At 35.3% G+C, this 72,089-nt stretch overlaps 2 protein-coding genes across 5 annotated transcripts; both read right to left on the reverse strand.

The window, feature by feature from the left end:
- Positions 1–3,038: 3,038 nt before the first annotated feature.
- On the reverse strand, positions 3,039–7,424 carry LOC114188680 (non-structural maintenance of chromosomes element 1 homolog). Of its 4 annotated transcripts, none has more exons than XM_028077270.1 (7): positions 7,317–7,424; positions 6,728–6,914; positions 6,234–6,430; positions 5,937–6,017; positions 4,357–4,596; positions 3,820–3,897; positions 3,039–3,729 (listed from the first exon to the last, which is right to left on the reverse strand). In XM_028077270.1, exons 2-7 carry the CDS (start codon positions 6,843–6,845, stop codon positions 3,379–3,381), a joined length of 1,065 nt encoding a protein of 354 aa, XP_027933071.1. In that variant the 5' UTR covers positions 6,846–6,914; positions 7,317–7,424; the 3' UTR covers positions 3,039–3,378. The 4 variants fall into 4 exon arrangements, with proteins under 4 accessions (XP_027933071.1, XP_027933074.1, XP_027933073.1 ...); XM_028077273.1 differs by having other exon boundaries at positions 6,728–6,879; positions 7,317–7,413; XM_028077272.1 differs by having other exon boundaries at positions 6,728–6,892; positions 7,317–7,408.
- A 40,092-nt stretch (positions 7,425–47,516) lies between these two features.
- LOC114188338 (agamous-like MADS-box protein AGL80) lies at positions 47,517–48,307 on the reverse strand. The gene is made up of 2 exons (XM_028076934.1): positions 48,229–48,307; positions 47,517–48,093 (listed from the first exon to the last, which is right to left on the reverse strand). Exons 1-2 carry the CDS (start codon positions 48,305–48,307, stop codon positions 47,549–47,551), a joined length of 624 nt encoding a protein of 207 aa, XP_027932735.1. The 3' UTR covers positions 47,517–47,548.
- Positions 48,308–72,089: the final 23,782 nt, after the last annotated feature.

Genomic DNA, 72,089 nt, shown 5'->3' on the forward strand with positions numbered 1-72,089 from the left:
GCCATTGAAAAGTGCAAGGATATTCTCAGTTAGCAAGTGGGGATGTTGCGTCGCAATGCTACATTCCAATACACCGAAAGTGATATATGGGAGATGCTTGAAGGGATGAATATACAGGATCCTAAGCTTATGGACTAGTGTTATGATTTCTTGTGCACCCACCCTATGGCCGTGAAGATGTTAATGGGAATGCTTGGCAATCTTAGGTGGAGTAAGCTCTTGAACATGATGATGGGGGAAAATGACACTTGCATCTGACACAAGGACTAGATCAGTTTGGATTAGGAGTTCATGTTTTTTTGTTATCATTTTGTAAATCGTTTATTACGATGTTATGTTTGTTTATGTGTTCATGATGGGTTATTCGTCTGACCTTGTTTTGAAACTTATGGTATGATGTACTACTTCGAACTACAACTATCATGTCATGTCTTTGTATTTCCTATGGATTATGTTTGATGATGTTTTTTGTATTTCTTGTGAACTTCAAATTTGAATTATGTTATTGTTTTGATACTTAATTATAACTATGTTCTTTATCATTATTTGTACTTGAAGTTATTAAACAATGGCGTCCTCATCATCACATACAAGACAAAAAAAGTCGAAAAGAAAAACAGGTTGCAACAGACACTGACCCACTAGCACCAAAAAGGCCATACGTCGGAGATGTTTTAGATCAACGACGTTTCTTTAGCGACATCCGTCAGATGGAACACTATGCACATGAATTTTATATCAGAAAAATTGTGGAGCCAAAAATTATGAATTATGATTCATTCACTACATCTGGGCTTTATTTCCATCATCATCTTGTTTATCAAGGGCTCGCCGACTTTGTGTCTCTAGATGGTCCTTTCTATCTAGATTTGATCAAAGTTTTCTATTCAAACCTAAGGATCTCTGGTAATGGATACCTATTAAGTGAGGTAAACAAAAGAAGAATTAAACTAAAACCTGATGACTGGTTTAATATTTGTCATTTGAAGTATGAGGGTCGAACTGTGAGCTTTACGGATATACCAGAGGACCTCCCTTTTGATCGTGATATGGCATTATCTTTTATGCTGATTCCAGAGATGCAGGGTCAACGTGTGAGATCAGTCAGTGACAGACTACTACACTATGTCATAGTGCATATTTTGACACCACGCTTAACTAATTTTGCAAAGTTGTTGCACAAAGACATTTTCATGTTGTGGTTGCTTAAAAATAACATATCAATTAATTGGCCACATCATATAATGCAACACATGCTTAAGTGCAAGGACAGTGACACTCCTCTTTCATATGGTATATTGATAACCCAAATTATGCAATACTGTGGAGTGAATGTTTCTGCAGATACAAGAACAACTATCGGGAAGAGACATCATTTTTCCACGAGTTCTTTGAAGAGGTTGAATATCGTTAATGTTGACGGTGTATGGCAACATGATTGTGCCGTTAATGATGATGAAGTGCAAGGTCAACCACAAAATCCTTTGCATGACGAGCACGGTATACAACCTGACCATTCTATTGGTAATCATGAAGAACCTCCCTTCCAGTTACATTCTCATATGCTTAATCGAGTGTGGGATGGTGTGCAAGACTTGCAAAATAGAATGCAAGGAATGGAAGATTTGCAAGGATGCGTTCACGGAATAGAAGAAAATTTATTCAATTTGACTCTTGATGTCAACAGACAGATGGCAGAAGTTAATTTAAATGTGAACTTAATTCTCCATAAATTAGAGGATTAAGAATGTTCTACTCCATTACATGTATGGTAGCACTCTTTGGTTGTATTTATTTTAAGAACTTTATTTATATTTCATGACGTCAAACTTTTTAGTTCCATTTAATTGAATTTATAACATTATTGCAACTAAAACAAAGTCAATTCTACAATATTGTTTGATATTCTTGCAAATTATAAATGAAAAAAAAATGCATTTGAAGATCAATAACAACTTTCATTACACCTTATTATGGAAAATTGAAAAATTATATATATATATATATATATATATATATATATATATATATATATGTATATTTTTTTTCTTTTTATTAATTTTTTTAGTTTCATTTGTTGTGTTTAAAAAAATTAAGAAATTAATTTACAATACTAATTTAACTAAGGGCTAAATGGTAATTTGATTATTACTTCTACTAAAACATTTTTTTTAATCTATCACATCAATCAAATCTTTCTCAAACTTTCACAAAAATTACTTCTAAATTTACTCATCATCACTTCTAAATCCCTTAAAAAAAAAAAAACACAAATTTCACTCTTAAATCAACTCAAACCCATTCACTCTCTCTCTCTCGATCACTCTCCTCGAAGTGAACACACCATTAGTTAAAACACGCTAATTAACCTCAGGTCCACTCCCCACACCAAAGATCTTCTGTCTCACCCATCCCTCGTATCAACGCTCAAATACGCGCTCATCTGTCGAAATGAACAACCTAATCACTCGCCTTTCCGTCTATCGGAAAAGCAAATATGTGGAAGTGAACAAAGGTTAAATCATGAGCCTTTTCATTATTTTTGTTGAGTTTGGCTTTTATTACTGTTATTTCAGCATAATACTCAATAGACCCTGCTGCCAAATTTCTGTTGAATACCACTGTCTAAATGTTTCTTTTTTTTACTAAAATTAATCAGAAGCTTACAAAGAGAATAAATGTTTCAAAACTTTAAAAGAATGTTCGTATAAATATTTAAAAGTTATCCGCATCTAATGTTCTTACATAAAAAAATCGAAGTCATGTATTTTAAGCAATAGGTTGAAAGTACAAATTATTAATTTTGCTAATATTGAATTTTAACTAAAAACTGAAACTAATTTTAACAAGTCTTCTAATTTCATTCATGTTTTTTTATTCACTTAAACCATGAATCTTAGTTTGAACATCGAGTCCAACATAATGTTACTGTTCTTTCCGTATAAACATTGATGATTATCTCTATAAAAATTCCTAGTCACCGGCATTAGAAATGTGATATCTAACTATTTGATGCCATGCTAAACACAACGCGGCAATTAAAGAAGCACAACACTGCTAAACAATTCTATATCAGTTGAGAAAAATAATCATGCCTCTACCTCAACTGTCAATACGGCTCGAATTTTGATCCCTTTGACACCAGAGACGAATTTACACTGTGTTTGCTAAGAGGATTGGCGTTTCACGCCAGAGGAATAACATAAGATTGCTGATTTAGAAATAGTCACTAAAACTAGCTAACAGCATTTACAACAAAAGACCATTCAAATATCCTCAAAAGTTCAGCATAAATTACAGCGGTCAGCAGCATAAATTACAGCGGTCAGCAGCAAAATGTACAGTGCTTCACCAAGAAGCAGTATAAAGCACCATTGTTTATTTCAGACGAGCAGAATTTCGAGTCACTCTTCTGAAACCTGAAATAGCTGCTGAAGATTGTGATGCACCAGGTCCTCCTGTTTCTGCATCATCTGTTTGGCGTCCTCTTCTTCTTTTCCGTGCCAATACATTACCATTCTGGATTTCTTTGTTTTCGTTCAGCTCATCCTGACTACTGCATCCAAATCCATCATCAACAACAACCCCGTTAGCACTTTGCCTCTTTCGATCAGATCTAGTCACCCGTTGACTTTGTCTAGGTTCACTGTCATCTCCCGTCTGCAAGGCCTCCTCCTTCGGTACTGTATGTGGCCAGGAAGTGCCACAACTTGGGCAAACTTTGGCAACCTAATCACGAGTTAGTTATAGCAAGATGATCAAAAGCTTTTCACCTTTCTAGTGTAAAAATGAAATAAGACTAATAATACCAATCAATACCTTGCCCTGCAAGAAAAGTTGCTTCAGGCAATACCGATGAATTCGCACAGTACAATTTTCGTTTTGGCACACCTCTGCCTGTCAGACATTGCCGAATGAATTATCAGACTCAAGCAAAGCAGCAATGTGTTGTAAGTATATTTGGTACTATCAGCATATTTCAACTTCCTTTTCTGTTCTTCTAAAAGAAACAAAATTAGTGACTTTATTGTTTTCGGTTGTCACTGCCTCCACAAACCAGGTAAGTAGACAGTAGGAATTCCTCATAATATTTAGAGAAATTTTAATATATGAACAAGGATTATTGGTGTGCATATAATTTAAGAGGAACCACCCAATTTGTTAAAGATCTTCTAATCAGATCAATAAGTAACCTTTTTTCAAAAATCTACTACAAATTTATGTACGATAAACAAAACAGAACATTTAAATCCCAATAAAAAACGTAAGGAAAGCCTGACAATGATTCAAAGTAATCACAACTATTGATGGGAAAAGAATAACAAAAAAGAGCTGTAACAACGCAACAAGAACAACCTTTATTCCAGCTTCATTGCAAACATGACAGGATGGAACATCATTATTTCGAAACCAACTGCGAAGATCAAGAAATGACTTCAGACCAAGTTTAATAACACCCTCTGTTGTCAAATTAAGCCACTGGTCCTGCACAAGTTCATTCAGGGTTTTCTCCTTTTGAGACAAACTAAAAGTTTTCAAAGTAGATGGCACATCTGACTGGCTTCCTTGAGATTGTGGATCTGTCATAATTGTAACCTGAATATATACCATGAAAATTATACATTTTATTTTAAATTTGCAATGGATAGAAGAATAAAAACATTTGCATTTTGAGATCCGTTACAACTGTCCCAAAAAATATCCTAAAGCATTCCCATCAAATGGAAGGGGCAAATCTTTGTGCAGAGTATCTTGTTCTCCATGAGTACATGATTTGGTACCCAAAAATAATCACCCTGCAATCCAAAATGTGTATTGTGTGAATATGAACTATTAAAGACATGTAAGCAAATTAATGAAGTTGAGCAGAAGATTCTCTTATAAGAGTAGGCTTGCACCATTTTATTTGGCTTCAGAACACCGAACAAGAAGTAGTTCCTCAAAGCATGCATGTTTAAAATGTCATAGTCCTTATTGATGTGAATTTTGAGCAAATTCTAAGCTTATGCACTAAATAGAGTATTTATAATCAAATTGTCTGATAAGATGTCAAACCACCCACAAAGAACAAAAATTTGAAAAGTCTATTCTAGGAAATATAGGAATTAATTTTAATAATTACTGCAGTTTTAATAGCTCTTATATTAAGACTTAGTTAAAATAAAAATTGCAGGTTTAATGTCTGTGGGGACAATTATGTATTTTTGTTTGTATTTATCAGGTAGTGTTTTGGGATAGTATAATCATGTGTTTAATAGTTTTTCTAGACAAATATTTCTCTACTGATTGCTCCCAATTAAAATTCCTATGTTGTTCTAAGTTACTGACGTACCTATGCATGTGTTTTAGGATCACTTTGAGATGAGAACCCATAAGAACACGTAGGGTAGATAATCTGATAGGTTTCTTGATGCTAGAAACCTGATCACACCCCACACACACACAAACAACACACAGAACACGAGCAAAAACCTCGTAGTATTCCTCTTTGAAAACTGAACACGTCCAGGGAAGACAAATCCCTTCTCATAGGATCAGTTATTGATTCCTGTTTACACCAATTCTTCCAAAAATAAAAGCTAACCCCAACCAAACAGCACCCTCTCTTATTTATAGTCTTCCTAACAGAAGACTCACACCCTTCAACCACCTACTAACAACCTGCCCTCCTAACTAACTAACTCCCTATTTTATTTCTCCTAACATACACTTTTAATGTCCTAACATAATCTCTATGGAGATTCAGAAAAAAATTGTGGAAATTTTGCATGTTTGCATAACTCTTACAAGTAGTTTACTATGATCCTTGAGTTTCAATCTTTTACCATTTTCAATCCTCTTACAATCGTTTAACAACGTTTGGCTAGCAGCCAGGCTGAAACAACATTAATTTTCTTACAATTGGAAATATGCAACCGGGTGAAAAAGTTTATAACCTGGCCATCCAAACTAAGATTGAGAGCATGGATGCTGAAGATAACACCTTTTGCAGAGGCATCCTGTACAATTGCTTCAATCTGTTGTTAGCCAAAGAAAGACACAAGATTAGTTGCTTCAGATGTCGAATACCAGGCACGAAAAAATAGTTCCCATTTCAAAGAAACCACACTATGCATCCAATGACACAAACACAATGCCCAAGAGGGAAACACACAGAACCGCAAATACTAAATACTACACATTACACAAATGAACACAGACAGAAAAACACAATCAAGTTGAGCAAAACTTACAATGGCCTTGTAAAAGGCAATTTGCGGAACACTATACTTCGTCCCTAACTTGGAATGTTCGTCAGCAACGGTATTGACCACACCATAATAAACTTGGCCATCATATTGATTTATGCAGGCACGCAACTCAAAATTAGCACAACTAAGCGCCTTGTTGATTTTCAGAATGAAACCATCGAACAGTTGCCGCTCAGTACCTAATAAAAACAACCTCACCCATGTCAAGGTCGCAATAATACCCATCAAGGACACATGAAACACAAACTCCAAGTTCTAATTTAAAAGAAAAGCGTCTGCTACCAGCATTTAAAATCAAACCAAGACAAATTTCACCCTCAGTACTCATGATGCCGCAATTCTACTCTACAACCAATCATAATTCAAAACCTAAATCAAGTGTAAACAAACATTTTATAACAGTAAAAAAAAAAAGAAACAAAAACTTTACCAAAAGTGAATAAAGCAGCATTTGGGTTGAGAAAACATTTAGAAACCTGGGTTTCTCTTGGTGAGCTGTTCAAACATGGCGTTCATGTCCTTCTCGCAGAGTGGGCCCCGCGACAAAAGAGATTGAATCACGACATGGTGTCTCCAGCTTAAGGCGCTCGACATGGTTCTTTCACACACCCTAATGCAGATTCTGAGACTGGGAAAGTGTGCTGAAAACCACGGTTAGGGTTTCTGAAGAAGGAAAATTGGAAGGTAAAATAAACGATTGCTACTTTATTCCCTAGCATTTACATCAGAATATCAATTCATCGGTAAGCTGTGGATTATGTTCCAGAAACAACAATTATAACCAAATATGTAGATTTAGTATAGCAACAATTTATTCTCACATCTGAGTTTTTCACATTTTAGATGAGAAACAATGCACTGAAGAACATAAAGTGATCACAGCATTTTCAAAACAAAACTGGGGCCAGCCTCAACCTAGAACATGCCTTTCCCACATAGAACAACAAATAGACAAGCATAACAAAAAAAAAACTAAAAATCCATGAAAAACAAAAAAGACAACGTCTTGATGAAAACATTAAACCCCCAAATATGGGAAATTCAGAGAGAGCAAAGGGAAGTTACGAGAATTGCTGAGAGTGTTCGTGCTAAGGTGATGTCGGCATAAACTGAAAACTAAACCTTCTCAGAATGGTACAGTTGTTGCTTGATGCTTCTGTGAACTGTAAAAGATAAAGTAACTTCTACATTTTAAAGTCCACTTGTAATTACCATTACTTATTTGATTTAATTAAGTTTTTATTAAGTTAATGACTTATTCACTCAATTCATGTAGTTGGTTGAATTTAATTTCTTTATTATTAAAAATCAATTCGTTAATTCTTAAAAGGATAAATTAGCAATTTAGTACTTAAAAGAATAGATAACATGAATTAGTTATTGAATAATAAAAAAGTCTAATAATTTATGTTTGGCAAAACTATTCTGTCTATTTTAATAACTAATTTATCACTAAATTGAGAACCAACTTGTTAAGTTATAATATTTCAACATAAATGTTAAGCTATAACATTTCACTCTGCATCGTACTAGAGAATTGAATTTCTTAAAAGACAAATCATTAATAGAATAGAAAATTATATAATCTAGATATATTTTACTATAATGAAATCATTATAATGAATTTTTGTGAAATCAAGTAGTGTCCATTTAACAAAAAACATTTTCAATTAAAAACGTTTTCTTACATGACTCATCGAATACTCACTTGTTACCAATCATAGTTCTTTTCGCAATTATCTAAATTCCATTCTTTTCAAATTAATCCAATTTTTCTTGAATCGCTTTCACTCAACTTTCATCTTCCAAAGCTTCATTTACATTTATTTGGTTGGCTATCTTTGAGTTTGAATCTTGTAGTCACTCTTTCATTATTTAGATCTCCTTCATTTGGTTATCTTTATTGGATTGACCCTTTAGTGTTGATGATGTGACCTGCATGTCAAAATCAAGAGAACCATCTTGCTTTAACTATTTTTTATTAAGCTTATGGTTATTAGACCTCACATGGATTGCATCTTCGACAACAAACGTTCTAGAGTTATACACTAGAATAACCCAGTTAGATTCCTTTATCGCTTCTAGAATCAAATAGTTTTTCGTGTTCAGTATGAAAAATTAAATTCCAAAAGGATGAAAATGAGGGTTTTTTGTTTTCTCACAATTTATAGGGAGTCTTGTTTAATAAGGGTTTGATGTAAATTCAATTTTGTAAATAATAGGCTCTGTTAACTACTGCTTATGCACAAAAAGCACGTAAGGGTGAAGTTAACATTTAACATTGTTTAAGCCATTTCTTGTAAAACACAAAGCTTCCTCTCAACATCACCATTTTTTTTGTGGTGTCCTAAGAGCAGAATAGTTATGGTTGATACCATAGTTTTCAAAAAAGTCTCAAAATTTTTCGTTTTCAACTTCATTCATATGGTCACTTCTAACAAAAAAAAATTGGTAAACCCTTTTCATTTTGAATATTTCTCATAAATTCACAAAAGATTTTGAAGATTCATCCTTGTGGTTCCAAAACACAACTCATGTCCATATGATATAATCATCAACAATTATAAGACCACATCATTTACCACTTAGAGAATCAATTCCTTTTGGTCCAAAATGGTCCAAGTGTATAGCTTAAGAGGACTTTGGGTTGAAATATCATTTTATTTTCCTTCAAAAGAACTCTTAATTTGCTTGCCTTTTACACATGACCCACAAAATAAATTTTTTTTAGAAAAATGCAGATGACTTCGTTAAACTAGAAGGGAAAATTACTTTGTTTTAAAACCTTTTCCGAATAAAACTATTTTCTTTAAATACTTTTCAACTTAGAGAAAACAAAATGCAACTTTCTTTAACTCTAATTGATGCAAGAATTGAGAGAGCAATAAAAAGAGATAAAGAAAGATGAAGAACACACACAAAGTTATACTAGTTCGGATTCTAGCAATCATACATCCAATTCTGAGTGCTTCCCATAAGGTGGAAGAGTCCACAACACCTTGTCATTGATGTCATACTTATTGATCGCGCTTCTCAGAGATGTAGACTATTAAAAAAAGTCTATAAGCTATCAATCATAGAATATAGAATATTGTGTTGCTTTCCTCCACTAGAATATGCCATCTAAAGAGAAGAAATCAAACAAAATGCAAATTTTTATACTAGTTCTCTCTAACCACATGGATTACGTCTAGTCCTCCCTTAAGCATTTAGCTTAAGAGGTTTCGCTAATAAAAGAAATTACAAAACCAAGTACATAAGAGACTTTGGGTTACAAGTACACCAACCACTCCCAATTCTCAAGTGCATAAACCAGTGATGATTAACATTCTTAGTCTCTTCCTAAGATTAAGAACTCTTAAATAGAAAGAAAACACTTTCACAAAGAGTGTAATTTAAGATCACTAGAGAAAACTTCACAATGTAAAGAATTTATAGAATATCTCACAACCCATATAAAAAACACTCTTGATAACTATAAGACCTAGAAAATGTTTGTCGTTGATGTGTTCTCCAACTTCGATTTGATCACTTTATATATAACATTATTGATAAGGACCATTACATCTTGAATAAGTTAATTCTTGATTAAGCATGATCTTCACTACAAACTTTAACACATTCATTTTTAGAGCCTTGGTCGCTTGAAAAGGAAAGATAGGACTTATTTCTTTTAAGAATTATTGCATCGTGTTTGTAAGATCCCAGTCAGATATTACTAGTTTTAAATTAAATAAATAAATAAGAAAATCAAAATTGCATTTATTATAATGACCTTCCCAAAACGCGAGAAAATTAAAACATTTATTAACGAGTTATAATAAACATAAATTAAACTCCAAGTTTACATCTCCAAAAACTATATTGAAATCCGAGTTACATAATGATGGAAATAACTTTAAAATAAAATCCCCATGTTGCTCCTCTCCAATGTTATACCTCACCAACACTACCTGCAACATCATCTGCTCCCGTGTAACAAATTACACGATCATCACCAATCACAAACAAATAGGGTGAGCTAACATATATATATATATATATATATATATATATATATATATATATATATATATATATATATATATATATATATATATATGTATATGTATATGTATATGTATATGTATATGTATATGTATACATATACATATACATATACATATACATATACATATACATATGTATATGTATATGTATATATATACATATATATGTATATGTATGTGTGCATAAAAACACATACATATACATATATATATGTATATGTATATGTATATATATATATATATATATATATATATATATATATATATATACATATACATATACATATGTATATGTATATCTATATGTATACATATACATATACATATAAATGTATATGTATATAAATGTATATGTATATGTATATGTATACATATAGATATACATATACATATAGATATACATATATATATATATATATATACACACGCACACACACGAATTACAACTCAAAATTACACACACTCTCATAAGAGAAACTCCATCCTCTTATTCCACAAAGCATGGCCACCACCATGTTTATCCATGTTCTACATCTTTACATGATGACATTAAGATATCCTTTGTTGCCACAAGTTATAACTTGTGGTTTCCACAATCTATAAGCCACAACTCGTAGAAACACATGCAGGAATATCATGCTACGGACCACACTTCGTAACGCCAAGTGGAGTTCCCAATACGAACCAAAATTCATATTCTTGACACAAGACGAACAAATCACTGGCCACAACCTGTGATTGCTAAATCGAGTGGAGACTCTTCATACGAGTCACAACTTGCACACTCACACCGGTACCATCTGTCATTCTGAACCACAACTCAAGGAATACCACGTGTTAACCCTCTATCCCGAGCCACAACTTAAGGGATGCCATTCTGAGCCACAACTCAAGGAATGCTCCAGCAAGGTCCATCCTTTAGGTATTCATCTAAAGCCTTGTAGACAATGTACAACCAAAGGAAACAAGCCACTACCCCTGCATCATCGTCTGGCGCTGCCTAAGTGCAACCAAGCGAAAACCAATTAAAGACATCTTGGCGAAAGCCACAAGCCACCACACGCCACGTGCACCTGAAGTCCCTGCCCTTACAAGTATCGTTTGGCGGGATGAACCTCACCACCAGGCGCCAGGTGCCAAGCGTTTTAGTAGCTCTCTGGATTTGGAGCTATTGTAAGAACCGAGAAAATTAAGTAATTAAATAAATAATTATTTAAGAAATGCGAGTAGTGGGAACCTTTGTGGCATTTAATGCTGGGATTTATGACGTAGAACAATACTGGCTCAAGTGGTTGAGAGTACTTGGTTGTGTGAGATGACTTGGGTTCAAGTCTTGTGTATGCCATTTGTGTTATTTTAATTGTTATTATTTTTAATAATAATATGCTTGATCATGATGAGTGATAATATAATCCTGAATGTATAGGAATTATCACAAAACATGAATTGGTTGAACGATTGTGCATTAACGTGCCAATGGTGTGGTTGTGTGTTTGAATCTTGGCTTGTGCGAAATAAGGTTCCTTTTTGACAAAATTATTGTTAATTCAATTAATTAAAGGATTAAAGTGGAAGTTAGATTAGGGTTTTAGAGAAATTATAGAGTGATTGGAAGGTGAGGTTTGAGCACTATTTTGGGAACGTGAAAAGAGAGAGAAGTGAGAGATGAGAAGGATCCTTAGAGGAGAAAGCAAAAGTTAAGGCAAATTGGGGCTCAAAACTCTAAGAATAGTGAGAGATGAGAAGGATCCTTGGAGGAGAAAGCAAAAGCTAAGGCAAATTGGGGCTCAAAACTCCAAGAATTTTACAAACTTGAGCAAGGAAATTAGGTTAGGGGAGCTGTGATATTTCTCCTCTGGTTGTTCTGTTTTTTTTTTCATTTGTGTTTGTGGAAAATTTTTAGAAACCGCTTGGCGGCCTTGAAGGTCTACTAGGCTGTTTATATGAATTTCCCTATAATTCTAGGTTCCTACGAGGAACCGTCTGGCGACATGAATTGGCCGCCAAGCGACGCAATTAATCTAACCCATTTTCTAGGTTTTTGGATGAATCGCCTGGTGGCGATGAACACTCGCCAAGCAACATGAGCAAGATTGGCTCGATTTTTTGGTATTTTGGGGATTTTAGGTTGTTGTGATCGGGGAAAAATTGAATTATATCTATTGGTTGTACATTAGAGGTCAATAAATATTGAAATGTGTTGTTAATTAAGATAAATGAATGAAATTGGTATAAAAATGTTTAGGGTTTGACAATATTTGGGGTTAAAAGCATAGGAATGATTGATGCCTGAATTTCATTAGGGATGTTGTATGTGCGTACTTAAATTGATATTAGGTACCATGGGGAACCTGATTGGTTGTAGAATTGTGGAGATATACCTAGAAACACATTTGGGGATTTTTTTTAGGCTTCAAAGGTGCAAGGAAATTCTAGGATTTTCCAAAGAATGGTATGCACCACCTGGCAGTACTAACCTGGCCACCAAGCACAAGCGTAGTGAAGAATGGCAATGCGTGGCTATGAGGTACAAGTTGCGTGTGGGATCTTATTTTTGTGCTAGGTAGAACAATGATAGGAGAATGAGGCTTAGGTTTGGATATATCTTTGGAGAAGTTAAGTTGAGTGGATGATGGAATTACAAGGTTAAGGGTTAAGGTTTGATAATGGGATTTTCCAGAGGGTTGTGGGGAAGTGGTGATGGTAGGTACTGAGTAAGACCTTATTTTAATTGAGAGATGTATTATGGGTTGCTAAAATCTGAATTATTAGATAGTTGTATTCTATGGTAGAGTTCAATGGTGAGTTTGGGGCCAATTGTTTAATGGTATGAGTGAAGTGTTCACAATTTGGCATAAGTATTGTGGATACAATATGAATAATAGTAATTGGTAAGATGAGTCAGATTGGATATCTAAGGTAATGCTACCCCGACTTGGAAAGTGTGAGATTGGGTTTTGTTGGGTTATTAACTCAGTAAAACTTGTCTATTGGTGTAGCGCTTGACGGTGGGGTCTTAACCACCAGATGATAGCTACAAATACAAAGGACTACTGAAACGCTTAGCGCCTAGGAATGTTGACGTTCCACCAGGCGACAACTATGTGGATAGTGACACTGGGAGCATGTGGTGCCTATCGATGAGGTTCGTCCCGCCAGGCAATACCTATAGAGACAGTGACTTCTGAGACGCTTGGCGCTTGGTGGCAGATGGGCTCCACCAGGCAGTTTGCAATTGCTTTTCACCTAGCGATGCTCAAGCAGCGCCAAGTGATTATGCAGGAGCAATGGTTTGTTCTTAGTGTGGTGCATGACCTATAAGGCTTTGGATGCATACCTTAAGGTCGGACTTTGCTAGAGCATTCCTTGAGTTGTGGCTCAAAATGACATCCCTTGAGTTGTGGCTCGGGATGAAGGGTAAACACGTGGTATTCCTTGAGTTGTGGCTTGGAATATCGGATGTTAATTTTTACCATTATCCAAGCTATATTTCATTAGCAAAATCATCTCTTTCAAAGCTTTTAACCTACTTAATCCTCAATTTTACCTTACTTTTGTAAATAAATACATTTTGGGTTACATTTATCTAAATATACCACTAATCCCCATTTTTTGTGTCCTTTTTGTAGATGGGAAGCTTTGTCCAAAAATCCAGATTAATGAGTGACCCGAAATAGCAAGGAGAAGAAGGAAAATGTCAACAGGAAGCGCCTGGCGACACGAAGCAAGCGCCAGGCAGAACAGACCGCCAGTCAAGCGCCAACCAAGCGCCAGACAGGCGCTACTGTTAGTCACCGCCTGGCGGCACTTAGTCACCGCCGGGCGGTAGCGGCAAGACTTGCCCCCTGTTTGGTGGCTTGCGCCTGGCGGTGAGACCCTTCCGCCAGGCGCCCTTTTTCGCTGATGTGTCAAGTGACCCCTTTTTCTTCTGTTTTCACGGAGGGAATCTCATCTTGGACATTTTGGAGCTCGAACAACACGTCTTGGAGCGCTTGGAGGTCTGCTAGGGCTTGTGGGAACAGCTCCATCTTCCTCTTTGTGTCTCCTTCCTCTTCCATTTCCATTTTGTAAGCTTGAGCTCTCCATGACAATGGAGAGCTAAACCCATTTTTGTTGGGGTTAGATGTAGCCACTGAACTTTTATGTATTTTCGAATGGTTTGAATATATATATGCTTCTTCCATTGATTTCTAGTATCTTTGTTTATGTATTTAAGGCTTGCTTTGTTTTACCCATTCATTGCATGATATTTGGGTCATTAGGTATTGGAAAATATCTCTTGAAACCTAGAATTTGAACAAGATACCTAATGGAACTTGTATCTAGGAATGGAACTTGACCCATTAGTTGTCTTAAACCCTAATTTGTAAAGCGGGTTTGTTTATTTAGGGATTCAAGGAATTGACTCTAAATAAGGGAACCTAGGCTCATTCAACTAAGGGATTAGAGTTTGAGTAGACTTGTGGGTTGACATTAGTAATTAATGGAGAAGAGTTTTATTGTTTAATATATATGAGAGTGAAGTAGGTGAAGTCTAACTCCAACAATATCAATCCATTGCATTTCTAGTCTTTACCATTTTCTAGAGTCTTCAAATATCCAAGTTCAACTTTACTTGTTTATGAAACATTTACTTTATTGCATACAAAAACCCAAATTATGAATTTATTCATTAGTTTAAATTAGTCACTAATTACGCAAATATTTAGTATACACGAGTCTCTTGGGAAACGATATCCCGGTCTTACCGGTTACTACTTGCGCGACTTGGTACACTTGCCAAAGTCTTAACAAGTTTTTGGCGCCGTTGCCGGGGACCCGTGTCTAATACTAGACTTTTGTGTGATTTCTGACTTATTTAGACTTAAATTCTTTTATGCATATTTACTGTTTTGTTTACTTTTATACGCACATTAATTTTGGGCTAACTTGTAGTTCGAGCTTGCTTTTGTTGTTGCTCTATAGTTTATGCAGGGTAGGATCCGTACAAGGAGGACTGCATCTTCAGAACCACTCCTTGTTGATCCCGAGATAGAGAAAACTGCCCGTAGAAACAATAGTGCCACAAGGAGAAGACGAGCTCAAGCACAACAAGTTGCCCATCACTCTTCTGCTTCAGACACTCTTTCATCTACTTCTCATAATCCTGATCCTTTACCAGAAGAAGAAATGACAGACAATCCTCATGGTGATGGTAGAGGTCGTGAAGACGCACTTTGGAAGATTATGCAGTGTTCACAGGCCATGTTAACTTCAACAGTATTGCTAGGCCAACCGTCAATGCCACCAACATGGAGATGAAGCCAGCTCTTATTCATTTGGTGCAGAGTAATCAGTTCAACGGCCTGTCTCATGAGAATCCTTACACTCATCTGGCCACATTCTTAGAGATATGCAATACTGTGAAGATCCATCAAGTTCCTGATGAAGCCATATGACTGAGTCTCTTTCCATTCTCACTAGCAGGGTCCGCAAAAGCCTGGCTGAATTCTTTTCCTGAAAATAGCCTCACTAACTAGGATGATGTGGTTGCAAAGTTCTTGAGCAAATATTTTCCCCAGTCCAAGGTTAATAAGGGAAAGCAGGAAATCTCAGCATTTCAACAAGATATGGATGAGTCCTTGGGCCAAGCATGGGATAGATTCAAGGGACTGCTGAGGAAGACCCCCATTCATGGGTTTGATCAACCTACACAGCTTACTCTTTTCTTGGCAGGTCTTAAGTCCCAGTCAAAGTTGATGTTAGATGCCTCTGCCGGTGGGAGTATCAAGTGGAAGGCGCCAGAGGAAGCTTATGAGTTAATAGAGAATATGGCAGCTAATGATAATGAAGCCTATACTGAAAGAGCTCATTCTCAAAAGAAGGGTATTCTAGAGCTTCAATCCCAAGATGCTCTATTGGCTCAAAACAAGATTATGACTCAGCAGCTGGAGACCCTGATGAAGAAATTGTCACAACTTCCTCAAGAGCTTCAAAACGCCTCTGTAGCTCAACTTCAACAAGTGCAAAGTTGTGAGTTATGTGGAGGAAACCATACCAATGGGCAATGTGCTATGCCAAGCACATCTCAAGAGGAAGTTAGTTATATGGGCAATCAAGGCCGACCAGGGAACTATAACCAAGGATGGAAACCTCATCAAAGCATGGGCCAAGCTGGACCTTCCAATAGGCCCCCACATCAACAAACTTACCAACATCCCTCTCTGACTGATAGAACCTCAAAGCTTGAGGACATGATGCAACAGTTCTTGCAAATGTCAATTCAAAATCAAAAGAACACTGATGCATCAATAAAAAACTTGGAGGTGCAAGTGGGGAAATTAGCCAAGCAATTGGCTGATCAACAAGGAAGTCCTTTTTCCGCCAACACCGAAGCCAACCCCAAAGAGCAATGTAAGGCCATCTTCACTAGAAGCGGAAAGGAGGTTGGACTAGGTTCTAAAGAAAAGGTGGAGGCTAGAGAAAAGAGAAAGAATGAAGAAGAGATTCAAGAGGAAGAAGTTGATGAAGAGATTGTTGTGGAAGAAGAAAAGAATAAAAGTGAAGAGAAGGATAAAGAGAAAAGACAAAAAGAGAAAGTTGTTGTGAAACCCCTTCCCTATCCTCAAAATCCTTCAAGAAAAGAGAAAGAGAGACAATTAGCTCGGTTCAAGGACATATTTAAACAACTTGAGATCAAGATCCCATTTTCTGAAGCACTGCAACAAATACCCTCTTATTCAAAGTTCATGAAGGAGTTCCTTGGCAAAAAGAAGAAATACATAGAAGAGGAAACCATTGAAGTGCAAGGGAATTGTAGTGCCATTATTCAGAAAAATCTTCCTCCAAAATTCAAGGATCCGGGTAGCTTCACCATCCCCTGCACCATTGGAAATCAAGATATGGGGAAAGCTCTTGTTGACTTAGGGGCTAGCATTAATTTAATGCCCCTATCTATGCTTATAAAGATTGGTGGTCTCGAAGCCAAGCCAACAAGGATGACCTTGCAACTAGCAGATAGCTCCATCAAATACCCTTATGGCGTGGTGGAAGATGTGGTGGTGCAGATAGATAAGCTCAAGTTCCCGGTTGATTTTGTGGTGATGGAAATGGAGAAAGATGAAGGGGTACCACTCATTCTTGGGAGGCCATTCATGAAGATAGCCAAGGTTGTCATCAATGTGGATGAGGGAACGCTGAAATTGAAGGACCAAGATGAGGAAGTGAATTTCAACGTTTTTGAAGCTGTGCAAGAATCAACTGATGATGAAACTAGTCTTAAGGCCATCAATGAAGTCTTATTTGTGACTAGTAGACCGTGGCAAGCTTCTAAGTTGCTTGGAAAGTGCTCAAATTGTTTCTCTGCAAAAGTGAATGAAGAGAGGGAAGAGAAAGATGATGCTCTAGTTCACCACCACTCTTTGATGGGGACTAATGGACTTAGACCTGGCCAACCAATTGTGATGAGAAAGGAAAATTTGAAGATTTCTCCTAGAAGACTCAAATCAAAATGGTCAAGGTTGTGGGTTATTAGAGACATCAAAGTTGATGGAAGGATTGAAATTGAAGCTCCTTATTCTAGAAGGACTAAAATGGTGACTAGTGATCAATTGAAGTTGTATAGGTGTGAGGTTGGGAAGGAGCACACCAAAAGCAACAACCAAGCTAAGCGCCTTATCCGTCAGGCTCGTGACGTTAAACAAGCGCTTCCTGGGAGGCAACCCAGTGCTCTAAACTCATTCTAGCTTTTAATTTTTGTTTTCAATTCAGTATGATGTTTGTATGCATGTGTGAATTGTGTTAGTATGATTGTTGTGTTGTTGAGATGTTGAATTTTGTGTTAAATTTGCATTTGTGAATTTGTGGAAGCATAGCCTAGAATGTTGTTAAGCATGTTTAGTTTTAGGATGGTGTTAGCATGTGCTAGTTGTAGCATTTTGAATTGAGTTTATCCTTTGTGTATCATAGAATGTGGTAGTGTACAATTGGTTGTTTGTGAGAATATTAGTAGCATAGCTTGTGTAGTAAATTCATATCTTAAGTTAAGTTGTGCATGTGTTTTGTGAATTGAATGTTTTGCTTGAGTGTGAATGCTTGGTTTGAAGTTGACAAGCTTGAAAAAGTATGTGTGCAAGAGTGAAAGGTTGGTGGGAGCACAATAGAGTCAAAACCAACCCAACCATAACCCAAAAAAAACACAAAAATTCCACCCCTGCAGCTTAACCGCCTGGCGGTGCACTCTCTCCCGCCAGGCGCAATCTGTAAATTCAGCCCCTGGGAGCATTCCAGGAGCTAGCCGCCTGGCGGCTCCCTAGCGCTCGCCTGGCGCCACACCAGAAAAACTGGTGCAGTGGCATTTTGCTGATACGCCGCCTGGCGGCTAGTGACCTCCCGCCAGGCGGTAGCGCTGTGCGAGCTATGCTTGGGCCTTTTAAAATCTGTTCTGACCTGGCCCAAACCCTTACCCCTTATTACCCCCGCCTGGCGCGTTGTTCTCATTCCTCACCACACTCATAACCCTAACTCTCAATCTCACTCTCTACTTCCTGATCTCTCTCAAATTCAAACCCTAATCCCAAATTTGAACTCACTCTCGTTTTCTCGTGCCCTAACCACTCTCACTCACACTGCTGCCACACTCTCGCCAGGCGCAGTTGCCCCTTACCACGCACCAGTCCACCTTACACACCCTCCAATCTCACTTCTTGCAACATTCACTCGTGCATTCCACTCAAGTAAAACATCTTTCTTGTGCTCTCCTCGTTTTTGCATTTTTGATTCTTGTTTTGTTACTCCATTGTTGATTCACTAGCTTAGGGTTTACTTTGCTTTCATATACATGTTGTTTTTGTTGCTATTTGTGTTTAAAAACTCGTGTTTGTTGTGTGGGCTGCCATCGTGATGTTGTTTTTCTGCTGTTCTGTGCTCATTCACTGCTTTCCATGGCTGCCCTGTTGTGTACCGCCTGGCGGTGGCCATTTTGGCCTGTTTTACCGCCAGGCGGTGGCGCCTAGCAGTGCCCACTGTTGCAAGTTGGCGCCTGGCGGTCATTTTGGAGGGGCCAGGCGATGGCCCCTGTTTTTGCCTCTTTCTTTGATTTTCATGTGATTGTAGCTTGGGTTGTGAGGCACCAGTGCTACAATGGTTTTTGCATCTAAATGACTTGACATTTTTTTGCTCTAGTTTAGTCTTTAGATGCATTTAACTCTCTTTTTGATTGAATCTCTCACTCCAATGCTAACTTTAGATTGCCTCTTTGTACCAATGTTTATTTTGTAGATGGCATCCTCCTCAAATCCCAAAAGAATGAAGACCACCGTTGGCAACCCTTCGAAAGGGCAAAAGCGAAAGGAGAGAATTTACTCTCATTACTTCCTCACAAAGGATAATGAGGACCGCTTCCAAGTGGTTATGCAACGAAAGTTGGTGGCAGAGAGGAAAGTGATTCTTAAGCCCAGGGAGGTCAACGAATTTCAGCTGGAGTTGATCAGGCGTGGCTGGGAAAGGCTGGGTAGCTATCCTAGCACTTTTAGTGTAACCTTGGTGAAGGAATTTTATGCTAATGCCAAGGTTACCACCTCAGCAACCCCCACCTTTCTCAGTTATGTGCGGGGGAAAAGGGTGCCCTTTGATGCTGACACGATCAATGAGTTTTTGGGCACCCAGCTGGCTGATGATGTGGAGTGCCAGTTTTCAGTGTTAGATGATGAGGGCGTGACGCCTGGAGAGCTGATCCAAGCACTCTGCTTGGCGGGGGAAGGATTTCACAGGGGTACGATTCAGAGAGGTTCCCTTCACCCCTTGGCCCGCTTCTGGTCAGCATTTGTGCATGCCAACATCTCCCCGTGCTCCCATGTGTCTGATCTTACGGAGGGACGCGCCACCATTTTATACACTATCCTGACAGGGCGGGTGATGGATGTAGGGCAGTTTATTGCAAATGAGATCCACCGGTGTGCCAATGCCGCTGGCAAGGCCGCTCTTGGTCATCCCTCTCTCATCACCCATCTTTGCAGCCTGGCAGGGGTGGATATTTCTGTACCCCCGTTGGAGAAAGCAACACAGGACCTGGACTTTTCATATTTTCAGAGGTTCTGCTCAGTTGCTCCCAGACCCAGGAGGCGCCATCAGCCACAGGCAAAGCCTGAGCCAGAGCCCGAGCCCGAGGCAACACCCACCATTGACATGCGGTTGCAGGCTTTGGAGGCCAAGCTCGACCACCTTCAGCTCCTGGAACCCCAGATGCAAGCCTTATACCGGATGGGGATGGCCAATGATGACATGCTTAGGGGCATCTCCCTAACTATTCCTGAGCTGCACACCCCATCAGCTGAGGAGTTTGCTGCCACTGTTGCTTGGCCTGGGGCCCAGGCCGCTACTACTGGGGGAGGTGGAGCCTCAACTGCTGGTGATAATGACGAGGAGGAGCTAGACGAAGAGGGCGAGGATGACGCCTGAGCATTTGGAGAGAGTGATTCACATTTTGCAGGACTTGTTTTGTTGATAGTCCTAATTTATTTTATGCTTTTAGTTTTCAGTCTTAACTTTCTTTTGATAGTATTGATCTCTTTAGCATAGTGTAGAACTTTGTAACTTGGTTGTGGTGAACTAATCTTTTGCATTGAATTACTACTTTTCATGATCATCTTTTGTGCTTGTTATGAAATGATGTTGAATTGGCTTGTGAGCATGAGCTTGTGGTTGTTCTCATTTTGATATTGTGATGCTTGAGTTTAATTGTGATCAATGATTTTGGCATATGTTGACAATTGTGGAACCCAAATACCCTGTGAGAGGTTGTGCCCCAGAGTTGAATTGTGTGAATGCTATCATTGTGGACTCATAATTAACTTTGCTTGAGTTCATTTGCTATTCATTTACTTGCATGCTACAGGTGATCAAGGCCATCTTTCTTTTTCTTGTTACATAATTGAGCCAATCCTTTTAAGTTGATTTCTTGTGCAAATCCTTTGAGTCTTCTTTGAGCCTTAAAGATAATATGTGCCATTCCTTGAACCTTGAGCATAGTGAAGATATTGACTACCTTACTTTGAGCTTGAGAGAGCAAATGATTGTTAGTCATGAGTATGGTTCAAGTTTGGGGGAATTATTGCTAATACAAGGGAGCATGGGAAAATTTGTAAAGTTTTTGGTTCAATTCAATTCAAAAAAAAAAAGAAAAGAAAAGAAAAGAAAATTGGTGCAAGCAAGTTGGGAATTGGTTTCATTGGTTCAATAGAGAAGGGAGAAAAATACTTTCATGATTTGATTAGTTGCTCTCTTAGCTCAAGGTACTTTTGTTATCCTGAAAAACCAAATTTCCTTCTTAGCCTAGCCACGATACAAGCCATAAAAGACCTTGTGATGATAGCATGCTTGTGAAAGTCTTAGACATTTCGAACAAAAAGCAAAGTTAAATTGTGTGACATTGTGATGGTAGAGAGAATGTTGTTTATATCCATACACTAGTGGGCTTGAGTGAAACACTTGTTCTTGTGAGAAGTGGTTCCCATTGATCAAGGAAACATTTTGCCATGATTGTTGATCCCTTATAAACTCTTGCATGCACTTGTGATATTTTTGTTTTGTGAACACCATAACTTTAGTTTGCCTTGCTAATGAAACACATGTGCTACACAATCTTTCAAATAAGAGCAGGCACAATTGACATATGTTTTCTTGATTTGCTAGATCATTGCAATTGTGTTGTTCATCTAGGCTAAGTTACCTTTTTGCTTGAGGACAAGCAATGTTTCAAGTTTGGGGGAGTTGATAATGTTAATTTTTACCATTATCCAAGCTATATTTCATTAGCAAAATCATCTCTTCCAAAGCTTTTAACCTACTTAATCCTCAATTTTACCTTACTTTTGTAAATAAATACATTTTGGGTTACATTTATCTAAATATACCACTAATCCCCATTTTTTGTGTCCTTTTTGTAGATGGGAAGCTTTGTCCAAAAATCCAGATTAATGAGTGACCCGAAATAGCAAGGAGAAGAAGGAAAATGTCAACAGGAAGCGCCTGGCGACACGAAGCAAGCGCCAGGCGGAACAGACCGCCAGTCAAGCGCCAACCAAGCGCCAGACAGGCGCTACTGTTAGTCACCGCCTGGCGGCACTTAGTCACCGCCGGGCGGTAGCGGCAAGACTTGCCCCCTGTTTGGTGGCTTGCGCCTGGCGGTGAGACCCTTCCGCCAGGCGCCCTTTTTCGCTGATGTGTCAAGTGACCCCTTTTTCTTCTGTTTTCGCGGAGGGAATCTCATCTTGGACATTTTGGAGCTCGAACAACACGTCTTGGAGCGCTTGGAGGTCTGCTAGGGCTTATGGGAACAGCTCCATCTTCCTCTTTGTGTCTCCTTCCTCTTCCATTTCCATTTTGTAAGCTTGAGCTCTCCATGACAATGGAGAGCTAAACCCATTTTTGTTGGGGTTAGATGTAGCCACTGAACTTTTATGTATTTTCGAATGGTTTGAATATATATATGCTTCTTCCATTGATTTCTAGTATCTTTGTTTATGTATTTAAGGCTTGCTTTGTTTTACCCATTCATTGCATGATATTTGGGTCATTAGGTATTGGAAAATATCTCTTGAAACCTAGAATTTGAACAAGATACCTAATGGAACTTGTATCTAGGAATGGAACTTGACCCATTAGTTGTCTTAAACCCTAATTTGTAAAGCGGGTTTGTTTATTTAGGGATTCAAGGAATTGACTCTAAATAAGGGAACCTAGGCTCATTCAACTAAGGGATTAGAGTTTGAGTAGACTTGTGGGTTGACATTAGTAATTAATGGAGAAGAGTTTTATTGTTTAATATATATGAGAGTGAAGTAGGTGAAGTCTAACTCCAACAATATCAATCCATTGCATTTCTAGTCTTTACCATTTTCTAGAGTCTTCAAATATCCAAGTTCAACTTTACTTGTTTATGAAACATTTACTTTATTGCATACAAAAACCCAAATTATGAATTTATTCATTAGTTTAAATTAGTCACTAATTACGCAAATATTTAGTATACACGAGTCTCTTGGGAAACGATATCCCGGTCTTACCGGTTACTACTTGCGCGACTTGGTACACTTGCCAAAGTCTTAACAAACTCCACCTGGCATTACGGAGTGTGGTCCGTAGCATGATATTCCTGCACGTGTTTCTATGAGTTGTGGCTTGTATGTGGTGAAAACCACGAGTTGTGGCTTGTGGTGGCAAATGATATCTTAAGGTCATCATCTAAAGATGCAGGACGTGGATAAACATAGTGGTGGCCATGTTTTGTGAAATTAGAGGAAAAAGTTTCTCTGATGAGTGTGTGTGTGTATATATTTGAATTGTGTTTTATTTACATTGGAACTGTTAGCTCACCCTGTCTGTTTGTGATTGACAATGATCGTGTAACTCGTTAAACAAGAGTAGATAGTGTTGCAGGTGGTGCTGGTGAGGCATAGAGCTGGAAGGCGATGTCTTGGGAAAGCTTTTCTGGAGTTTTATCATTAATATGTTTTATGGATTTTGATGTTTTTGTAAACATTTATTTTACCAGATTTTGAGTTGTAATCGTCATTTACAATTTGTGGATTTTAAGTTATGGTGATGTAATAAATGATTTAAATTTTCTCGCGTTTTGGGAAAGAATTCATATTAAATGCAATTTGTTTTCTATTCTTTTTATTTTATTTAAAATTAGTAATATCCATGTTACAACTATCGCCTGACGATTCCACTCCCATCGCCAGACGCTAGCGGTTCCACTCCCACCGCTAGGCGCCACACCAGTAAACGAGTTTTACTGGTTTTTCACATTGCAGCACCAAGTCTCCTTCTATAATTTCAGCAGGCTCCCTTGAATCACCAAATAGTGAACTCCTATGATTTATCCGGATCCATTTGTTCCCAATCCTACATAGTAAAAATGCACTCTTACCATTCTCATCTAGAATCATATCCACCTTCAACCCAATCCCAAGTTAGTCTACCATGGCTCCAATTCCAGCCACCAATAATCCCCTAATTTAATCTGAATTCCCGTCTTAGATCACTAATTTACCAGAACCAACCCTTCCAACCACTCCCCTACAATTCCCACATCAACCACCAACCCTTAAGGAAATAATTGCACCATAAGTTTCCTTTCATAAGCAAATATCATGACACAGCCCCAAACCCACATTGCCCTCACTACCATGATAATTCCTATACATCTAGGATTATATTATCACTCATCATGATCATATATATTATTATTAAAATAACACACAATTGTCATACACAAGACTAGAACCCAAGTCCTGTCAACATAACCAAGTATCCTCAACCACTTGAACTAGTATTATTCCTTATCATAACTCCCCGCATTAAGTGTCATAAAGGTTCCCATTACCCACATTTATTAAATAATTGTTTATTTAATTATTTAATTTTCTCGGGTCTTATAGTATTCTTAAGAAAACAATTTAAACAACATTTTCAAATATCATAAATAATTGTAATTAAACATAATCAAATAAGATTGCTACTTTCCTCCTTTAGCAAGAAATATAATCGTTTCTTCATAAAACAATTTAAACAAAGATAATGTATTCGTTGAAATTTACTTCTTCATAATTTTATTTGATCTAGAAAATGTTAGTGCAGATGGATCTAGAAAGGGGATGGGGATGGAATAGAGCCTAGAATCTTTTAATGCTTAATAAACTGAAATACTTAACAAAAAATAGATCAAGCACAAAAGAGAGATTTATACTTGTTCACCCCAATCTCGCAGGCTATATCAAATTCTTCCTTAAGCACTCTACTTAAAAGGTTATAAAATCAAATAAAATTGATTACAAATAAATACCCAAACCTCTCCAAGTTACACAAGTACAAACCTCTCTAGATATCACGAGTACATATACCTCTCAATGTTAGTACAATCTCTCAAAATATTCTTCTTAATCTCTTCTTGATTAAGAACTCTTAATAGAGGAATTGGGAAACAATCTCAAAGAAAGATATTACAACCAAAACTCACAGGGTATACTTCACAAAGTCAAAAATATTATAATGGTTTAGCTCATAACCCATAGTGTTTTCACACATTGGACTTTTTCTGACATAGACTTTATTATCCAATACTTTTACTTTGAATTTTCTCTTGATCATTTTTTGTTTACTTGAATGTATATTGTAGTTCCATGTTTTTCTTATCGACTTGTCATTCATTTTATAGTTGTTGAAATAATAGCCATTGGAAATTTTTGAATCTGATTGGTTTGAAACATTTTCCAACATCTTCTCATCATCTTTCTAACTTGACACTTTCTTTAATTTCATCTTCAAATCTTTAACATACTTTTGTTGAAGCTTTAATTTTTTTCTTCCTTCTTTGAATCAAAGAGAGTATGATTTAGAATACTTTGATTTTATTTTCTCTCCAACATTTATAAATTTTTTGCTAAAGGAAACTTAATGGATCATACAATCCAATATTTTACTAGCAACAATATCCAACATTTATATAAATAATATGACCGTTTGTCATTAAAAACATTGTTACTTTAAAATATAATTAGTTTATGAAAACTTTTTAATTTACATATTATTATCTAAAAATAATTCGAACGTTGTGACTTGATATTATAAAGCAATCAATAAACAATCATAGTAAAGAAGAAAATTGAGAATGTTGACTTGCAATGTTTTGGTCAACTACTTGTAATCATTTATTGCCAATATTATTGAGGTTACCTCTAATAAAAAATGTCTTATCATATTGTCTCTTAGGCTGCTTACTTTCAAGATAGAATAAAAACTTTGTAGGGTACATAGGTTCCTTCATCTATCAAAAAAATATACATGGATATGCTCATATCATATAAGCACATAACAGATAAAGTGTTTGTTATCATCAAAAATATTGGATTTCCTACGAGTGTTAACCTATCTAATGGAGTTCTTAAGATTAGAGCGTCTAAGGTCTCAACAAAAGGTTTATGTTACAAATTAAATCATGAGAAAATATTTTAATTATTAAAATAGCTTATTTAGAGGAACAATTTTGCATTATTATAGGAATAATAGGGTAACTATAGGGATTATATATATTAATTATAGATACTCTCTCATGTATATATTTTTGTTCTTCCTTTCAATAAAACACAACACAAAATTCCTTTTATTTGTTTCCTTTGCATGGTATCAAGAGTAGGAACGATCCTCTGCTCAATCATTCATTCTTTTTTATTTTCCTATCCTTGTTTCCATGGTTAACGATGGAATAGAACCAAACTCCAATAGTTCTTATTCTCTCCATCATTTTGACCACCCAGAATGGTCCTTGTTTCAAAACTTCTAGACGGAGACAAGTTTTCCACTTGGCATAGAGCCATGGTCATCTCTTTAAATGCAAAATCCAAATTGGGTTTTGTTGGTGGAACTGTCAAGGCACCCTCTGTGGAAGATAAACCATAAGAATATGCAACATGGAAAAAATGGAACGACATGGTATTATCTTGGAACTTTAGTTCTTTGACACCTGATATTGTAGATAGTGTTATTTTCTACGACATGGCTCGTGAAGTTTGGGTAAGATCTTCAAAATCGCTTCTCTAAAAGTCATGTACCACGAATTTTTCAGATTAAGAGAGACATTGCTTGCTTGACTCAATATCAAATGACAATCGCAACCTATTACACAAAGTTAAATAAATTATTGGATGAGTTAGGCTCCTATAGTAATGTAACTTGCACTTGTGGAGCATACAATAAAAGATGCAAATTGATGCAATTTCTTATGGGGTTGAATGACTATTATAGTGTTATTCGTGGTTAACTTATCTTAATGAATCCATTGCCTGATGTTACACAGGTTTATTCTTCCATCATTCAAGAAGAAAAACAACGACATTTGGGCACTACACATGACACAATAAAAGCTTTAGCCATGGTTGTTAAAAAGAATGAACCAACAACCCTTATTGTTGGCCACAAACAAGGTCCTCCTTGTTTTAATTCATCTAATCGAAAGCCGCTACATTGTTCTCATTGTGATAAAGATCATCATACAAAAGAAACATGCTGGAAACTACACGGTTATCCTCCTAAACACCAAAGGCATGGAGTCACCCAGAATGCTAATTCTAAGCTCAATGGGAAATAATGTCACAATGACTCTAGTGATACAATAGTTGCAGTCCACAATGAATGGATTAACTGAACTACAACTCCAGCAAATGTTGTCTATTATGCAAGGTAATGCATCATCTCAGTCAACTAATACTAAGGTTAACAATGCCAATGTTCCTTCAGGTTTTTCACCACCCAAACTTATAATTGATAGTGGGGTCACCAATCACATTATTTCTTCACCAACCGTGCTAGTCAACAATAAAGAAAACACTTCTTTAACACCAATTGTTATGCCAAATGGTAGTCAGGCTCTTATTATCTCTATTGGAACTTTACCTTTAAGTCCAATTGTTTCTTTAATGAATGTGCTTGGGGTACCATCTTACAAAGTAGATTTGATGTCAGTAAGTCGAGTCACAAGAGATTTAAATTGTTCAGTAACTTTTTTTTCCTTCTGGATTTATTTTACAGGATTTGATGACGAGAATGACAATTGGTTTGGGTAAACAACAAAGTGGACTCTATTACTTGGTTGCAATGACATCAAATAACTTACACACTCCTATTCCATCACTTGTAGCCCATGTCACCAAGTCATCTCCTCCTTCAAACATTTCTACTACCTTGTGGCATCGACATCTAGGACATCCATCTCCATCTAGATTAGATTTCATGGCTAAAACTTTGTTAAACTTCTCTTTAGAGTCAAATAAAATTTGTGATGTTTGTACTCTTGCAAAATAGACACGCCTTCCTTTTCCAAATAGCTCAATTTCTTCCATTAAACATTTGCAATTACTTCATTGTGATATTTGGGGACCATATAAAGTTCCTTCTCTTTCTGGTGCATAATATTTTTTGACTGTTGTGGATGATTTTCTCGCTTCACTTAATTTTTTTCATGCATTATAAAAGTGAAACTCAACATCTCTTTACCAATTTCTTCTATTTTGTCAAAACCCATTTTAATACCAATATAGCCAATATTCGGGTTGACAATGGGAGGGAATTTTTTTTTTCTATGCGAGATTTTTTTAAACAATAAGGAACAACTTTACAACATTCTTGCACTTACACACCACAACAAAACAGTGTTGTCGAGCGTAATCATAGACATATCCTTGAGTTAGCACACACTCTTTATTTTCAAGCTCACCTTCCCCCCACACTTTTGGGCAAAATGTGTTTCCATTGTTGTCCATATTATTAATAGGTTGCCTACGACTCTTATATCACGTCAAACAACTTTCAAGCACCTATATGGTAAAGTCCCTTCTTATTAACACATTCAAGTTTTTGGATGTCTTGCTTATGCTACTAATGTTCATGTTTCTCATAAGTTTGCTTCTTAGGCCCAAAAATGTGTTTTTCTTGGTTATCCTCTTATCCAAAAGGCTTACAAGTTATATGATCTCGAAACTCTCCAAGTCTTCATTAGTCGTCATGTTTTTTCTTCCATGAGGATATTGTTGACATGTGAAGCATGGGTGGTGTGTCTCATGAAGATTTGATGAAGTTTTTTGACCTACTTAAAGCCATTTCCTTGGAATCATGCCTACATTGATGAAGTTAAGGAGATTTGATGGTATTCATGTTGATCAAGTTTGGAATGTGTGCTCTCCACATGGATAAATCATTAGGAAAGTGTATTCGATGTTTGTAATTCACATTGTAGACCTTGTAGCATTAATTTAATGTAATTGGTCTTTCTTGTGTTTTTTAATCTATTGAAATGTTTTTCAACAGGTTAAAATGTGTTTTTAATCTATTGAATGATTTTTCAACAGGTTAAAAGGTTGGTTGTAGTAGTCTTAAACTATGACCTATTCAATCAGTTGATTTATTTTTTAATCGATTGATTTCACTTAAGTAAAGTGAAATTTAAGTGAAATCAGTCGATTGATTTGGAAATAAACCTATTGAACTTTGTAACAGTTTGACTATAAGTGCTGTGATTTTTGAAAGAGAGATAACTTGATCAATTTTGAGCGCGAAACTGTTCTAGAAACCTGGGAAATCTCTCTCTTTCGTGATCATTCAGATTGCAGTTGTTGAAGATTGATCTTAGATCAATTCTTGGAGCTTTCAACTTGTGTTTGAAGCTTGAAGAAGGTGGTTTGTGGTAGGCAAAATTGTGCTACCACTAAGGTTTGATCTTTCTCAAGCTTTGTGTGTGTGCTTGGTGGTTTTCCAAGTCTACAAGAGGGTTCTTGCTGTGTTGTTGCTTATGTGATTCAAGATTCTTTAGTGCGTGTTTTGCTTATTTTGAAAGTGTGAGAGTGTAAACTTTGTAAATCTTTTGAAATTTTGCAAAGTCAGGCTCGAGTTGCCTTGACAAATTGGATGTAGCTCAAGTTTGAGTGGACCAATATAAAAATCTTGTACTCCAATCTTTTCTCTAACCCTTCTCTCTTGCATAATCATCTAAAGTTTAAAGAATTTGTGTTTAAATCATCTTTTTCATATTCTTGAGTGTTTTGATGGCCTCTACAACATAGATCATGTTTGAATAATAAATTACAACCTATCTTGATTGTTCTTATGCATTGTTCTTGGTTAAAATCTCGAATTTGTATTTCTGTATTTTTTCAAGTATTTTAATCGACTATTTTTCTGTCTCAATCGGTTGATTATACCAGTACAAAATCTGTTTAGTAAAATCAATCGAATAACTTTGTTTTTGACCGATTGAAAGTATACTGTCCAACAATTTTTGCATCCTAACTTAGTGATCGAATTGATTCAATTAAAGAGGATTTTTAACTTTTAAAGATAGCCTAAATTTTTAACTAGCCAATTCAACCCCCCTTCTTGGCATTTCAACCATTTCAAAACTAACAATTGGTATCTAGAGCTAGGTACTTGAAATTCTCTCAAGTAAGGTCCTAAATCTATTTTTGAACTACTTGAAATGGCTAAAAACAAGTTACCCTTTGCTAAAAGTGCCTCAATTCATAGACCCTCTATGTTTAGTGGCATTAATTACCAATTTTGGAAAATTAGGATGAAAATCTTCATTGAATCAATAGATGAAGGGATATGCGATGCAATCATAAATGGACCATACACTTCTAAGCATACTATTGCAAATGTGCAGGTTGATAAGCCTTGGACTCAATGGATTGAGGAAGAAAGGAGGAGAGCCCAATATGATTGTAATGCTAAGAATATCCTCACGTCATCTCTCAACTTGGATAAGTTTTTTCGTGTTTCACAATGCAAGAGTGACAAGGAAATGTGGGAAGTTCTTGAAGTGACTCATGAAGTAACTAATGATGTGAAGAGATCAAGGAAGCTTGCCTTGATTCAAGAGTATGAGTTATTCAAGATGCAACAAGGAGAATCTATAGTTGATGTACAAAAGAGATTCACTCACATAGTTAACCATCTCATGAGTTTGGATAAGGAATTTGACAAAGAGGAGTTAAACAGCAAGGTGTTGAAGTGTCTTGATAGATCCGGGCAACCAAAGGTCACGGCTATATCAGAAACAAGAGACTTATCTACACTGACCACAACTACATTGTATGGCAAGCTTAGGGAGCATGAGATTGAGATGCAAAGGCTAAATGAGCTTGAGTCAAGTGAGAAAAAGGTAAGGAACATAGCCTCGAAGACTAGTACCAAGAAGAATGAGGAACCCGAGGATGAGGTGGCTGAATCTAGTGAAAGTGAGAACTTGAATCTCCTTGTCAAAAGGTTTGGTAAGTATCTCAAAAGGAAAGGTAGCAAAGGTCATTCCAAGAGGTATACTTCCAAACGAAATGAATCAAACTCTTCTAATTTTACTTGTTATAACTGTGGAAAACAAGGACATATCAAAATTGAATGTCCAAATGCTAACAATGATGATTCAACAACAAGGACATATCCAAATTGAATGTCCAAATGCCAAAGGAGAGACGAGCATACATTGCATGGGAGGACAATGATGATTCAATAACAAGTAGTTCTTCACAAGATGAGAGTGAAAAAGCAAATTTATGCCTCATGGCTGGTTATGAGTCATCTTCCTCAAGTCAAGTAAGTTCTCTAGAAAAAAATGATTACAATCAATTGTTGCATGATTTTGAAGAGTTGCATAATGAAGCAAAAACAAGATTTTTGCATTAACAATCGATTGAAAGACTTAAACAACTGGTTGGAAAACAGAGTCAGTCAACTGGAAAAAGAAATAGTTGATTTAAAAACTGATTTCGAACATTTGGAAATGATTTACAATAATTCAACCGATTGTTTTAGAAATCAACCGGCTGAAAAACCCTGTGAAAACTGCACAATTTTGAAAAATCAAGTGAAATACCTTTTAAGGACCTGTGCTAAGTTCACAAGAGGGAAAACAAACTTAGAGGCTGTTCTTGGTTCTCAAAACTGTGTGTTTTGCAAATCTGGACTTGGTTACAATCTCACTTTTCAAAAGAAAACCTAGAAGTTCTCTAGTTTCTTTTCAAACAGTAAGAAAAATGATATGTCATTCATTTCCTGCAACTACTGTATACAAAAAGGTCATGTCATTAAGAACTCTCATGCTAGAAATTATGATTTTCCTAAAGGGGTTATGAAATGGATCCCAAAAGGATTTAGAAAGGTATAACCATGATGGACCCAACCTATCAAAGGGTACCAAGTAATCTAAATCTATTTTGCAGGTCATAAAAGGTGATAAGAAAGATTTGTGGTACCTTGATAGTGGCTGTTCGAGATATATGACAGGGGATAAGACCAAGTTTGCAAAGTTGGAGTTGAAAGAGGAAGGGTTTGAAACCTATGGAGACAACAACAAAGGAAAAATTCTAGAAAATGGAGTCATAGGCAATGGATCCTCTTTCAACATCAAGAATGTGCTGTTGGTAGAAGGGATGAAACACAATTTGATAAGTATAAGTGTGTGACAAAGGTTTTAAAGTTGTGTTTGAACCAAACTATTGTCTTATTTGTGATGCATGTGGTAGTATTGTATTGATAGGAAAAAGTCAACAATATATACTTGATTGATTTGCATCATGCATCATATAACATACATTGCTTTCTTATAAAAGAAATGTTTTTCTTGGTTATGTTATACAAAGGCATGCATATATAATGTATAACAAGAGACTAATGACTGTTGAAGAGTTCATGCATGTTGTATTTGATGAAACTAACCCAAAGTTGCAAGATAAAGTGCCAAAGAATGCAGATGAAGAAGATCTACTTTAGGAACAAATTTCTGTTGTAGAAAAGCCCTCTACTATAGGAAATCAATCGGTTGAAAAGGAAAAATAACCGATTGAAAAAGTTGCAAACAACAACTTGCCTAAGGATTGGATTCAACCTAGAGGTTTATCAAAGGACAACATCATAGGTGATATCAAACATGGAGTATCTACTAGACGTAGAATTGTATTTTGTGAACATGTTGATTTTGTATCTCAAATTGAACCTAAAAATGTGAATGATGCTTTGAATGATAGTAATTGGATTGTTGCTATGCAAGATGAACTCAATCAATTCACAAGAAATTATGTGTGATTTCTAGTGCCTAAAATCGATGATATGAATATAATTGGAACTAAATGGGTTTAGACCATGTCATACCTAATGTTGTCCCAGATAATACTCCGTCTACGGCTCATCCATACACTCCACCACCACCTACAAAAAACACAATTATGCCTTCCACTAATTCCCTACCTATGGTTCCCTTGCGTCGTTTTTAACGATCTCATGGTCCTCCTGCAACTTTACGATATTATATTTGCAATTAGGTAATGTCCCGTAACCCATTGTCATCCTCCTTATCTTTTTCAAATAAAGGTATACGATATCCTCTCTATAATTTTATCTCTTATGATCATTATAACCCTCAACACCAGTCTTTTATTGCAACTATTACTAATGATATTGAACCTACATGTTATGAATAAGTTGTTTCTTGATATTCACTCTCCAACTTGAGGGGGAGTGTTAGAAATTAAATCATGAGAAATTATTTTAATTATTAAAATAGCTGATTTATAGGAACAATTTTGCATTATTATAGGAATAATAGGGTAAGTAGGGATTATATATATTAATTATAGATACTTTCTAATGTATATATTTATGTTCTTCCTTTCAATAAAAAACAACACATAATTCCTTTTATTTGTTTCCTTTACGGTCTCAACAAAAATAACATCTCTTTGTGATATGACTTGGAGAAACTTTTTATATTTAGCCTAAAGAAACATCTCGGAGAAGCTTTTCGTATTCATTATAATAAGTAAAAATTGACAAAAACTTATAATATGATTTTTTTAGCTTAACTAATAATGTTCCATGTAGGAACAAGATGGGTAGCATCAATCAAACATGATTTAGGATTAATATAATTTTAAGAACACTTAACAAAATAGGTTTAAGACCAAACTAATATGTAGAAATATTTAAGAACATGAATTTGAACAAAACTAACCAATTATATAGAAGCCTCTTGATGGATTATTAATCCATAGAAACCAAGAACAAATTAGTTTATTAGCTGAAATGACTTAAGTCACCTTAATTGTCTTGAATGAGTCTTGACCAAGTAGTCAGAGTTGAAGAACTCAAGATCAAATCAAATCCAGCGAAAAGAATAGAAAACATTCTATGCAATTCATTATAGGAAAAGAAATTGAAGACACACACACAAGTTCTTAGAATCTTGCCATTGGACACATATCTAACCAATTGGTTATATAAGCGTAAATGTTTGATTGTTTGGACAAAAGAGAAAATGATTTCACAAAGATGAAAGACAAAAGAGATAAGGAACATGGCACTCTAAAATAGATAAGTGCAAATGACAATCACCACTTGAATATGAAAACTTAAGATAAGATTCCAAGGTCGGGGACTTACTTATCGAACTCAAGAATGGGAAAGCTTCTCACAATTTCATTAATCTTCTCAAGTTGTTTTATGAATGACAATCATCATGATTATATAGACAAGGCTCACAAAAATTAAAAGGCAAGGGGCATGTTTGGCTTATGTTAAAAGCCTTCCAAACAAGGCCCTTACTGCCAATAAAGTCCTTTGCTTTTGTATGTTATCCTTGTGACAAAGCTTCTTGCCTTTTATTTCTACTCTAAAGAATTATATTCTATTTTATCTTTATTTTTATTTACAAGGAGATTATAAGAATTATTTATATTTCTAATGTCTTCTTCAAGCTTTTTATACATTTCCCTTGTATGTCTCCATCTACAATCTTGAAAGTTCTTTATAAGCTCTTATTCTTTATTATCTTCTCTTGAGATCTTGTAGCAACTCTTCATTGTGACAACTTAGGTTATTCTTGTTCTTTTTGGTTTGAGTTTACATCAGGAATATCTTGACATTGGCTCCGAAGAATTGTATATAACTCAGGTAGGGGTGAATCAATAAAAATGTGTTATTGTTAAACTTCTATCATACATTTCTTACACTACAAAAATATGTTATTATAACCGGGGTTTATTGCTTGGGGTTGTAATAACTTTCGGTAAGATATATACATACTTGAGGTTTTATAAACCCTCGTTATGTAAGAGGGGTTCTTAAAAAAACCACAGTAAAATTTTATAGTTTTTTAAAATTTTAATTTGGTTAGGGTCAGGAAACTATTTTGCTTTGAAAGAAGGTATTGCTGACTCGATGGCTTATGAAACTCCATCGTTCAGCAGGAAAAGAGTAAAGTGTCACTCATAAGAAGAAGAAGCAGAAGGTAAACTTTATACCTGCCATTCCATCATTTTCGTCTCTTTCGATTTATTTTCATTTTTGACTCGGTGAATTTCGATTTATCTTCCTTTCTCTGATTTCATATCTTTCGATTTCAATTTCAAGTTCGTCTGCTTGCTTCATCGTTCGTGCCGTAACAGCTGTGGCTTGTGCCCTTGGAGGAAGATATTCTTTCTTTCAATTTCATCGTTCTCTCTTTAATCAGGTAAAATCCTGCTTTCAATTTCTCCGTTCTTCCCATTTCGTCTCCATGTTTTCATTTTCGTCTCCGTTCAACTTCGTTTATCTGATTTCAGCATGCCTCCCCTGTTCTCACTACAAACAAGTTCGTGTTCATTTATTTATCTCTTGATTTTTCCCTAACTTCACTTAATAATCAATCTCCTTTTTCATCGGATTCCCTTTTTTGTCGGGCCATCGTCGACTCCACCGTGATGTTACCTCTCGCCGGACCTCAGTCGACTCCATCGTAGGGTTGATTTGGTTTATGTTTTTTTCGTTTTGCTCAACTCTTTCAACGTAATGCATAACAGAAATATATTGCACTTTGGAAATCAGCACTCATTTGCATCCTAGAATAATGTTAAGACTACCTTTGAATGAAAAACTGAATAGTATGTTTATGAATTTGAATATATTATTATGAATTTGGATGAACAAATGAAAATTATTACTTGAAGATACTTTTGAATTGTCCTAATTTTAACTAAATGTAAACTCTGTATTATCAGCTTTCTCATTATTAGTTTATCACCAAGATACAAATGCAAAAAAAAAACTTGATGTGAATTAGAGTAATTATATAAGTTTCTTAGTTCATATTCCTTAAATACCAGTCTGTGACTTGTGAAGAATCACACACTGAGCCTTCTATTATCACTTTGTTCTTGTTTGTTGTTAACAATGTTGTTGGCCATGTTCCAAATGTTCTGCTGAGTTGTCAAATCAATTAGCGCCATGTTTCTCTTGTTACTTTTGATTATAGGTCTTTGTAAATTTTATAAGTTTTTCTCGAAGATGCTTATAACTTTATTATGCTTATAGTAAATTCTTTTACACCACCATATTCATATTGCATTTTTTGAATCAACAGTGAGTTCACCTTCTCATCATATAACATACAAGGCCAAATAAAAGTTCAAACTAGAAGCTTTTAGAGAAAATACATGTGAAGGCTATTGATGAGTGCGTATTTTTTTCCCTCATTCAGTGTTTAATTATGGGTATTTAATTGAATTTTTGTGCTTAAGGATTGATTTAATTAGAATTTATGATTATTGGGTTTATTTAGTACATAAGGTAAAAATGGCGTAAAAATTGATTTTAGTTGCATAAAATATTATTGGATATCCTAACATTTGTTAATGTAGCTAAAATTTAATTTAGGTCATTAAAAGTTTGGATTTGAAATATTCAGAGTTACAAAATAAGTCCAAAATTAGGAAATTCTGGAAAAAAATAAATCAGGAGCTAAATGCACCCTCAGTTCTTATTTACACACTTGTCCTACAAGTGGACCACAAAAACTTGTTCTACACCCCTAGTTTTTACTTAGTTGCACCCCTCCTACCACTTAAACTCCACTTAACCAGATTATGCCATGTGGCAATCCCCACCTTTCAAATCAGGCCAACCATATGCTGATATGTGTCATAATCCTCCACTCACCAAATTGACCACTCAGATCTTGCCACATCACCATCTTCTAAAATGAAATCCTAACCCTAATTTTCATCATCTCCTTCCATCACCATGGCAGCCACCGTCCGCCCTCCATCTTTCTCGCCGGTAGCCACCACTAGTCATGGCCACCACGCACCTGCTCGTTCTGCAATGCACTAGCAACCGTTCATCACTTACATCTTCGTCGCACACCGCGAACCAGTCCCGACCACCATTGTGGAACGCTGCCACCATTGACACACGCAACAACAGCAATCCATATCACCACCGTGACAGCGAGTCCAAGCAACGCACAACATCACCTCGCGCCACCGTGAGCCGCCATCGTCACTGTCTGGACTCACGACGCACCAGCAAGAACAACACCACTTCCATGGCAGCAACACTCTCCATCTTCTCTGCAACACGACCCAATGCAGATCTCCTCGCAAACACCATCTTCATCACCGTTTCACTCACCTCGCCGAAGAAGAAAACGTAAGTGCAGCCATGGCAACCACGAGCCAGCGCCGGCAGTAGAGGAGCAGCCATCATTGCATCTCCAATCTGTAGAAACCCTAATTCTGGAGAGAGAAAGTGCATTGCCATGTGTCAAATTCTCATTGCACAGTCAAACTGGTCAACTGGTCAATGGAGTAGTCAACGCTGGTCAAATTCTGGTCAAAACTACAAAAATGGTCAAACTAGAGGGGCATAATTGGAAATTGGACAGAAATTAAGTTGCTAATTAATTAAATAAAAATAAAAGATTTTAGCAACCGACAAATAAAGCCCAAAGTCCAGTAGAAGCCTAAAGAGACTAAGGGGGAAGCAGAGGAAGAAGCTCAGCATGTCAGAATTGAGGAACCCTTAGGGGGCCTAATTTCTTTCTCTCTCTTTTCTTCTCTCTATTCTTCTTTTATTCTTATTTTGTATTCCATGGATTGCTAAACTTCTTGGGTTGATTCCATTGTAATTTCATTATGGATTCTGAGGTTAGAATGAAATAATTTCTTTGTTCATTTTATTATTGTTGAGGTTTTAATTCATCTATGTCTTTTATCTTTGAATCACGTAAGAAGTAATGATTTGAAATCTATATGCATGTTGATCATATGAGTGAAGGGTTTTTAAATTTAATTGAGACATTACTTTGGTTTTATTTAGAAACTTTCATGTGATTAAATGAGTTTTTACCAATAATTGAGACTTTACTTTGGTTAAAGGTATTTACTCTAACTACAATTAATTGAGACTTTACTTTGATTAATTAAACTTTTTATTTGGTGAGGAGATAAAAGAATGGACATGATTAGGCATAGTAAAATTTAATTGAGACTGTACTTTGGTTGAATTTACTGTAGATAATCTAAAAGTTCTCACTTTTAATTGAGACTGTACTTTGGTTAAAAGTGAGAACACCAACAAATTAATTGAGACTTTACATTGATTAATTTGAAAATCTACAACAATAATTAATTGAGCAATAATCTTTAGATAACCGATGATGAATCTATTTTGAAAAAGCAATGGAATCAATCTATTTTCTTTACTATTGTTTTTATCTTTTTTTATCTCTTCTATTTCTTTCTTGTTTATCTTAATCCTCCTGTATTTTTATTATTTTTTTTTACTAACTCTTTTGTATGAATTTATAAGAACTAATTTGTTAAAAATCAATTTCGTGTTCGTTGGGAGACAACTTTGGGTTACTTTACTCTATCTATTTTGTTGACTATTATCTTAGCAATACTGACGTTGCTATAGTTTAGTAGTATTAATTTGATCGCGTCAAAAATTCAATTAAATACCTAGAATTAAACACTGAATGAGGGCAAAAATACGCACTCATCATAACCACACACTTATCCTTTTGCACTCCTGTGCAAAATTGAGTAATTTCAAAACTTGTTCTGAGGTATTTCATTTCACATCAACACTGGATCAAATGAATGAACATCATTGAAGACAAATCAATCTTCTAGAGATCAAATCGTCATGTATATACAAATGTAAAGGTTATATTTTTCACACATGAGTTAATCTTTTGAATTCACAAGACAATCAATTATGAAAGAAATTACTCAAGTTAAATGTGTATTTTCTCACCAAAATTCTCTCAAGTGTTTTAGCTTGTGTTTTCACTCAAAATACCCATGCAAGTAAACACTCCTAATACTTAACAAGACTCTAATATTAAAAAATTGTCAAAAAATATGCAATCAAAAATCATGAGGACTTTTCACGGGTTATAACGGGGCCAAGGCAAAGGTAAGAAAATTTTTAGGACTTTTGGGTTTTTAAAATAGTAATGTAGGAAGAATAATGGAGCATAATTTCAAAAACAACTCTTTTTCGTTTATTGCTTTGTTGCTCTCTCTTTTTTTTAGAAAGCAATTATTCAGCACTTTTTCATCAACAATTTTTCCTTTTGCCATTTTTATTAATTTGTGGGTGAGGTACTCACCCACACACTTTATTCCTCAACCATTCCTGAACACAATCAATTAGCTCATTCTTTCTTCCTAAGGTAGAATATGGTCAAGAAAACGAGGTTTAAAGCTCAAAGAGACTACCAATGGATTAATATCAAGTTGGGCTTATTTGGCCAAGTAGCTAAAAATAAGAAATGCCTCAGTCATATCAAATCATGCATATTCACCTAAGATGCAAAACAAAAGAGTTAAGCTAAACATTTGAGTATAAACAAACATGAGCAAGTCACTCAGGTAAAAATAGGAATGACACATGGCGGTCCATCCTTTACATTAAGGCTTAAGACTCACAGGGTCAAACTCTTTCACAAAAGATCTAATCAAGAAATTCTCAAATCAACTCAATTAGCAAATCATAGAAACAATCCACTCATATCAACATGACTTTTATTTTTCCAGAATTTCCTAATTCTGGACATATTTTGTAACTCTGAATATTTCAAATCCAAACTTTTAATAACCCAAATTAAATTTCAACTGCATTAACAAACGTTAGAATATCCAATAATATTTTATGCAACTAAAATCAATTTTTATACCATTTTTACCTTATGTACTAAATAAATCCAATAATAAAAAATTCTAATTAAATCAATCCTTAAGCACAAAAATTCAATTAAATACCCAGAATTAAACACTTAATGAGGGTAAAAATACGCACTCATCAGCTATGACTTCTAAACTAGCTCACTAGCATTTAACACAGTACAAAAATTTCACTATCTAATCTAGATCTTCACCAAGATAAAATGAAAGCTTAGAAACTATAAGGCATTAGATACAGAGGAGCTGTTAATCCAAATGTTCTTGTTTATTGTTGAGTCATTTTACTAATTTATCTTAAATTATTATCCTTCATTGTTTAATTTGATGTGTTTATCTTATTTCTAGACCACCTGAAGATGAAGAAAATATCAACCAAGAAGAAAATGTCAACCAAGAAATCTTCTACATGGAGACATGTAGTTACATCTGCAGCTCATCATCAATCTCATTCAGGTAATTATGTCACTTCCTTAATAGCTATCATGGCTTGCAACATTAAGTTTATGATATCTTTTCTCAGTGTGGTCAATTCAATGGTGGTGCATGACCTATTCACGCAGAAAGTACAAAATTATATACCAACCCCATTATGAAATCTATTTTGCATTGGCTTTAAAGATTCAAATGTGATAATAGTGATTTGCAGTTAGATTCAGCATACCAACCCCACTTGTGTATGCCAGATACTTCCACCTAATACCAAAATGCAGCATCTGACCATCTATATTTATAGTCACTCGGCAATGATAGTACAACCCTGCTAATAATATTATGCTTATGTTCCCTTCCTCCCAAGTGTGTTGTGTGTCAGTGAGGTGCGGTGTTGTGACTAATGGTGAAGAGTGGCTGAGATATGCTATATAGTGCCAAGTGGGATATAGGAAGGACATCAAACACTTATCTTTCGTTCACACTCACATCTTATTCTGTCAGTGCAAATGACTATATTGGAACTTCATATTGAAAATGAGAATAACATGTCATTGGTAGAGAACCTCTAGAACAATAGAAAAATAACAAACACATATTTATATGCTATTCGAATCACATTCTAAAGAGACAAAGACTATCAATTTAATGGTTAAGTAAATATTTAAAAAGATTATAAGATTCATGGTAAAAACAAATGAATTTTGTGATTTAGGAGCAATGAATTGTTTTACTTTTCTTCAAAAATATGCTTGTATCATGCACTAAAAAAGATCACTTATTTTTCGTTTACATTTACCTTAATTGATTCAGTCATTTATTTACATTATTTGGAAGTTCTAATATTTGCTTGTTTACACTTTCCTTTAATTTTACTATTTTATTTTATAACTTTTTCAATTCACTTATTTTATTTTGGTGTATTTTTAATCAAATATAAGCATTAGCTCAATATTATACGAGTAATGAATGAAATTTATATAATATAATCCTGAAAACTCAAGCATATTTTCGTGACTTGTCTTTAGAAATTGAACTTGTGGAGATTAAATGTTTTATTAATGTAAATTTAACATATTCAATTTTGATTCTTCCTAGGGTTTAGGTTTTCTTTCTTTTTTCCCCTCTATTATATCTGGGTTGGTATTCTTCTAATCAAGCCTTGACTTGCTTGCTGCAACCTAGCTTCATACTGCTTTCCATCCTCCGAGTCTGATTCTCCAAGTCAACACAACTTTACCACTTTACTAGTTCTTAGCTAACATTATCCAACAAGCATGAGAATGATGACTTTATTTATTTGGATAAACTATGATGATCATTATCAGTGCAAAGTGCTGACCAAAGTTGAAGTAAAATGGCTTGTTTTATTTAATATGAACAAACAAATCACCATGAATATCTCATTTGATGGCAGATTATTATAATGACTCGTGTTCCGTTTAATATCTAAGTTATCCCCTTTAATCCGATGTTACTTGCTTCATCAAATAATAACTTGTTACTATATGAATTTAGCTGACGTATAGAATATGCCAAGATGATAAATTTGTGTACACTTTCAGAGTTATTTTTACTGTTTTGAGCTTTCTTACATGTTTCCTTAAATGTTTTGAGTTGTAAAAAAGTGTTTTGAAAGTCTTTAGGTAGTCCTAATAGTGTTTAGCTATTAGAGTTGATGTTTTAAGCTATCCTTATTTTCTTTAAATGTATTAAGACAAGCTTGAATATTGAAAATCTAATTAGCTGCTCTAAAATGTTTTCAATCCTATAAGCATGTTTTTCAATTCTTTTCTTTTGTGCATGGCTTTGTAATTTTTTTCTAACTTTATCAATTTTTATCAGTTCTTAGGAGACTTGAAGATGAAATTTTCAACCTCAAGTAAGTCTAAGTCAAAACCTGAAGTGAGTACTCATTATTCACTACCTAGTACTCAACCTCCAAGACTTGAAGTACAAATTCCAACCCCAATTACAGCTCAAGCAAATATTCAACAAGGTCCTTCATTTTCATTTTCCCCTCCACTTCCATCTGCATCTCAAGAAAGTATTTAACAAGGTCCTAAATATGCTTGTCCTCCACTTCTATCTACACCTCAGCCAAGTAATTTTTTTGGTCATATTCTATATATATTTTGTATTCTATTTTATATTCTGTATTTTGTATATATTATATTATACATTAGATTCTGTATATATCAATTTGATTTTATATTCATTTTTAGAAATATCTAACCAATGTATTTTCAAGAACCTTGAAAGTGAGGATATCTTCAACCCCTAATTGCACCTCAATCTAATTCTCAGCCACCACATCAATCTTTTCCTCTATCTGAACCAACAATACCAACTACATCACATTCATATTCTAAAAATGAAGAGGAAGAAAATGCGGAGACTGAGTTGCAAGTAGATGAACAAAGGCTTGCAACCCGAAAAAGAGCATGGTTTGTTAATGTGATTGGTAAGCAACTATGTACAAAGTACTACGTAATATATTATACAAATATTTGTCTTTATAATAAATTAGTAACAATTATTTTCTCATATTTCGTAGATGATCAAGGAAAGAGAATTACAAAACAACTACGAACCAATGATGTGTGGCATTTACCTCCTAATGAAAGGATTGTTGTGCAGTGGAATAATGAGAATCAACCAATTGCAGATGGTGGAGCATTAATGAATAGGTTCTTAGGTAGCATTGCAAGAAACTCTAATTCTCTTCCCATTAGCTATTCAAGTTGGAAGAAGATTCCTAAAGATTATAAAGAAGATGTACTTAAGAACAATATTCAGGTCAACATTGTAAAAGCTTAATGTATAATTTAATTATACTATAACTCTTATTAATTTTAATTATTTTATGTTTTGAAGGCTAAGTTTGATGTCCATTCCGATGTTCATATAAGCCATATCATCAAATCACTTAACATAAAGTGGAGAGACCATCGACAAAAATTGTGGCAACTTAGAAATGATGGAACATGTACTAGAGATGAATTGATTATAATGGCTCCAACAGGAATAAATAGAGATCATTGGGCTTCTTTTGTGGATTATCAACTAAATTCAAAAACGAAGGTATATTGAAACTATTTTTCATCAACATTGTTCAAGTTAATGATTATTAATTTTTATACTTTGATGATTAGGAGCATGCTCTAAAAAATAAAGATAATAGGGCAAAGCAAACCATTGCTCACACATGTGGATCTAAGAGCATTGCAAGGAAAAGAGATGAAATGGTGACAATACTACATATCTTAATGTGAACTTTTTGTTTCAATTTTTGGCTTTATGTGTCATATATTTTTTCTTCAATTTTATAGGAAGAAGAGTGTGGCCATAGGGTTAGTAAAGGAGAGGTATGGATAGCAACACATAAACATGCTAATGGAGCCTTTGTGAGTGATGAAGCGAAGGAAATCAGTGTAAGTTCAATTCTAATATAATCTATAATTGTCAACCATGCTTTGTGTTATTTTAATTAGTTTCTTCATATGTTCTTTGTAGGAAAAAAATTCAAGTATATGAATCAACATCATCATCATCTATATCAAAAGAAATATCAAGTACTGATTCCTTAGCTTTTGCTTTTGGAAGCCAAGAACATTGTGGACGTGTTAGGGGTTTGGGTTTGGGTTTGGGTCCTTGCCCATCTAAAGTGTTTGGCTCTAAAGGTCATTCATATAGTGGAACATCTTCAAGTTATCCTTCTAATGCTCAGTTACAAAATCAGGTCAGTTTTTTAGTTTTGATTATGATGCATTACTTTTATCAATTTGATGTTTGAAGTAAGTCGATTGTCTATGTTATGTAAACCAAGATTGTCAAAAGAGCTCCATTTTTTTCTTCAAAAGTAGAAAATAAAAGATATTTTCTCTATTTTGATTAATTTTGTGTTTTAAAATAGGTTTCTACATTGACATCCTAACTCAATGAAATGAAGGAAATGGTTAATTTTTTGGTACAAAATTACCAAGGAGAGTTGCCTCGTGATTTTACTATGCATCATGCACCAACGGTAATATCTAAATCTTCATTAAATTAATATATGTTTGATATTATTATTTGGAAAGTTATTAATTATCATTATTTTTTATGTTAGGTATCTGATCAAGGAAATGTTCCTAATGAAGAAATAAATGATCAACATCAAGCCCCACATTAGACGATATTATTTGTTTACTTTTAGAATATGTCAACAAATATGCCTCTAGGAAACTTTTGGTTAATTATGCTAATGGGGGGCAACTATGATTTCCTTTTACATTTTTGGTTCATTGGTGTACTTGCTTATTATGTCATTATCATTCAAATGCTACCTCTCCAACACTTATTATATTAAGAGCATTATGACTCCTAGTCTACTACTAGTACCATTTGAATAAATATTTGTATTGATTGTTTATTTTCAAGTGGCCTTTGTTTTTTAGTTAATGAGATATGTTACGAAAATGAATGCTTTTATTGAACCTCTAAGAGTATTCAATTTATTTATATTAGGGTAGGGTCATACAAAATCGTTAAGTTACTTTTCTTTTTGTTTTTGTTGTATTGTCAAATGTAATCATCCTCCAAAATAATAATGAAAACCAAAATGTTAAGCCATCAAATAGGAAATTTCATAGAATAAGGTTTTTTCGTACTCAAAGAATTAACTAAACAAATTAATTATTAGGAAAGTACAAGTTAGGCATTATAACAATGTCATAATAATATAAGGACTAACTTTTTGGTATTAGCGAGGATTTTTGAAGAATTATCAGGGGTTAGAACCCCAAGCATTAACGGGGGTTTTCTGAACCTTAGGCATTAGCAGAGGTTTTCAAAACCCCAAACATTAGCGAGGGTTTTCGAAACCCCAAGCATTAATGAAGGTTTTAAAAACTCCAGGCATTAGCGGGGTTTTCGAAACCCTGGGTATTAACAAGGTTTTGGAAACCCCCAGTAAGTTGTGCTAGTTCCAGGGGTTACTAAAATCCCTGAGTAATCCGTTAGTCACGCTTGCTCTTCCAAGGGAATTCCAAACCCCTGGTAAAACCATTAGTGGGGGTTAAAACCCCCAGAAATGCCAAATAAAACTCCCACTAAAAATAATTATTTTTGTAGTGTTATTGGCTAACTCTTTCGGAAAGTATTATGAATGCATTTACAAAACCATTAAACAACCCCACACCCTTGTTAAAAATTTTGTAAAATTGTTTTATTAGCCCTATTTAAACCTCCTCAGTGCTAAAGCTAATATATTATTTCATTTGGTTGAAGGATTTGATAAGTGATATAGGATTTCCTTAAGAGAAGACAATCATATTTTGTGACGGTCTGAGTGTGATTTGTTTGTTTAAGGATTGTATACAATATATTAGAAAAAAGAAACTCACATTGATGTCATAATATCATTTTCTTTGTACATGGAAGATGATTGAAATGGAGAACGTCAACATTAAATAAAATCCTACAAATACTTTCATGAATGTTGATTGTTAGAAGTAATTTCAAGATTGCAATCGAAGATGAATTTTCTATGTCGTGGTTCCTTTTCTTCCATTTAACCACAAAGCTACCTCTTAGTAATCATTGTATCAATTAACATTACAACAAAAATCGCTTTAGGCAACAACACAAAAATTATGAGTTAAACAACAAAAATCGTGAACTAATGTTTAGACAACAATTTTTTAGGCATAGTTTAGGTGAACATAGTTGTAGGTAATAGGCAACAGTTTTCAGTAGGCAATAATTTTAAAATCGTTGCTTAAATCCTCATAAAAGGCAACGATTTTGATGTACGTGTTTATCAAAACTTCACATTTTCAACACTGTGAGCTCTTAGCCGTTTTCAGACTAAAATCAAAGGGGGGGGGAGAAATTCAAATTTTTGAGTTTTTGGAACTAAGTTTTTCATTTTCAGTCAAAAAAGGAAGGAGGAAATATTTCTAATCTAAAAGCTTTAATTTTTAGTGTATTTTAGACCACATTTTTATGAATTAGCAGACACTTTTTACAAACAACTTTTATATAAATGTTGCTTAAGATAGTTTTTAAGCCGCATCTAAATATGTTGCCTTTACTATGTTTAAACCACATTTTTATACCTGAGTCATTTTTGCTGTAGTGTAATTAGTTAATTAGACTTATGTTTGTACTTTAACTAATTTGTAACTCTCCTCATTTTCAAGAGTGGTTTATATGTGTTCCAATTAGGCATAGTTGAGATACAATTTTACTCACAATCTTGGATAATTGAAGTCTAGTATTTGTAATCTTTTTATTTGCTCTTACTCTTTTTTTCTCTTATGTGATTTTCATTCTTGTTACACTGTACTTTCATTATTTTTTAGATTCAATTTGACCATTTTTATTTAATTTTTTTACTAATGATTAATGTTTAGGTAAAGTAGGATCAATGATTTATGGGCGAAACTAGTACAGGTAGAAGTGAACTACTTTCTAAAGTTCATAAATTCATAATATCCCAAAGCAATTCCTAGTCCTGTGGTAAGTGCGAATAAAATTATAGGTTTTAGAAGATTTGAAGTTTAATACAAATTCTGCAACAGAAATAACTAGTTTAATTAAAATTGTCTTGAATAAAAAAATGCATTTAAAACCTAATTACTATGGAAGAATTATCTTATTTGGATAACTAATTAAATGTAGTCCCAAATGATTTTCGTTTTTTACTTTTGGTCTTTGAAGTATTAACAAAATTTTAAAATTGGTTTCTAAAAATATGTATTTATATTTCGTCTCTATCATTATTTTGATTTTTTAAGTAATTATTTAAATATTTTTAGATTTTTTTTTGTTACTGAAGTTTTTTTATTATAATAACGTATATGTTTTCCATCACATAAAAATACAAAGGTCAAAATTTAAATACAAAATAAATAAATAAAATTAGAAATGCAAATCAACAAAATTTTATCGCCCCAAATAAAACACTTTTAAATTTTTTAACGACAAAAAACTTATATATATATATATATATATATATATATATATATATATATATATATATATATATATATATATATATATATATATATCTTCCTTTCAAAACATATAAATAGGTACATGTAACTTCTATAATGTATACTAATGTCGATGAAGACTCAGATTTGTTTGGTATTATTCTTGTGTCTAAGATTAGACACGTTAAAAGACAAAAACTAGGACAATTAAACATTGGTTCAAATAAAAAGAGACTCTTCAAACTTTATTGAAAAGAACATGATTTTTTAAAGGGGCATATGAGTTTAAGTGAAGCACTAAGAACATAACCTCACCCAATGGTTTTACCATAGCCATTGTTGAGGTCCATAGACAAGTTATGATGTTGCATTGCCTCTACATGGGTCTCTAACCCTATAACATGGTTCACAAGGGAACTCATGGTTTCTCCTCCATTTTCAGCAATAGTTTTCACCTTTTGGGATTGACTTATGCTGATGTTGTTTTCTATTTTCTCCAAGTTTTGATCAATCAAGTTTGAGATATCATTGAGATCAATCATTCTTGAATTTTCAAAGTTGTTCTTAGCATTGAGGTATTGAAACATGAGAAGGGTCACCTCTTTCTTCCTTATTTCATTCCTTAGTTTCCTCAATTGTGTTTGTGCTTTGATGATCCTCTGCCTCAAAAAGCTCTCCTGACACAACTTTTTCTTGCCTTTCTCAAGTTCAGACACTGTCCTAAACCTAGAAAGCACACTTTGGACTGCCCTATCAGATGGCCAAACCTCTGCCTGAGGATTATCTGGAGTATAAATTATAGCACATGCTTCAATCCCACAAAGAATGTTGATTTCATTAATCTTTTTCACTAAACCTGTTTACAAACATTGTAAAATCCATGAAGACAATTAAGAGAAACTGATAAAAATTTCATTAAAAGGAAACAAATACATCTTATGAAGAAATTTATACATAATTCAAAAGAAATAAAGAGAGAACATTTTCATACCATTTTTCCTTTTGCTTAATGTTGTCTTTCTCTTTGAATCATTCTTTATATATGTTAGATCCACCTTCTTCCTCGTCATGATAGTGACAAAAAAAGAGAAAGAAAGAAATTTTGGAAATGCTAATTCAATGTGTGTTTCTCATTCTCAATGTTGTTTTATTTATATATGTAACTTAAAGGTGTAACTTGGTTGAATTTATGGAAAGTCTCATAGAGAGATGTATTTTGGACTCACATGCCAAATTTGTGCATTGACTTAGCAAAAAAATGAGTAATTAAATCTATAAATATATAATAATTAATTAGAAAGATTTACAATAAAATATTGTTTAAATGACTTTCTATAAGGAGAACATAAATTAAATATGATATTTTTTATTGTCTTCTTGAGAAGACAATATATAAATTAAAAAATATAATTAATATGCTTTTTTTATATATATTTTCAAGGGTAAACAATCATTTAATCTTTGAAAGATGTATTTTCATATTAATCTTGATAGTAAGAAAATTGAAATAAGTGCAATCCGGTCACTTTACTCCCTAATCTTATCTGCTTAATTTAACTTTACTCCTTAAGAATTTAACTAAACATTATCATTTTTATTGTCTCTAAATAGGCTAGTCATATTTTTTTTCTTTATTTTTAAATTAATGTAATTGTTAACTTTACACTTTGAAGGATTTTCCTTTTAATTTTCTTCGATACAGAGACTAATGTCACAATACCATAAAAATTTGGGACCTATTTGTTATTATCTCCTTCACGTCTGCATGTGCATGAATAGTATCTTGAATTAGTATTATTGTAAATACAGGATGTAAGAGATAGTAATTAACTATTATATTATTATTATTATTATTATTATTATTTATGAATTAGTTCCTATCATTTTTTCAATACCTAAAGCAAGTTTTTTGTTATATGTAATAAATAATTTAATCAATAAAAGAAGGGAAACGTGATTTAATTTCTAAATTTGTAAAATAATGCAATTTAGTCCAAATATTTGCAACTTATGTTAAATTAGTCCTTAAAAATTCAAATTATTGTCATTATTAATGGTTTCTAGAAATTTAACAACAAAAAATCATTTTTACATTTTTTTGCATATGCTAGGACTAAATAATATTCGTCTTTCATTTAGGAACTAAATTGTTTTAGGAATGAAAATGATCATTTACCAAAAATTAAATGTTGAAACATATACATTTTAAGATGTGAATTAAAAGTTTTTTTTTTAATTTAGTTTATATAACTGTGTTCAAAGAATTAATAAATATACAATTAATGGACTATTATTTTACACATAATTTGACTGTTCTCTAAATATTTAATATAAAATAATAATTCATTAATTAATTAATTAATAATTCACTATATAGAATTTATGTTAATTGCATTAATATGAGCATTTTGAAATAGAAAATTTTCTATTTGACCTCTAATGATCACAAAGAGAATTCACATACGATAACGGTAATTTTTTGTCTTCAAAGTGATATTGAGGCTCTGTATACATAGAGGTGTTATTTTGTGGAAGAGTGTTAAATTATTACTGATCATAACCTCTTTTACAGTGGATGTTGAGTTTATAATATATTTTGTGGCATTTAATTACATAAATTTTGTCACAAAATTACGAATAATGAATGATGTAAAACGAACACTTAGTTATTTTTTTATAATAAAACTGAAAAGTAAAATACATTGTATAAGTTTTAGGTACAATTTTAAATACAGATATCACAACTATGGTAATAATATTTGCATGTTAGTCTTTAGATCGAATATTTAGGAATTTTATAATGTTTTTATCTAAATTTTTTAGATGAAAACACTATGAAACTTCACATGCTTCATATGATATGTTGAATAGGTTGTGAGAAATGTCACACACAACTATATTATCACACTACAATTGAATGAGACACGTATGTATAAATCTTAAATATTGAAAAAGTCGTTCGAGCCACAAATCTTGACAGAGTCTAGGAACCATTCCTCTAAGTTCAACTTCTACATTACATGGGTAACTTTTTACTTACTTAGCCAGGTGACAAGATTACCTTTTACAAATATGAAGTATACAAAGGTTGATATTCTATTATCAAGAGTCCAATTTGCATCATTATAAATCATAACATCCTTGTAGACTGTGTTCTTCTCTAACAAAACTCCCTTTCTAGGAGGAGCTTTTGTGTACCTTAAAATTTGTATAACAACATTCATATGTTTTCACCTAGATTGTGCATGCACTAACTAACCAACCATACTAAGAGCATAAGGTAAATTTGATCTGGTATGTCATAGATATGTCAATTTCCTTACAGGTCTTTGATATCTCCATTTATTAGTTAAAGTGTTATTTTCTTCAACACAATTTCAGTGCCCTTTTAGGAGAATTCAATAATTTACGTGTTGTCATTTTAGTTTCTTTCAACATATCCAATGAATATAGTCACTGAAAGAGAAACATACTTAATTTTGATCTTAAGACCAAAATTTCAAGAAAGTACTTAAAAGGCCTAAGATCCTTCATCTCGATTTCCTTTGTCAAATACTCTTTCAAAGTCTTACATTCCTCCATATCATCTTTTGTAACTATCATGTCATCAATATATACATTAAGTATTGTAATATTTCATTCGTTTCTCTTTAGAAACAAGATACGATCTTGGTTGCTCTATTGATTTGATGCATCTGCCAAACCATGCTCGTGGCGATTGCTTTAGTTTGTACAATGACTTAATCAATATGGTTTTGATGATAACGAAATAGTCGCTCTACCAGACAAGAAATTATTTGTTATATAATGAATTATAGAGGTTAGTCGACACATTTTGAAGATCAAAATAAATGATCAATACTTATGTATTCAAATGCTTAAATGATAATATTCAAAGGTTATGGATAAGTTAGCATAAGTTGGAAGTTTGACAAATACAAAAAGGTCAAGTCTTAGTATTAGACGAGTCTAAGCAATAGACAAATCAATGTATTAGACAAGTACAATGCAAGGATAATCATTAGATAAACGCATTAGACAACCTAAGTCATTAAATGACCCAAGTCACTAGGCATTAGATGACCCAAGGCATCTTAAGCCACTATACGATTGAGCCAATGCAAAATTGAAAAACACAATGCTTCAGTTTTAACTGAGTCAGAACGTGTTAAGTTATTTGGCTAAGTGCTTTTTTTATTAATCTCTTATTGATCATTTGAATATATATATATATATATATATATATATATATATATATATATATATATATATATATATATATATATATATATATATATATATCATGAAACACGTTTGAAACATCAAATAAACTTAAAAAAATTCTATTAAAATGACCAAATTCACGCAGTTCTCAAGTTGAGGGGCTAAATTGGACCAAAGTTTTGAAGAGGAACAAATTCCAATTTTCACTAAAAGTTAAGGGACCAAAAACATATTTAACCCTTTCAGTTACTATCTATTTTTGATTTTTTCAAAATAAATTTTATTCACTTGGAGTAAATTTGGTGTTGACACCCTCCTTGCCTCTCACGTTTATTTTTAGAAATTTTCTTTTATTTTTTATTTCATTAATGTATTATAAGGCTTGATCGAAAAGAAGGAAAACCTAGTCCACCTCAATGAAATGAAACCCTAGTCCACCTTAAGCATAGACATGAAATTCGTAACACCCCAGTTTCATCCCCTCTAACACCTTCCTTAACCACAAACCCCTCTTCGACTACCTCCACCATCACATCTACTGATTCCATCAACTACCACTCATCTCTCGCTAATCTCACTACTTCCTTTCTCTTCTCTCGCCAATCTCATTTCTTCATTTATCTTTTCTCGCAGATCACACTTTCTTAGTGGAACACCTATTGTTGGCAATCAAAGGAGTCAAAGATGCTATGGAGCTCTGGCACCTGAACTTATGAACGGGGGAAAGAGAGCGGTTGATATTCTTCGTTTGTGATCGTCACCTCCTTCGCTTGTCACCTTACCTCCACCGTTTTTTCACTAGTGTCTCTCTTAGGCCTAGATCAAGGTCTTCAGAACCTAGATTGACTATCACCAATGCCACAATGCTATATTCCTAATAAGAGGAACCACTCACACAAGATCTAAAATTAGAGCATCATAGTCGGTATCACCTCCTCGCCACCAAACGAAGCCAACACCGACGTGATTTCTATTAGTGATCAAATGGTAGTTTAAGCCAAGAAGGGGGATGAATTACTATTTTTTTTTTGAAAGCTTAAAACCCCTTTTGATTGAATCAAATAGACCACAAAATTCGAATGCAAAAGTTGCAGGACAATACACTTTCAATCGGTCAAAAAATTAAACAACAGGTTAATTTGTTCATACACCTATGAATAAGTTGATTAAAATTTTAAAACAATCTACTAAAATTTTGGGAATTATGTAGAATGCAGATTTCACGAATTTCACTTAAATAACATACTTTCACTACAAGATTTGTTCCAAATAGTATACAGTAAACATTCACTTAAGTCTGCATTTTGTTCTTGAGAGTTTGATGCATACTTAATTGGGATGCAAACTTATGAAATTTTAAGAGTCATATTATAATATGGAATATTAGGAGTCATATAATATAATTAGAGTATGAAATATTACGAGTGTTTAAAATCTTTAAAAATTGTGAAAATATATATGACAAATATAAGACATATGTTATGAGAGGAGGAACTTGTTATTTTATTTTATTAGAATATAAAGTCAAATGACTTTATGTGATTCTTCTCTAAAAATAAAGTAACCAAATTATTGATTCAAGAATTTTCCTTTCCAAATGCGGATTTAGGCGGGATGCAGACTTAAGCGAATGTTTACTGTATATAACAATATTACACTATCAGATTACACAAAAACACATTCAAACACAACAAAGAATGTTTTGATTGGTTTTCTTAAGATTTAAAAGTGAGCAAGATAGGGGAAAGAGAATAGGACATTTGTTTTTATACTGGTTCACTCAATCACATAGCTACATGCAGTTTACTAGGATAACCTAAGCCTAATTTCCACTATTATCAAAAGTTTTACAAATCACAAACCAATATTACACTTTTGAACAATAGAAAACACCAAGATTTTTGACTAAAGAAAATATCAACCACAACCCTGTATGAATCACACTTACAGACTTGGAATCACACTAGGGACACAACCAAAGGCATAAGAACTATTAAGTGGCTCTCCCTAGCCAACCAAACACGAGTTCTTCAAGCTTTCCACCAAGCCAAAATGCCTCCAAGATCAACCAAGATCTTCAATCTTCACCTTACAGGTGTGTGATTCAGAGAGAGAGTTTTTCAGTGATGAATGATAGGTTTTCGCGCTCAAAAACACAACTTATAAAGTCTGGTCTTAAGTGAAATCAATCGGTTGAATTTTCTGTACAATCTATTAATTTCACTTGACTTAAGTGAAATCAGTCGATTGAAAAACAATTCAACTGATTAAATATGTAAGACCTGTGAAAATTAATTAATTAAATAATTAATTAATTAATAAATGTGGGCAGTGGGAGCCTTTATGGCATTAAATTCTGACTTGTATGACGTGGGTTTGAGTGCTTGATTGTGTGAGAGGACTTGGGTTCGAGTCCTATGTATGCCATTTATGCGTTGTTTGATTTATTATTAATTTTAATAATATGCATGATTATGTTGAGTGATAACATAATTATAAAATTATGCGAATTATCATGAAATATTAATTGGTTAAATGGTTGTGCATTGATTTGGCATTGGCATGGTTATGGATTCAAATCTTGATGGACCAAAGTTGACTCTCTTTTTGCTAACAATATTTTTCTATGCAAAGGCATCCATGTTAAAGGAGCTTCCGTGTTTGATTTCTTTGGTTTATGAACTAATTGTATGTTTGTATGCTTATAAGCCATGAAATTTTGTGTTATGTATATATGATATGACTTGAAGGTTGATTGATTGTTTTTGGATGTTGTATGAGTAATTTCAGTATACCTCTATATGAATATGATGAGGGTTTGGGGGTATATATTGTTTAGGTTTTAAACTCAAATTTGCGGTGATCATATTGGGTATCAATTATGGTTATATGTTGGTTGCACTGTTTTCCACTGATTGGTATGAACTGGAGTGTGATTTGAAGCATGTTTCCTGATTCTTGTTTGCGTAAACAGTGTAGGAGTCTGCAATTCTTGCTCAACCTGACTCTACTCGAGCATCTCGCTCAGGCGGAGGATTCTGGCCTTGGGCGACAGGCCATCTCGCTTAGGCGAGTGTGCCTCGCCTAAGCGAGAACCCGTAAGTGTTGGGAGGTTGTGCTTGAGCATCTCACTCAGTCGTGAATCCCTATTTTGGGTGAAAGAGTGTCTCGCTTAGGCGAGAGACCCTCACCTAAGCAAGAATTTGATGGATGACAGGTTTTGTTAAACTCGCCGCCTAGGCGAGGCATATTAGTTTTGGGCGAAGGATTGTCTCACCCAAGCGAGGGTTCGTGAACTATTGTTACTGCAATGTGCTCGCTCAGGCGAGTGAGCCTAGCTCAAGTGAGATAGACTTAGGTGTTTAAGCGAAGGCTTCTGGCCTAAGCGAAGAAGGGTTCAATTGTATGTTTCAAGGAAATCGATAATGCTGTATCGGATTGGGTTGCGCTTGATGGTGATGCGAGGTCTACAAATCTTCTAAGATACCTCAAAGGTGGGTTTTTTGGTGTTCCTTGAGTTGTGGCTGGGGATAGGGGTTAAGCACGTGACATTCTTTAAGTTGGGGCTCGAAATGATGTCCCTTGAGTTATGGCTAGGGATAGCAAATGAACACGAGGAACTCTTGAGTTGTGGCTCAGGTTGGCGAGTGTTACTGGTGTGAGTGTGCTGGTTGTGACTAGTACGGATGGGTCTAGATAGATTGCCCTCCTCAGTAAATAGCTGATGAGTTTAGTAGTCTTGGGACGTTATGGACTATGTTCGTATTGGGAACTCCACCTGGCATTACGGTGTGTGATCTGTAGCATGGTTTCCCGCATGTGCTCTATCGGTTGTGGCCGATAGGTATGGCAACAAGACATCTTGAGGTACTCATAAGAAGACGTAGAACACGAATAACATGGTTCTGGCCATGTGGTACAAATGAGGGAAATTCTTGAGTGATTCGACATTATAACATGGTTGTGGATGGAATTCCTTAATGTGAGTTGACATCACAACATGGTTGTGGCCATGTGAGACGAAAGAATGTGTTGTTTTGAAGTGTTTTATATATGCATTTGAATTATATATACATATATTTTTTATTATGTTAGCTCACCCTATTTGCTTGTGTTTGGCGATGATCGTGTATGCGGTACACGTGAGCATATGATATTGTAGGTGGTTCTGGTGAGGCATAGGCTTAGAGCGTGGGCTAGTCTGGGAAAAGAATTATCAGAGTTTTGATGATTTTACTGTGTTTTGAATAAATTGTAGTCTTTTACATTCTAGATGTTTACAATTATAATGGAATTTTATAATTATGGATTTTGGACTATTGTTAGTGCAATAAAAGTTTTAAATTTCCCGTGTTTTTGGGAAATGATGTTTTATTAAATGAAGATATTTATATTTTCTTTTTGATATTAATAAAATCTGTAATATCCAGTCGGGATGTTACAAAATACATTCATACTAGAAACTATATACAACAAGCCTTTTAACTTGTTAAATTTGAACATATTAAAAACAAGACATCTAACCTTTGTCATATAGCCTATGAATGTGGTATAAAATGTAACCATCATATTCTAAACATTATTTTCAGATTTAATACAATAGAAACATGATCTTTGAACGAATCTTCATCAATTTTCATAAACCACAAATGATTTTTGTAATATCCTGTCCGGATATTATGGATTTTAAATAAAATAAAATAGAAATAAAGCTTTAACATCATTTATTATAAATCCATTTCCCAAAAATGTGGGAAATTTAAAACTTTATTACATTATAAAGTATCTTAAAACCTTAATTTATAAACTCAAATATAATAGGCCATGTTCAATAATCCAAAGATTACAAGTTTGTAAAATTCATAAAAAAATAATAATAACTTTGTAGAAAATTTCCCAAGCTAGCCCACGCTTCGACTCTATGCCCCACCAGATTCACCTACAATATCATCTGCTCCTATGTACCGCGTACATGATCATCGCCAAACACAAGCAGATAGGGTGAGCCAACAGTATAATATACATATACAATTCAGATATATAAACACACAAACATCAAAGTAACTTCATCCTTTGATTCCAAACCACATGGCCACGACTATGTTATCCATGTTCTACGTCTTTAGATGAATACCTCAAGATGTCTTGCTGTCACACCTACAAGCCACAACTTGTAGAGCACTCGCAAGAAACCTGCTATGGACCATACTCCGTAAGTCTAGGTGGAGTTCCCAATATGAACATAGTTTGTAACGTCCCAAGACTACCAAACTCGTTAACTAATTACTGAGGAAGGCAATCTATCTGGACCCATCCGTACGAGCCACAACTCGCACACTCACACCGGCAACACTTGCTGTAACATCTCGACCGGATATTACGGGTTTCAATAATGATATAAAATAAGAAAATAAAATCACATTTATTATAAATCCATTTTCCCAAAAACTTGGGAAATTTCAAATAATTTATTTCATAATAAAGATAACTCTAAGTTCAAATCTTCTCAAAATTCAAAGAAATATCAAAACAGTCTCATAATAGATTACATCTTCATTCCAAAACCATAAATGATAAAACTCTATAAAACTGTTCCCATAAGTTTTCCCCGCTCTGCTGCTAAGCCTTACCAGATCCACCTGCAACATCATTTGCTCACGTGGATCGCGTACACGATCATCGCCAAACACAAGCAGATAGGGTGAGCTAACAAAATAAACATATATATATATACACATATATATATGGCATAAATATACCAATCACATAATCACAATAAAGGAATTCCATCCTTTGATATCACATCACATGGCCACCACCATGTTATTCGTGTTCTACATCTTCTAGTGAGTACCTCAAGGTGTCTTGCTGTCATACCTATCGGCCACAACCGATAGAGCACGTGCGGGAAACCATCTTACAGATCATACACCGTAACGTTATGTGGAGTTCCCATATATGAACATAATTCGTAACGTCCCAAGACTACCAAACTCGTCAGTCAACTTCTGAGGAGGGCAATCTATCTGGACCCATCTGTATTGGCCACAACCAACACACTCACACCGACAACACTCGCCAACCCGAGCTCAACTTAAGGGTCCCTCGTGTTCATCCGCCATCCTGAGCTCAAGTCGAGGGATACCATTCCGAGCTCAACTCGAGGAATGCCACGTGCTTAACTCGTATCCCGAGCTCAACTCAAGGGATACGTTCCGAGCTCAACTCAAGGAACACCAGCAAGCCGACCTTTAAGATATCCTAGAAGCCTTGTAGATCACGCACATCATAACAAGCATAACACCAATCTGTTGTAGCAAAATCGCATGGCGGGGGACACGTACCGCCAAGCACTAAGTGCCTTAGTCTTCACTACCACTGAAACTATCTCCTGGTCGGACTTCCTCTGCCGCCAGGCGCCACGTACGTTAGTATTTACTGAACTGCAGACTCTGCCTAGCACACCCCTCCTTATCGCCAGGCACCACCGTGATCCAGAACCCCCTGTTTCTACGCTGTCGCTTGGCGGGTCGATCACCACCGCTAGGCGCTACACCAGTACTTGCGCAATACTGGTTTTAGTTTAGGTTCAAGCACATTTCACACTGATTGCTCTCATTTGCTCTCATTCTAGAGTACCCTTAATGAAAAGCATCGCCATCTATAATGTTCCAGGCCTTATAGCACCTCAAATGTGCATTCATCCCCTAGTCATATAGACCATCCCAAGCATGCTCAAACAAAATATAAGCAGCAGCACTCTAACAATTTTAAGCACATGATTTTATGCACCAATGCAATTTAATATTACCGCCCATGTCTTCACCAAACCAATTCTCCACATGTGACTAACAAATTGATAGAGACTTACCACATAACCCAATCATGCTTCATTAAAAGTTACTAGAAATTATCAAGAGGTTATTCATGCATTTTAAAGACTCCAAAATCAGCAATATTGAGTAACATATATCTCTAGCTACTGACCTCCAAATCAAATCTCCACCGTTCAAAGGGAAGAACCACATGTTATGGACCACCTGTCAAAAGTTCACCTAAATCGAACGGTTAACAAACCGGGAAATGCAATTTTACGAAAACTGCGCAAACCAGAAAAATGGTGGCGCCTAGCGCCCAAAAGTGAGGATGTGGCGCCTGGCAGGACTGAGCTAGCACCGGGCAGTTACTATTCCGTGAAAAATACGTAAAACAACATTTTTCGTGAATCAGAGCACCACACATCACTGGTATGGCGCCTGAAGGGCAATTGGGTGTCGTCAGGCAGTTCCTGCAGTTCTAGGAACCCAAAAATATCACTTGCACCTACGAACCTTAACCACTCTCCATTACTTTGGTTTCATTCAATTTACGACTCAAAAGGGCTGTACTCACATGTTTAGGTTCATGATCCTTTCCTCACACTTCAAAGTACTACATTTTACGAATAATAAATGCTTAACTTTGTGCAACTTTAAAAAAATCCCCAATCATCCACCTTAAAAATCCACATTCATAAAATTTCTCCCTAATGAATATCCAATTACAGCTCAATTACGATGGTTATTGATCCTCAACAATCAATACATTTACTAATTCCATTTTCCTTTGATTAAAAACGTACTAGAACCCTAGAACAACAAAATCGAACCAAATTGGTCCGCGTCGCCTGGCGGGTGTTCATCATCGCCAGACAATTCAACAAAACCCAAAAAACTAGGTGAATCAAGCATGTGTCGCCTGGCGATTGGGAGCTTACTGCCAGGTAATTCCTCTTCAGGAACCCATATTACACTAAGATGGGATGAGTTGCATGGCGGGTGATGAACTGCCGCCAAGCAGTTTGTGGAAAATTCCAGAAACGTGGATTTCATGCATATTTAGACAGTTTATATTCATCAAATCATCATATAGTTCAAAGAATTATACAATGCGTAATAAAAGTACGGTTCAAGCTTCCTTAGTTCTCCTCAATTTAGCTCCAATGCCTCACTCAATACACTGACCTTACTCTGATCTTCGTATTCCTCTACCCATCCAACAATACCAGCCACAAAACCTCTCTTTTTTTCACTTAATTGGCCAATAATTGGTGTCTTAATGTGGGATTAATGATGTAAAACGAAATTACCATCAAACTAAGGTTAATGCCATTCAATTTGTTGTCTTATGATGGTTTTCCAGCCCTCCCTTGGTTGCTAGAGTTTCCTTGCCCTTTCACTTTCATGCCAAAGAACATTTTGGCAAAAATAAAGTTTAAATTAGGTTCACCAAGGTTTGAACCCCTCACCATGCCAAAGCCAAATCAATGTTCAACCATTTAATCAAATCATGTTTTATGATGATTAATATAATTTTATGATTATAATATCACTCAACATGCTCTAGCATATTATTAAAAACAATAATAATTAAATATTACAGAAACGACATACATAGTACTTAAACCCAAGTCCTCTCACACATTTAAGTACTCTCAACCACTTGAGCTAGTACTTTTCCACGTCATAGCAATCCGCATTAAATCCCTTAAAGGCTCCTATTACCCGCATTTATTAAATAATTGTTTAATTAATTATTTAAATTTCTCGGGTCTTACACTCGCCAACCCGAGCCACAACTTAAGAGTTCCTCGTGTTCATCCGCTATCCTGAGCCACAACTCAAGAGATGTCATTCTGAGCCACAATTTAAGGAATGACAAGTGCTTAAACCCTATCCCCAGCCACAACTCAAGGGATACGTTCTGACCCTTAACTCAAGGAACACCAGCAAGTCGACCTTCGAGGTATCACCAAAGCCTTGTAGACCACACACACCAAAGCAAGAAAAACACAAGCCCTGCCTCTACATTATCGCTTGGTGCTGCTTTTGAGCCCCAAGCGAATTTTGCTTCCAAATCGCTTGGCGGGGGACACTTGCCGCCAAGTATAGAGCACCTCTACTACCATTGTCTATTGTGTCGCCTATAAGAACCGAGAAATTTAAAGAATTAAATAAATAAAAATTTAATAAATGTGGGTAGTATGAGCCTTTAAGGCATTTAATGCGGATTGTTATAACGTGGAAAAGTATTAGCTCAAGTGGTTGAGAGTACTTAATTGTGTGAGAGGACTTAGGTTCGAGTCCTTTGTATGCCAATTGTATGTTATTTTAATTTATGCATTTTTTTATGATATGTTTGAATGTGGTTAGTGATAATGTAATCCTAAAATTATTGGAATTATCACGAAACATGTATTGGTTGAATTAGTGGTGCATTGGCTTTGCAATTGAGTGGTTGTGTGTTTAAACCTTGCTAAGAACGAGTTACCTCTCTTTTTGCCGAATTTTGAGTCATTGGGCAGAGGCTTTACCATAGGAATCGTGTTGGGTTGCAGAGAGAATTGAGTGTGGAAGCCATTGTTGGAGTGGAAGCAAAGGTCAAGAGAGTTTGATTAAGGACACCCATCCAATTCGATTTTTGAGCAAGTAATCCAGGTAAGGGAAGTTGTTTCTTATGTGTTTGATTCATGTATAATGTATGGTGCTTTGCTATGATAATATTGCATGAAAACCACTTAATTTCAAGTTGTTTTTCGAGGTTTCTGGGTTTCTGCCCAAAACCTGCTTGTCAGTGATGATGATGCCGCCAGGCGACTCATCAGCTTTAACCCAATTTCTGGGTTTTGTCACGAGCTGCCTGGCGGTGGGTTGAAATCTGCTAGGCGATGCATGAGATATGATGCTGTTTTTGGCTGGATTTTGTGAATTTCTTAATATGTGATATTCTAGTTAGACTTTTACGTATGTTTGATTGAATTATGATATAATATTGTTCGTATCATGTGTTTGTGATTACCAATAGAGATGTAAACATGAAGGGTTCATGTTGCAATTGGTAATTCCTTTAACGGTAAAAATTAGTGGTCTTTTGAGTTGTGATTGGAAGAGTTTGACTATAGGAATATTGAATTGGGAATGTCGGGTCATAGTGCTCGAGACACCAGAAACCGTGAGGAGTGGAAAGGGATTCACCAACGTGTAGAAAACCTGGGTTTTTACCCATGAACTGATGTGTTGCCTGGCAGCATCGTATTGGCTGCAAGGAGATAAAGGGAAACCAATTCTATTTTGGAAATTGGTCAGTTGGTTACGATAGAGATGGATCATAAAGCGAGTTAAGATCACAGTTAGTGTGAACAAATGAGAAGAAATAGAGGAATAAGGGTTGGTAAAGATAGAGGCGATGTATTGATTAGTGAGGGTACGCGAGATGCATTTATGCTAAATAGATATAGGACCTCTTCGTAGTGAGCATCCATCTAATATAAAGGGAAACAATGGAGGAAGAGAATAACTAAATTTTATGGTAGGTTAGGTGGATATTGGTTTTGGCAAGTAAATAGATAATAATTGAGTGATGAGAGAGTATACGATAATGCAAGGCGATATGATTGATGCTAATTGAGAATGGATTTTTGGAAAGATGTATAGTTGCTTTTAGGAAGGCACTATGAAATGTAGAAAACAATATGAAATAGTGGTTTAAGATATAAAATTCATGATGTTGTATATGTAAATTAAAGCAAAGTGAGTGGAAGGTGCACGTATGCAACAGTGTATCAAAAGTATGTGTGTGATGATGAGAACTAGGCATAGAGTATAAATTGTATGAGCTGAATAAGTCATGGTGAATTGATAAGAATATTTGATAAAGCACACATTTCAAAATGGATGAGTGGTGAATATGAGCTGTGAGTAATTGAATTGTTGTGATGCGATAATTAGACTTGAGTTCTGTTAAGCAAGGGTGCAACAATAATTTAGAGTACTTTGGGTTGTAAGCCAAACTGATTGGGTGCAAAAAACCAGTAGGACTTTCGCTATTGGTATAGCGCCTAGCGGCATGGGTGTGTGCGTCAGGCGATAAGCTATCACGGAGGTTCCCTGCACTACATGGTGCCTGGCGGCAAGGTGTGTTCTGTCAGGCGACAAACCCTGAAACAGTGGGTCTGTCTAGAGCCTGGCACCTGGCGACGAGGATGTCTCGCCAGGCAGTCTGCATTGGTTTCGCCTGGCGATGCTTACGCTGCGCCAAACGATAATGCTGCAGTTAGTGGCTTATGCGTGTTGTTTTTAAACAGTGATGCTACACTTGGGTTAGGAGATGTTGTGCCATGAGCGGGTAGGTTCATGGATGGTAGTGAACACGTAATGATATGAGCGGGGAGGTTCATATCCAGTACTATCGTGTGGGGATACGAGCGAGGTAGGTTCGTATGTTTCGTGCTCACACTTAAGAGATGCTGCGTGAGGAGAGGTGCTATATATTGTTAAATAATTATTGTTTTTAGTGGTTTTAAACCTTTAATAATTGTTAAATAACATTAAAATATTATATATTTTGTGGCAATTTTTAATCATCAAAATATGAAAAATTTAAAAAAAGTGTAAATTTTGTAGCAATTTTAACTAGTGGTATATTTCTTTTCTGGCAAAAATACCAGCGATTAATTTCTTTTGTCATAAACTATTTTTGACATGTGTATTTACGACGGTATTCTTAAGCGTCAGAAATGTCATTTGTAACGATGTTTAGTCGCTAAAACTTGTAATTTTAACCTTTCTAAATGTGGATTTTTTAAAATTTGAAAAAGTATATATGAAATATTTTTTTATAAATTTTAGGTTAAATTACTCTTTTGGTCCCTCTTTTTATCATGAAATTTCAGTTTGGTCTTCAAGTTTTTCGTTGTCTCAATTTGGTCATCATTTTCCTTAAAATGACTCAATTTGGTCCTCACCGTTAACTTTGACCAGACAGTGTTAAAGTCAACACCACATGTCAATTTCTAGTTTTCTTTAATTATTTAATATTTTTTATTTTTTACACGTGTCACTTCATAGTTGTGCCACGTGTAAAAAATTGACACGTGCCACAACTATGAAATGACATGTGTAAAAAATTAAAAAAAAATTCAAAAACAACAGAAATTGACACATGGCGTTGACTTTAAAACCGTCTGGTCAAAGTTAACGGTGAGGACCAAATTTAGTCATTTTTAAGAAAATGAGGACCAAATTGAGACAACGAAAACTTGAGGACCAAACTGCAATTTCATGACAAATAGAAATACCAAAAGAGTAATTTAACCTAAATTTTATAACCAAGGTTTTAATTACTAATTTTATTTAAAGTTATTTTAAAAGATAATAACTATTGTATTAATAATTTTACCATATTGAAAAAATTATTAATCTAATTGTATTATATAATAATTTAAAAAATTAATAATCTAATATATCATATAATAAGTATTCACATGCTAATATCTTTAACCATACAAAAATATCTCTAAGGTAAGTTTTTCTACATAAAACAATATCCACCTTTCATTTCATTTGAAGAAACCGCATGATAGCCTCCTCCCCAAGCCAGGTTGGACTAAAGTTGTAAATGGTGACTATGGTGGATGGTGGATGCGTGGAAGCTTGGTGTTAAGAGAAAATTGCTCTCAATTTTGGTGATTTAATGGTGGGATGAAAGTTGTTTATGGTGATCTAAGAAAGGTTAGGCCAACTCTAGAGAAAGGGGTGTTAAAAGGACCTCTTAGGATTAGGGATGTCAACGGGGTGGGTAGGGTACAGGTAGTAGCTCCCTTGTACCATATCCGTGCGGGTATCCATTATGCAGGTACTCACATATTGTTTTATATCCATACCACAAATATCCGTGAGTATTTATAAAAAGAAAAATTTAATATTTAACAATATATTTTAATCATAAATTCAAATAAAAATACAATGCATAACATTTTAAAATTTTTAAAAAGTACAAATAACCCATTTAAACAGTATTAAATGACAATTTATAAGAATATGGAGATTTTTTAAAACCAATTGATAAAAAAAAAATCTATTCAATTTCAATGTGTTAATGTTTTAATCATGTTTTTTTTTTAATTTTTGTTTAATTTAAATTATAATATAGTGGGTACGGGTATCCACGGGTGCAGATACTATGATACACGTATCCGCCCCGTTAACATGCGGGTATAAAAAATACCCGTATCTGTTACCTGCGGGTATCCTTTTACAATATCCATTTCCTACCCGTTACGGGGTTTTATCCGCAAATACCCGCGGGTATAGATTTTTTTTGACATCCCTACTTGGAATGCTCTAGCAAGTGATTAAGAGAAGAAATATGACTCAAATTTGAATTTGGCAGCATAACAATGACATTCTTAAAGTGAGAAATACATGAAGGAGACACTTCTATTTATATAGTAAGCTGTCTTCAAAATAGTCCAAACTCTAAAATGTTAACATGCATCGAAACCCTAAATATGCTATCATGGTGAAGGAGAGCTTGATATGTGGCACTCCACACTTTCAGAAAATGAACCACTCATGAGTTGTCATGTATAAAGCTACTTTATGAAATCCTCTCCAATAGGAAATTGACATATGACCACTACCTATGTAAGAGAACTCTCCATTAAAGGCTTTGCCATGTGGCATGAGTGGGATGTCCTCCACCTTAAGCTAGGGTTAACTTTATTAAACATCAAAGGATTGGTTAAGCTAGGTGCATATGATGCTCCCTACTTAAGCAAGATTATTTTTAAAACCCTACACTACTTGGCCCTTAATACAAGGCCTTCAAAGGAAAATCTACACTACATGACCCTTAATACAAGGCCTCATAATGCTTTATGATGGCCCATGTGAAAAGGAGTTTAGATTCACCTTGAATAGATGTTTCTAACGCTTCTTAAATTTTCTTGGCCATGCTTCTTGCGATTAAACCCTTGGTTAAGGGTGTGCCATCATCCCCTCCCTCTTAAGAAGGGTTTTACCTCAAATATAGAGGTTCTTTGTAAGACCTAGGAAAATAAAACAAATAAATAAATATTTATTTAATAAAAAGGAGAGTAAAAGGATCTTTATATTAATTAATGCAAAAAGTTATGACAAGAAACATTATTAGCTCAAGTGGTTGAGACTACTTGGTTATGTTGAGAGGACTTGAGATCGAGTTCTATGTATGCCACTTGTGTGACATTTGATTGTTTATTTTATTTTTGAATGTATGTACGAACATGTTAGGGGATTTTATAAACTTATATATGCATGAAATGACATGAATTATGTGATGTTGTGTTGGTTGTGCATATACTTGGAAATTGTGTGGTTGAAAGTTCGAATCTCGGCTAGCACAAAATAGTCCTTTTTATGTTCAAAAATGATTACTAGAGAATCTAGAAACCCTAGTCGTTTGTAAAGAAGTGAGGGAGGCAGGACTAATGGCCATTATGGAGTAGAAAACCTCCATGTAAATGCCATTGAATGACACTTGATGGCCATTAACTTGTTTATTATTATTTTTCGTTTTATTTTCATTAAACTAGTTTGGGCTTAAAATAAATTAGTGTTAGGGAGAAAAGGAAGAGTGAATTCGTGTGGGGGTCTAAAAGAGTTTGAGAATACTAAAATTGAACGAAGGAGAGAGTCGGAAGGGAGAAAATGTAGTTAAGGGTAGAATATGAGAGTTAGATCAAACTTGGGGCAAGAAGGACCTTAGGAGGGCTCTTGGAGCAGAATTTCCAAGTAAAGGAAAATGCACTTGTGTGTTTAAATTATAAAGCATATGCTTCAGCGATGTATTGCAGCATGAATGCCCTTTCTCTTTCAATTTTTCACCGAAAATCACGTTTATGGGTTTCTGCCTAGAAACCGCTTGGTAGAGTTCTTGGCCCGCCATGCGACGCATGACATGTGATGGTTATTTATGGGTTTTTCCAAGGAATCGCTAAGCGGTGTTTGGGAGCCACTAGATGTTGTTGGGTGTTGTGGCATCTTTGGTTTATCCTGTAATTCTTGTGTTTCCGATGGATGCTTATGGATACATAGATTGATTGGAATGCCACTGTTGTGATTATTAATGAGTGAATTAATGCATGACTACTATGAGGGTTGATTGGGGGGAATTAGGGAAAATATTGAAAACATGATGTGGATCTCTAGGTGGTATTTGTTGTGATTTTATGTTCATTTAAGTGTAATTAAATATGTATGTATGCTAGAACTTGCATGTAGGTGATTTTGTGCAGTGTGGATGAATGGGCTCTAATGTTGCGGGGTTTAGGATTCCTTAAGACTACATAAATTTGGATTATGTCATGAATCTTGATGCATCGCCAGGTGACACACTATACGTAGCAGTAGATTGCGTTTTGTGGGTGCTTGATGGTGCAGGTTGGGGTCTTGGATAAAAGAGCCCTTTTGAATACACTTAAATTTGATGTAAAATGGCTAATTGCTACTATCTTGGGAAGTTAGTGCATGCGGGGGGTGAATTATATGAATGAAAAGGAGAAGGATTTGTATAATATTATTAAGTTATCATTTTGAATGAATGCATGACTTGTATAGTTGTTGTCGTATAATTTTTATGAGCATAGCCAAATCTAGTTAATCCCAATTGGTTGCACAATTTCAAGTATGAATGCGTATATATTTTTGGATGTATATGAAATTTTTGTATGAGTTGTGTGATTTGCATAAATGAATCAATTTGGGTATGAGAAGATGTGTGGATATAGTCTGGATTGTGCGATTTGGGGGTTGGGTTCATTAGAACCTAATTTGAGGTACAAAAACTAGTAGTTTCACACTACTAGTCTACTAGTATGGTGCCTAACGGAACAAGGTAAACCGCGAGGCAATAAGCTGAATTTGAGCTTTGGAGGCAATTCCCGAGAGCTGTCGCCCGACGGTGTAGGGTGGCCCGCCAGGCAATGGAAGAATTGTGAGGTTTGGATGAAATTGCAAAGAGTTGGAGCCTAACGGTAAGGTGTGGTCGCCAGGCGATTTTCCACAACGTTGCCAGGCGATGTTTAGGCAACGTCAGGTGACGTTCCACAGGCAGTTTAATTATTTTATGTGTTTTGCATGTTTTGAAATGACGACCTTGGGTAGGATATGTTTGACATTATCACGAACGGGTAGGTTCGTGATTGGTGATGGAACGCATGATTAATATGAGCGAGGAGGTTCATATTACTGATACTCTCATGTGAGGATACAAGTAGGGAGGTTTGTATGTTCCATGCTAACACTTGAGAGTTGTTCCGAACTGGGAGGTTCGTAACTGGATGGACCGCGCATGTTGGAGTATGAACGAGGAGGTTCGTAGAAGTAGGACTGCAAGCAAGGACATTCATAGAGGTTGGACCACGAGCGGGCAGGTTTGTGGAAGCATGATATATCGTGAGGTCATGGTCAAGTGTGAGTATGTCATGAATGAATAGTCTAGTTTCATATGGGCGGGGAGGTTCGTAGAGGTTGAACCACGAGCGGGCAAGTACGTGGAAGCATAAAATATCTTGAGGCCACGGTCAAGTGTGAGTACGACATGAATGAGTTAGTTAACATTGAAGAGAAATTAAAACCACAATTAAGCCCAATTTCGTTTTAGTTTTTAAAACTCATCTTAGAGACACCTATAAAAGCCAAATTTTAGGTAAAGGGAAGGGTTTTGACAGTGTGGTGAACTGGTATAGAGAGGAGCACGAGATTGAGCATGGGAGTTGAGTTTTGGGTGTGCAAGGGCTAAAGCAAGAAGGTAATTGTGGATCAAGGGTCCTGTTGGTCTCGACTCTGATCACTAATTCCAGGTTAGGGGTGTTGAATTTATGTGTATTTCCATATGGTTGGTGTTTCTGCGTTTTGTGCTCAACTTGGATTTGTATGTGGTATGATTTTTGTGGTATTACATGCGGTTATGATTGAGAAATTGGGTACTCTTGGTGCTGTTGTCAAATCTTTGATATTTCACATGAGTTGAATGTGGGGTTTGGGGTCTTGCGTAGTGATTTTGGGAAAGTAATGAGTTTGGTATTCAAATGGGATGACAATTCGGTTATAAAGCATGATTCTGATGTATTTTTGCCATTACATTGTGTTGGTAATGATTGGTTGGTGTTTTGGTATTGTTTTGGCGAAATGTGTGCGTGAACAGACTCGAAACCCTGCAAGTCTCGCCCAAGCGGGTCCATCTCGCCTAAGTGAGAGTGGTAGAGTTTCACTTTGGGTTCTGGTTCGTGGTTCTCGCCTAGGCGACAAGGAAAAGGGTTGAGAAACATGATCTCTCACCCAGGCGAGAGGCACTCGCCTAAGCGAGGTCGCGAGGAAACCTGGGAGTTTTGAGCGCGATATCTCACCCAGGCGAGAGGTTTTGAGTTTTGAGCGATGGACACTTTCGCCTAGGCGAGAGTGGCTCGCCTAAGCGAGTTCTCGAAGTGCAGTGGTGATGTTTTTGTCGAATACTCGTCTAAGCGAGGTCTGTGTGTTGTTTTGAGCGAAGTTGTGACTCGCCCAAGCGAGAGGATCTCGCCTAAGCGAGACAACGTGATGTGGCCATTGTTTTATGCTCACTCAGGCGAGGCAAACTAGTCAAAGCGTGGCTGAGGGCTTAGCTTGGGCGAGAGTCCCCTGCTTAAGCGAGTTTATGCGAATTACTATGTTTGTGTGTGCTTGTGTGTGTTCGTTTGGCTACTTTTTCCTAAGTATAGGAAGTATATGCATGTGGTGTGGTGTTTGGGCTTGAAGGACTAAGTCCAATAGGGGTCTGGGATGTGCTTGATGGTTGGACACATGATGGGCATGTAACTGGTTGAGTTCCCGTCGGCTACTAATTGGCGAGGAGTCCTTAGTATGGTGATTACATGTGTCGGGCGCACGATGGACAAGGAACTGATATGTTCCCATCGGCTACTATTGGGCGAGGAGTTCATAGTATGGTGATTGCGTGCGTGCCAGGGTCCAAGTTGAGGAGGCTTGGATGATTTACTACATATGAGTAGTCTGTAGGGCAGGACTATGAGCGGGATAGGCTCATAGGGTTGGACCACGAATGAGTTAGTTTCATGGGAGCATAGTGAAGTCCCAAGACCTAGTTCATGTATATGACTCATGAAGGACTATGAGATCATGGATGGGTAATTTGAAAACAATGAGATATTTAATTATGTTATTTTGGGATGGGTGGCATATTTATTTCATGCATTTTGTTTATATATTGTGCATAGCTCACCCTTTCTCTGTGTGTGTGGCGATGATCGGATGATTTGTTATCCGAAAGCAGATGATTTGACAGGTGGGCCAAGAGATGCATAGACTCGGAGCGAGGGATAGCTGGGGATTTTTGTTTATATATTATTATTTTGGTTTTGAGATAAATATGTAACTCTTTGGGAGCCATGTAAATGACGGTGCAACAGGAGGAGATGACGGTGTAGGAGTATGTGAACAAGTTTAAGCACCTGGCAAGATATTATTCACAGAATATTACAGAAGAATGGAGATGTCTGAAGTTTGAGCGAGGACTCAAACATAAGCTTAAGAAGGTGGTGACACCCTTACGAGAGAGGAGATTTCCCGTCTTGGTGGAATAGGCCAAGAGTGTTGAGCACCTAGAGAAGGGCCCTAGTTCAATGGTGAGCAGACATCAGAAAAATGTCGTTGAGGCTAGACAGATGAAAGAGCCTTATAACTGACCCCAGGCATCTCAGGGTCCCACTTACTACCAATATGGCGGACCCCACCTGAAGAGGAATTGTCCCCAGTTGACAAGCGGAGTGGGAGGGTCAGGCGACCATCACAAGTGTTTCATATGCGACAAACTTGGACATTTTGCAAATAATTACCCCGAAAAGAAGAGTCTAAGTGTGAATAAACCAGCAACATCACCCGCAGAAAGGGCGAGAGCGGCCGACAGGGTCTTTGCCATGACATCTACTGAGGCTACCCAGTCAGGTAATCTGATACTACAACCTTGTTTACTTATGGGGCATGATGTATTGGTTTTATTTGATTCTGGCGCAACTCATTCTTTTATCTCTAATGCTTGTATGGGAAGATTGAGTCTGGAGACACGTGACTTGGGGTGTGAATTACTTGTTTCAACTCCTTCCTCGGGTTAAGTAGCTACCAGTTCAATTTATGTTGGGTGTTCAATGGTGGTGGGAGGTCACAGATACAAGGTGAACTTGGTGTGCTTGCCCTTGGAGGGACTGGATGTGATATTGGGGATGGAATGGTTGTCTAACAATCACATCATAATTGATTGTGGATGGCGAGTTTGGTATTCCGAGAACATGAAGGGTTGGAATTAATATCAACTCGGGAAGCTGTGAAAGCACTACAAGATGGGGCCATGTGTTTTATGGTGGTGGCCAAGCCAGAGAAGAAAAGTGCTAGCGAATATGCGGATGTCTTTCCAGATAAAGTGTCAAGATTGCCGCCTAGTAGAGACATTGACTTCACCATTGATCTCATTCTTGGTGCAGGTCTAGTGTCCATGGCTCCATACAGAATGGCACCGGCTGAGCTCGCAGAACTCAAGAAGCAAATTGAGGAACTATTGGAGAAGCAATTTATTCGGCCGAGCGCGTCACCTTGGGGAGCTCCAGTTTTGTTAGTGAAGAAGAAGGACGGGAGTTAGCGACTATGTGTGGATTATAGGCAGCTGAATAAGCTGACTATTAAAAACAAAGGTTAAAATACCTTTTTGGTCCCAATTTTTGTCAAGTTTTTTCAAATAAGTCCTAATTTTGGTTTTGTGTTCAAATAGGTCCCAATTTTTGTCAATTTTGTTCAATTGAGTCCTTTTTTGCTAATACCGTTTAAATCATTAACGACCATGAATAGTGACTGCCACGTGTCACTTTATGGTTTTTTTTGAATTTTTTTGATTTTTTTTTGAATTTTTTTTGAATTTTGAATTTTTTTAAATTTCTTTTAAAATGTACACGTGTCAACCCAAGAGTGTGCCACGTGTCACTTCGCGGTTTTTTTGAAATTTTTTTGAATTTTTTTTAAAGTTTTTTTTAAATGTCCACGTGTCAACCCAGTAGTGTGCCACGTGTCAAAGTCAATGTTCTAAATTCAATTTGGTCTCTATATTTGTTATTTTTGTTCAATTAGGTCCCAATTTTTGTTAACATTAACCAATTTGGTCCCCCTCCAAATTAAAACCAAATTTAATTTTTATATTAAAATTCACATTTTTTATTAAATATTTTTATATAATATATTAAAATTCACATCATTATAACTTTGATATAAAAATTAAATTTGGTCACATCTTCGATAAGGACCAAATTGGTTAATGTTAACAAAAATTGGGACCTAATTGAACAAAAATAACAAATATAAGGACCAAATTGAATATAGAATATTGACTTTGACATGTGACATACTACTGGGTTGACACGTGGACATTTATAAAAAATTCAAAAAAATTCAAAAAAAATAAAAAATAAAAAATTCAAAAAAAACCACGAAATGACACGTGGCACGCTCCTAGGTTGACACGTGTACATTTTAAAAAAAATTTTAAAAACTTTAAAAAAAAATTTAAAAAAATAAAAATAAAAATAAAAATAAATTCAAAAAAATCACGAAATGACACGTGGCAGTCATTGTTCATGGCCGTTAATGATTTAAACGGTGTTAGCAAAAAAGGACCCAATTGAACAAAATTGATGAAAATTGGGACCTATTTGAACACAAAACCAAAATCAGGACTTATTTGAAAAAACTTGACGAAAATTGGGACCAAAAAGGTATTTTAACCAAAAAC

The sequence above is a fragment of the Vigna unguiculata genome, chromosome 6 (assembly GCF_004118075.2).
Source record: "Vigna unguiculata cultivar IT97K-499-35 chromosome 6, ASM411807v1, whole genome shotgun sequence".
NCBI classification, from domain to species: Eukaryota; Viridiplantae; Streptophyta; class Magnoliopsida; order Fabales; family Fabaceae; genus Vigna; species Vigna unguiculata.

Bases quoted from the DNA above. Each gene is read 5' to 3' on its own strand.
- LOC114188680 (XM_028077270.1), bottom strand. From the start codon at position 6,845: ATGTCGAGCGCCTTAAGCTGGAGACACCATGTCGTGATTCAATCTCTT. The intron at 6,431-6,727 runs GTTTCTAAATGT...TGTTTTTATTAG, and splicing joins GCTCACCAAGAGAAACCCAG to GTACTGAGCGGCAACTGTTC. The intron at 3,898-4,356 runs GTTGTTCTTGTT...AATGTCTGACAG, and splicing joins GCAATGAAGCTGGAATAAAG to GCAGAGGTGTGCCAAAACGA.
- LOC114188338 (XM_028076934.1), bottom strand. From the start codon at position 48,307: ATGACGAGGAAGAAGGTGGATCTAACATATATAAAGAATGATTCAAAG. The intron at 48,094-48,228 runs GTATGAAAATGT...GTTTGTAAACAG, and splicing joins ATTAAGCAAAAGGAAAAATG to GTTTAGTGAAAAAGATTAAT.